Source organism: Anomaloglossus baeobatrachus, chromosome 10 (assembly GCF_048569485.1).
Source record: "Anomaloglossus baeobatrachus isolate aAnoBae1 chromosome 10, aAnoBae1.hap1, whole genome shotgun sequence".
In the NCBI taxonomy this organism is placed as follows: domain Eukaryota; kingdom Metazoa; phylum Chordata; class Amphibia; order Anura; family Aromobatidae; genus Anomaloglossus; species Anomaloglossus baeobatrachus.
In genome coordinates, this window is record NC_134362.1 from 26,479,948 (window position 1) to 26,540,895 (window position 60,948).

Here is a 60,948-nt window from a genome sequence, read left to right on the forward strand (position 1 = left end):
GTGAAAACTCTCATATTGCAGCTGGGAGTGTGCACTTTCAGCCCATATTATATATATAATTGTATTTCTGAACATGTTTTTGTAAACAGCTAAAATAACAAAACTTGTGTCACTGTCCAAATATTTCTGGACCTAACTGTATATATTTTTATTTCTTATTTTTTCATGGAGATGGATATATACATATCCATTAGTATTTGGCTCTGCTGGTTCCAGTGCAGACATTTGACAATTAGTGTCAGCGACACGTACGAATAGAACATTGTAAGACATGGCTGACACTCCAGTTGGCATGTGTCAGCTAGTACGCAAAGCACATACTTGTGATTATGTGATAACCGCTAGAATCTTCATAGTCCAACTATATATATATATATATATATATATATATATATATATATATATCAAGTTATATGTATATCAAGTCTGTCTGATATCTGGTGGTATGTTACAAATAAAAGTATGGAATAGTGTATCCTGTAAATTATATACTCAAAATATTCACATCTTTTTTTACAGTGGATGTTGGAAACCACTATACGGCATCCATAGGTGGCAACTGTTTTACATATTCATCCTGGTGTATTTGCTACAAAGAGGCCATTTAGTATCCTATAGATCAGGGATAATTAGATTTTTTTTGCGAATATCCCTTTAAAGAGCCAGGTTGATTCTCCTATTCGTTAAAATGGAGGTATTGTACAAGAACTAAAAACAAGTGCTGTATGTACACACAAATAACATATATACACATATATACAAGCGCACATACATCTAGGCATACACATATACATACACACTCATATACAAGTCTTTTATGATAGATATACAGTTTACTCTCCAGTATCCTATATGTAGCTCCCTCCCCCCATCCCAGGCAAGTGATGAAGATTGACCATGTAATCTAGGGATCAGTTGATAAGGGGCAGCAGAAACCACTGGAGGAGGGAAATATAGCACAGACAAGACTGATAACAGCTTCCTGGGGTGCAGTCAGCCCCCCTTCCCTGTCTCCTGCTTTAAGCTGAGGCACCTGAGATTCCCGAAGTAGTAAGGGGAGAGTGGAGGTAGCAGGAGACACATTGTAAGGCCTAAGGCACACGGCGAGAAAATCAGTGCGAGTGGCGTGCGATAAAACATTGCATTCCACTCGGACCAATTCTAGCCTGTGTCAGCGCACATGAGCGATTATTTTCTCAGCCCTAATCGGACCGAGAAAACAATCGCGGCATGCTGCGGGTGTAATGCGAGACTCTTTTCTCTCGCACCCATTCAGGTGAATGGGGCGAGAGAAAAATCGCACTGCACTCGCAGTACACTGGTGTACTGCGCGTGCAGAGCGAGAATTGCAATAGCCGGCTACGGAGGAGATAGGGAGATAGATCCCCCCTCCCCTCCTCAGTGCCGGTCCGCCCCTCCGCAGCACCGGCCCACCTCTCCTCAGTGCCGGCCCGCCCCTCCGCAGCTGAGGTTCACTCGCACAGTCGGACCTCAGTCGCATGGATACTAGCATGACACTCGGCTCCCGCTGTGCTGCCAGCGCGAGCCGAGTGTCGTGCGAGCATCGCACTAGTGCCCCATGAAGCCTCGGCCTAATACCGTGCCTTGTGTGCTGTGTGGTCGGCCCCCTAACATTACAAAAGAGCACTCACCATTGGGGAGCACCGTGTAGATGGACAGAGATATCCAGCCAGTGAGCGCCCTCATCAGACTAGTGGAAAGTATACAATGTTGACACAGCGCCATACTTGTAGTTTCTGTAAATTGCCCTTAATGGCCTACACTTCTCCGTATGACGACAGGTGCAGGTGTGAGGGGCCCAGCACTGGTCACATTGACTCAGGGGCCCCATAGCGGCTGCGTGGTCTGCTGCTAAGGGTGGTGCGCCAATGTCTTTATTATACCAAGAGTAAATTACTTAAAAACATAAAATATATCTAAAAAAATACAAGTTAACTCATTTATTGTTGTTAATATAACAACAACACAAAAAAAAAATTGGAAGCTAATTGTCTGGCATTGCTGCTTTATGACCATTTTTTTTTGTTTTTGTTTTTTTAAGGGTAATTCGTGACAGTATTGTTGGCAGTGATCACCTATAAAACAAGAAATCTCAGTAAAACTGATAGTAACATCAATGGATGAATTCACCGTTACTCTTAGGGGTACTTTGAACGCTACGACATCGCTAGCTGATGATAGCGATGCCGAGCGCGATAGTACCTGCCTCCGTCGCACATGCGGTATCCTGTGATAGCTGCCGTAGCGAACATTATTGCTACGGCAGCTTCACACGCACTTACCTGGTCGGCGACGTCGCTGTGACTGCCGAAGAATCCCTCCTTCAAGGAGGCGGTGCGTTCGGCGTCACCGCGACGTCACTAATCGGCCGGCCAATAGAAGCGGAGGGGCAGAGATGAGCGGGATGTAAACATCCCGCCCACCTTCTCCCTTCCGCAATGCCGGTGGACGGCGAGCGCAGGTAAGGAGATGTTTGTCGCTCCTGCGGCTTCACACACAGCGATGTGTGGAGCTGCAGGAACGCCAAACAACATCGTACCTGCGGACGCACCGACATTATGAAAATGACCGACGTGACACAGATCACCGATTTTTGACTGTTTCACGCTCGTTCATCTTCTCTCCTAGGCTTTACATGTTGCGACGTCGTTACCGGCGCCGGATGTACGTTACTTTCGATTTGACCCCGACGATATTGCAGTAGCGATGTCGCAACGTGCAAAGTACCCCTACGTGTGATGAAGAGGGAGGATTGTGGATGATGTGGATTCTGCTGTAAAGTTAATTGATACCGTAAAACTGTATTTTGGGCTTCAGTATTGGTAGAGCGTGTACGTCCATCACATTTGACCAATAAAACCGCTTTACTTTGACATTAATACTTGGTGAGAATTTCGGTCTCACAATCCAATGTCTGTATTTTCTTTTTTACTTCTCTTTCGTATTTTTTAAGAAACAATTCACCAATTCCCAAATATGATTGTATCACAAATGCTCAGTACATGCATGGCCAAAAAAAAGTGTAAACATTTTAAAATTTTCCGCAATGTGTAAAATGGTACTTTCAGGTGACTCATCCAGAATGAATCGCAAATTCCTAAAAATTTGATACAAATTGAATTGTTTTTTGCATCTGTAGTTATTTGTAAATGATAGTGAAACAAATAAATGGAATCGTATTTTGAATAATGCTGTAAATTTCTTAAATTGAAGACTGTTCAGCTACTGGTGGTGTCTGAATAGTGGACAGGTCCGCAACTGTTTGAGTGTAGAGAAGACTTATCAGCACCATGTAGTATATCGGTATTCCTATTATCAGCACCGGATTGTGTTTGGGCTGTAGACCAGCCAGTACAGTGGTCACCATCATGTCATCTTGTTTCCAGATAAGTAATGACATTTCTGTTAAGGCCACTTTGCACGCTACGATTTATCTGACGATATGTCGTCGGGGGTCATGGTTTTCGTGACGCACATCATCGTTAGCGACGTTGCGTGTGACTCCTACGTGCGACTCCGAATGATCGTAAATAGGGTGAAAATCGTTGATCGTTGACACGTCATTCAGTTTCAAAATATTGTTCGTCGTTTGGAACGCAGCAGACATATTGCTACGTTTGACACCCTGCCAACGACGAACAACATCCACACGACCGCCTTGGTCAAACAATATATCGCTGAACGATGGAGCGTCGTTTGTGAGATGTGTACGTGTGACCGCTACAAAACGACCTATGAGCGACCTCGGCAAATCGTAACAACGATCTGGGCGTCTCACATCGCTAACGAGATCGCTAGCGATATTGTTGTGTGTAAAGCAGCCTTTATTCTTCATTGTAGTATAGACTTGCATTGCGGCCAATATCCAGGGCTGATGCTACATGGAATTAATTGTGTCAACATTTCCTATAAGATAAAGGGAAAAAACGTTTATTAGAAATTGCCATGATATCTGTACAATTGAATTTAATTTAAATTTTGGGGGACTTTCTTTAGATTAATACATCATTATTTAATTAGTGGAGGTCAAAATCTCCAACAGTTGGCGCAATGAAGGGGCTGTAGCGCCTGCAGCTGCTGCGTCCTGATACTGCTGCTCATCCCTTTCACTTAAAATAATTCCCCCATAGACATTGGATTAAAGTGTAACCATTAGGGATGAGCGAATGTATTCGCCACTATTTGGTATCCGACGGATAACAGGCTATTCGCACCATTCGGTATCCGACGGATAGCAGGCTATTCGCACCATTCGGTATCCGACGGATAACAGGCTATTCGCACCATTCGGTATCCGACGGATAGCAGGCTATTCGCACCATTCGGTATCCGACGGATAACAGGCTATTCGCACCAATCGGTATCCGACGGATAACAGGCTATTCGCACCATTCGGTATCCGACGGATAACAGGCTATTCGCACCATTCGGTATCCGACGGATAACAGGCTATTCGCACCATTCGGTATCCGACGGATAACAGGCTATTCGCACCATTCCGTATCCGACAGATAACAGGCTATTCGCACCATTCGGTATCCGACGGATAACAGGTTATTCGCACCATTCGGTATCCGACGGATAACAGGCTATTCGCACCATTCGGTATCCAATGGATAACAGGCTATTCGCACCATTCGGTATCCGACGGATAGCAGGCTATTCGCACCATTCGGTATCCGACGGATAACTGGCTATTCGCACCATTCGGTATCCTACGAATAAAGCAGTATCCGCTCCGATACTTTCAGTTTCATTTATGACTTCCTGGCGCCTGCTTTCCAGCCAATGAACACATGAGAGCGAGAGAGAGCTGTTTCTGCCTTTTCCCCAGTCACCACAGCTCCAACGTGAAATTATTCAGGTTTCCCATAGACTTACATTGCGCATCGAATATTCTCGAATAGGGGCAACCTATTCGTTGGATATTCGCCAAGTCGGATATTTTGGTATTCGATCATCCCTAGTAACCATCAATGAGGTTCTATGTAGATAGAAGAGGAAGGAGGGGGTGGAGCTCTGCATCTAGCTCCTCCCTCTGCCTCTAGCTCCTCCCTCTAGCGCCTCCCGTCATGTTTGACCATCTTGAATACATGACTCTGTAAAAACAGTTCTTCACTTGCCAAGCTTCTTCTCTAGTGCACTCCCAGTCCGTGCAGACAGGGGAATAACAAAGAAGCCAAAATATAAACTCCTGTGGGAATATTTAGGGTGGAGAACAGAGTTTGGCTTTGTGTTTATGGGGGATCTGTTCATATGTCTGTAAATTAAAGCATTGATTCGGTGAAAAATAATTAAGTATATGAGGAATTAATTAGTGAGTAAACTTTAGAGTTTGTCAGATAAGAAAATAGGAATTAAGAAAGTCTCCTGGTATTTATTACCTGTTTTTTTTGCAGTTCGCATTGAACACTCCTATTGTTGGTTTCCATTGGAATTTTCTTGTTTGATCTCACTTGAATCCGACGAGGCTTCATCTATAGATATATAGAAATATATCAGACAAACATAGGAAAAAAATTAAGCAAAAGACCCTAAAATAAGACATTGCAGTCTACAGATGTACCAAAGCAAAAAAGGACAAATGCACTGCACTCAGTTTAGGGTCCCTCGTTGCGCACATATACCTATTGTTTCCTATACAATCATGAATTTTCTTCTTACTCATGTAGACGACATTTACAGCAATAATGCTACATGGTCCTATAATGACCTGCCTTCTAATAGGCTAATTAACACTGACTGCCAGATGTAAAGTACACATGTATTTGTATGCCTCCGTATACATGGAGTCTATAGGCCCCTTTACACACTGCAACATCGCTAGCGATATCGCTGTAACGTCACCGGTTTTGTGACGTAATAGCGACCTCCCCAGCGACATTGCAGTGTGTGACATGCATCAGTGACCTGGCCCCCGCTGTGAGGTCGCTGATCGCTACAAGTCATTCAGGACCATTTTTTGGTCCTTTGTTTCCCGCTGCGCAGCATGTATAGGTGTGTTTGACTCCGTTACAACAACATCGTTAGCGACCCAGCCCATAGGCGTGCTAGCGTTCCCTTTCCAGCTAGGTCGTTCTGCAAGTCCATATCGCTGCTGCGTCGTTGGCCAGATCTGCCTGTTTGACAGCTCACCAGCGACTGTTAGAGACTTTCCAGCGATCCCGGCCAGGTCAAGATCGCTGGTGGGATCGCTAGAAAGTCTCAGTGTGTAAAGGGGCCTTAACCATCCTGCAGTAGTGTGAGGTTGGCATATTGCTTATCTTGTCTGATTGGATTTGATAATAATGGCCTTACCATGAATTGACGATATTTGTATACGATTATGATGTTGTCTCCATTGGCAGATGATTATGATATGAGCATTTATCATAATCCGCACCATTTATGCACTTAGATTGTTGTTTGACATCGTGAATTTTTTAAACAACAAGACTATCCACATTTAGAATTGTTACTTTCTTCTGCTGGCCATTTTATTTTGCTTTATTTTCCAGAATGTACCAAAGTGGCCATTCTTAAAATGAGAAAACTATGACGATGCAGAAGAATATTCTGTATTTTTCGTTTTATAAGACGCATCCCAAATTTAGAGAGAAAAAGGGGTAAAAAAAAAAAAAGAAAATAATAAAAAATTTGGGGTTCGTTTTATAATCCGGTGGTGTCTTAACGGGAAGGGGGACAACTGTGGTGGAGCATGGGTCACAGGAGGCAGGTTCGGTGCTGTAGTATGGCCATGCTGCAAGTGGTGCTGAGGGGGGCCCATGTGCTCCCTGTGGGCCACGACGCTGCTCAATGATTGGGCAGCGCTGCTCTATACGGGGACTGTTCTGTGCAGCGGGTGGTGAGGCACTGGCTATTTAGAAGATGTCGGCGGTGCGGGCTTCAACGAAATGGCGGAGTTGAGAGCTTGAGCTGAGAGCTCCATCTGCACATGCGCTGACTCCGGTTACTATTATTTGAAGCCCTCACTGCCTACATCTTCAGAATGGTCCGTGACGCACAGAGCCGCTCCACACAGAGCAGAGCCGCCCCACACAGAGCAGAGCCGCCTTGCACAGAGTAGAGCTGTGCTGCACAGCCCCGGCACAGAGCAGCGCCACCGCACAGCATTGCCCCTGCCTTCTGTGACCCCTTTTCACCACCCCCGGTAAGCTACATTCGGATTTTAAAGACTCACCCCTCATTTTCCTCCTATATTTTTGGGAGGAAAAGTGCATCTTATTATCCAAAAAATATGGTAAAAGGTGAAGGAATGGATGAAAAAATTTTCCTCTCCATCCATGGAACAATGTGATATATTCCAATGGTTAAGTGTTGTGTTAACTTTTCCACGCTGCGATATATATATTTTTTTGTATTAGTTTAAAAAAGCATGCATCAGCATTAACACGGGAAACATTATGCCTGTAATCAGCCAACACCATTAGCCCCATTACCTAACCTGCAACACCATTATGCTGCCAGTTTATATTAGCTCTACGGGACCACATTAATTTACTGCAACAATTACTGGACACCAGATTTTAGTTTTGGGACGCCAACGGCCGAGGCGTCCAGCAGCAGCACCGCGCCCAGTAGACCCGGGGGGAAGGGAATCACTTTACTGTGTTGGTATAGACCCTCATAGTACTCCATGACCACCCATACTGAGTTTGGCGCAAGTTAAAGCAGATCTACTGGGTGGCACGGTAGCTCAGTGGTTAGTCTTGCAGCGCTGGGGTCCTGGGTTCAAATCCCACAAAGGACAACATCTGCAAGGAGTTTGTATGTTCTCCCCGTGTTTGCGTGGGTTTCCTCCGGTTTCCTCCCACACTCGAAAGACATACTGATAGGGACTTTAGATTGTGAGCCCCAATGGGGACAGTGTTGCCAATGTAAGTAAAGCGCTGTGGAATTAATAGTGCTATATAAATGAATACAATTATTATTATATTATTATCTACTATATTCTGAGCACTCTGTAACTGGAGTTTACTCAGACACAGTTCCAGGATTGCATTCTTGCAAGTGAATGGTTTGTACGCAGCCTTAACAAGGAGCCCTCATGATTTGTACCTCCGGTTACGTATGGTCACCGTGAGTGCCCCATGGGCTGAGAAATATACATGTCCTGGATACACCTTTTAAGGTGCTCAAGCAGGAGAGCAATTTGCGCAGTAAATTTTAGTTTCTGTTCAGATTATGAAGAAAACAGAGAACTGGAGTTAAATGTGCAGCATAAATGAATCAAATTTTATTGATACAAAAACATATACAGTGATGAACGATATAAAACCAAAGTGAATTATAAAAATAAGCATGCTGGGAACAGATCGCCACATAATAGGAAAATTCCAATTTGGGATGTCAATATGATGTCAATATGATGTAACAACATGCATAAAGTGCCCCTTGTGCAACACAGACATGAAGAGGGAAACTAAGCAGGATAGGAGTGGGAGTCCAGGTAAAGTGCATATATAACCCACTCATAGGTCTTGTTGTTACAAGTATCCATGTCACTAAGGGGATCTATGCATTTTGGCACAGCAATCTCCAAAGTGGAGTGAAATCCCCAAACACTAGACCCCCAACGTACGTTTCGCTAGGGAGATTTGTATGGCTTCTTCATGGAGGTAGAAGATCCAGGTATATTATATTAGGACCTGATTTGTAAATACAGATGACACTGACACCTGTCTTGCATGACAGCCCACCAGCGCCCTGCAAATAAGTAGTGGGTGTGCTGATTGGTAACAGAGGGCGGTCCCTATCTCTCTGTTAAACTCCTTTGATGCCTTGACTTTGATTTGGGCAGTCACCCACTGTGATCCACATAATGACAACATCATATAGTTACATTGTGGTGCACAAACTATACAATTATAGACACCTACAGCCACCACTATGGAAGACTTTTCCGGTCACAAGGTATTGATAATCAATCCTTAGGATAGTTCATCAATATCGGATATATAGGGGTTCAACACCCGGCACCACCTCTAATCTGCTGTTCTAAGCTCCAAAGGTGGCCTGATGTAAACCCATTGAATGGAGCTGTAATGCGCAGTAGCGGCTGTTGGGTACTGCTGAACACCTCTTATAGGAGCTGAATGGGCACTGTTCTCTGGTACCAAGCAGTGGCTACCGCTCCATTCAAATGTGTTTGTTAGCAGCTAGATATAATCAACAAATTCAAACTCAAAAATAAAACCTTATACAGTGAGAACCTCCGCTCCCTCCAGTCAGCCAGAATAATATGTTGTCACAAACCACCGGGGGGGTCACTCAGAAATCCCCCGCGCTGGCTACCAGTACGTCACAATCGGGGGGTAACAAGTGGGGTCACCCCTCCTTTATACCTCCCGACCGACAGACAGAGCACGTGACGCGCTCTCTAGCGCCCCTCTTATAGTCAGGCCAATTATGGAATTGCCCGACAATAAGCAAGGAGGCCGCTATACTACTTATGCCGATTATTGAAGGGTCCCCGGTGAGAGTAGGGTATATATTCCCCCGACCTCCGCGGGCGGAATATATAATATCTTCCCGAATCTCACGGGCCTCCCCACAATAATCCTTGGCACAACTCGCTGCCACCAACCGCTTCACGGTAACTATTAGCCGAACACACAGACGTGGGATTCAAGATCGAGATAACAGAACAGCCCAAGATTAATTATATAATTTAATCGCCTAAAGCACACTAGAAACTACAATATATACAATAGGGAATCTACAGAATATACATATGTCAGAGTACAGTTACAGATAAAGCATGGGTTACAAACAGGTATACAATTACATCAGTTACCTTGTGTGTCTGGCCACAGGGGGGCGCTGTAGACCAGGTTTCTAGGATTCTTCCTCACAGGTCTTTCCCAACCAGGCCCCCGAGCAGAAGAACCTTGGAAAATGGCCGAAGCAGGGTTATCAACCTGGGCAAATCCAGGTCTCCTCCTACCTTAGTGACCTCACGGGGAAGCACTGCCACTCCCCCTGCATGGATCAGAATTATCCAGAAAAGGGGATTTTGGCCATAACTGTGCCTGGGAGCGTCGTAGACGGACGCCAATGCTCTCATTGTGACAGTTATGAATTTAGCTGCAGAACGAGGGGACTCATGACCTGTCTACGAGTTCCCATATGGCTGACATCACGTTTGGTGTGTTTCCCAATGTCCTACTTCCATAAAAAGGGTGTGCCAGCATCGTCCACATGCGGAGACACCATTGTTATGGTTGCCATATTTATCGGAGATATGGCTTGCGAGATATGAACCATTTTTTACTGGAGTCGTTCTGTCTGGCTGTTTCCATAGCCTTGCTAACTAGCTAGCAGCTCCTACTACAGGGTGACGGCAGGGAGTCATCCTGTATCCATTGTCCTAAAGCCACCTAATTTCCATATCACAGGACATGGCCATGGATTTGTTGCTAAACCAGTTGTGTGAAGGGAAGGGGGTAGTGACACCAGGAGAGGGCTTCCTGACATGACTTGAATGTCATGATTTATCGTCATATCTCCGGATTTACCTCACACCTCCCCCCTTTTGAGGGCGCTAGGGGGCAGCACACTCCGGTGTTCCCCCGTGCGCCCGTCCGCGACCTCTCCTTGTCGGGACAGCCCGTCTGCGTTACCGTGGTCACGGCCCCTTTTGTGGCGAATGGTGAAGTTGTATTGCTGGAGCGCAAGGCTCCATCGCAACAATCGCCCATTCGTCCCAGAGACGGTGTGCAACCAGCTGAGGGGATTGTGGTCCGTCTCCACGATGAAGTGGCGCCCGTATAGATAGGGTTGCAGACGCTGCAGGGCCCACACTATGGCCAGGCACTCCTTCTCCATTGTAGAATAGGCCACTTCCCTTGGTAACAGCTTCCTGCTCAGGTACAAGACTGGGTGCTCTTGGCTCGCAGAGTCCACCTGGCTGAGCACCGCACCGAGGCCGAAGTCACTGGCGTCGGTCTGTACTACAAACGGCCGCGTGAAGTCGGCTGCCTGTAGCACGGGCGGGCTGGACAGGGCGTCCTTTAGGGCCCGGAAGGCTGTCTCGCAGTCCATTGTCCAATCGACTGCAGAGGGCAGCTTCTTCTTGGTGAGGTCCGTCAAGGGCTTTGCCAGGCTACTATAGCATGGAACAAACCTCCTATAGTACCCAGCGGTCCCCAAGAAGGACATCACCTGCTTCTTGGTCCTGGGGGTGGGCCAGGATGCGATGGCCTCCACTTTCTCAGGCTCGGGCTTCAGCGTTCCCCCACCTACCCGGTGACCGAGGTACTGGACCTCGCTCATGGCCGGCTGACACTTTCCCGGCTTGATGGTCAAACCTGCCCGGTGGATCCGCCTGAGCACCTGTGCTAGATGCTCTAGGTGGTCCTCCCAGGTGGGACTGAAGACGGCAATGTCATCCAGGTACGCGGCCGCGTACCCTTCAAGTCCCTTGAGCAGGGTGTTGACCATCCGCTGGAAAGTGGCAGGGGCATTCCTCATCCCGAATGGCATCACCGTGGACTCGTACAGTCCAAATGGGGTAATAAAGGCAGAGCGTTCCCTGGCCTTGCGAGTCAGGGGGATCTGCCAATATCCCCGGCTCAGATCCATGATGGTCAGGTACTGAGCCCCGGCCAACTGATCGAGCAGGTCATCGATGCGTGGCATTGGGTACGCATCGGCGACCGTGACAGCGTTGAGCCCCCTGTAGTCCACGCAGAACCGAGTGGTTCGGTCCTTCTTAGGGACGAGGACTACAGGCGAGGCCCAAGCGCTGTTGGATGCCTGGATCACCCCCAGCTCCAGCATCTCGTCCATCTCCTGGCGCATGTGTTGCTGCACCTCCAGGGAGACCCGATATGCTGAACGCCGGATCGGGGGATGATCCCCAGTGTCCACGTGATGGACAGCCAAGTCAGTCCTTCCGGGCTGGTTGGTAAACAACCCCCGGAAGGGGTGTAGGGTGGCCCACAGCTGGGACCGTTGGTCCTCCAAGAGCTGGTGGCCAACCTCCACATCCTCAATGGATCCGCCTGCCCTAACCTGGGCTAGCATATCCAAGAGGGTTTCCGCTTCTCCCTCCTCGGGCAGGTTGCACACGGGGAGCGCACATGCCTCCCGCTCATGATGTGCCTTCATCATGTTCACATGGAAGGGCTTCCGCCTTCCACGGGCAGGGTCCAGGGTGACCAGGTACGTTACAGGGTTGAGCTGCTGGTACACGAGGTATGGGCCTTCCCAGGCTGCCTGAAGCTTGTCCTGTGGTACGGGGACCAGTACCCACACCTCTTGACCCACTTGGTAGGTCCTCTCACAAGCGTTCTGGTCGTACCAACGCTTCTGATCGGCCTGGGCTTGAGCCATATTGTCGTGTACCAGTTGCGTCAAGGCCTGCATTTTGTCCCGGAAGCGCATGACATACTCGATAACCGACACTCCAGGGGTGGCCAAATCCCCTTCCCAAGCCTCTTTCACCAGAGCCAGGGGGCCCCGCACACGTCGCCCGTACAGGAGCTCAAACGGTGAGAATCCTGTTGAGGCCTGTGGAACCTCCCGGTAAGCAAATAACAGGTGTGGGAGATACCGCTCCCAGTCACGCCCATGGGAGTCGACCAACATCTTAAGCATCTGCTTTAAGGTGCCATTGAACCGCTCGCACAGGCCATTAGTCTGTGGATGGTACGGGCTGGCCACCAGATGTCGCACCTGGACTTGCTTACAGAGGGCCTCCATCAGCTGGGACATGAATTGGGTCCCCCGGTCAGTGAGCATTTCCTGGGGAAAACCCACTCGGGAGAAAATCTCCAGCAATGCGGTGGCCACCTTATCAGCCCGAATGGACGACAAGGCCACTGCTTCTGGGTACCGGGTGGCATAGTCCACTACCGTCAGTATGAAGCGTTTCCCGGAGCTGCTGGGGATGGCCAGCGGGCCGACCAGATCCACAGCCACCCTCCTGAAAGGCTCATCGATGATTGGCAGAGATACCAGTGGGGCTTTGGGGCGTGGCCCCGCCTTCCCCACTCTCTGACAGGTTTCACACGAACGGCAGTAGGCAGCCACATCGGCCCCCATTTTTGGCCAGTAGAAATGCTGGTTTAACCTGGCCTTGGTCTTAGCGATCCCTAGGTGTCCGGCCATCGGAATCTCATGTGCGATCCGCAACAACTCCGTCCGGAACGGATAGGGTACCACCAACTGTCGGTCCCTGGGCCACGCCTCCGGTGAACCCTGCTGGACCGTGGCCCGGTACAGCCGTCCTTGGTCCCAGACCACTCGCTCCGGGTCCGAGTCCGAGGGAGGCTGTGCCGCCTGCTCCTTTAGAGCTTTCAGGCTGTCGTCAGCTTCTAACGCTGCCTGAAACCCCTGACTAGATGTGGCCAGAATCGACGAGACTGTCACATCTTCGGTCAGTACCCCGGGACCTGTGTCCTGGCCTCCACCTGACTCGGCTGCCACTTGGTCAGAAGGGGAAGAGCTATCGGACCTCCGGGAGGCCCCTTGGCTTCCAGCACTCCCACTGCGGGTGACAGCGGCCACAGCCGCTGCGACCGTGGGTCGTGCCTGCTCCTCCTCCGTTCCTGACCAAGTCGCCGGTTCAGGCAGACCTACCTGGCTTCCTGACACCCCGGTTGTGGGGGAACCCTGCACCGAGATCTTACCTGGGAGCACTTCCGCTCCTGGACCGGCCCCAATCTCACCTGCCTGTTCCCCCCCTGCAGCAACAGAACCCCGCTGTGAAATCTCTGGGGACCCCACATTTGCTGTGGTAGCCCCCACCCCACACACTGGTCCTCCCCCTGCAGCACCCTGCTCTCTGCTTATCCCTGCAGAGGGCAGCAGATCCCAGCTCACAGGCTGGTTACTTGTAGAGGCATTGTCACACCTTTCTCTGACCCCCTCCCCTGTCACAGCTGCAGCTGCGTGTGTGTCTATGGTGTCTGTGCAAGCAGAAATATCAGAGTTCACTCCCTCCTCCCTTACATCATTCATAGATAACACATTAACATTGTCCGGAGGCACGTCAGCACTGGCTGAAGGTTCAGCCTTTGGGGCGGGGCCAAACTGGGAGGTTATTTGCCCCAAATCTGTCCCAAGTAGCACGTTTGCAGGGATCCGATCAGTTACCCCCACCTCTCTCACCCCTCGCCCTGCGCCCCAGTCCACATAAATGTCAGCAACAGGCAGCGCCGGGTCAATGCCTCCAATCCCGGAGACAGCGAGGGTTTTTCCAGGGATCAAGTCTTGGGGGGACACCATCTCAGGCCGCACCAGAGTCACCTCCGAGGCGCTGTCTCGCAGTCCTATGGTCACAGACTGGCCGACGGTGACAGGTTGGAAGCTGTCCAGGGACCTACCACCACCCCCACCCACACAATACACCTTGGGCGGCCCTTGGGACGGGGACGGAGCCGGGGCCTTGGGACGCTGAGGGCACATGGCCTTGAAGTGTCCAGGTAGGTTGCACTGGTGGCACCGTCTTGGTTCCGCCACGGGCCTGGAGAGGGGAGTTGAGGGGGACACCCCCTGCAGTCTAGGGGCAGGTGGGGCAGTCGCAGAATTCATCTTACCCCCTCTCCAGGTGCTGCTGGTGGCCGCTCTCCTGGCCTCAGGGGCCCGGTTGTTGGTGTAGTCATCGGCAAGGGCAGCTGTAGCCGTGGATCCCTTTGGCTTCTGGTCTCGGATGAACTGGCGGAGATCCTCAGGGCAGTTCCACAAGAGTTGCTCCGTGATGAACAAGTCCAGGATCTCCGGTCCGGTGGAAAGCTGCAGGCCTTGGGTCCAGTGGTCGGCAGCTCGGGCAAGTGCCCGCCGGTGGTCAGCCCAGGAGTCCTTTGGTCCCTTCTGCAGCGTCCGGAACTTCTTGCGGTAGGACTCCGGGGTGAGGTTGTACTGTTGGATCAGGGCCCGCTTGATGGTGTCGTAGCCCTGATCTGCCTCAGCAGGCAAGTCCCCAAGGATATCCAGGGCCTTACCCCTTAAACGGGGGGTCAGGTATTTGGCCCACTGGTCCTTGTTCAGATGGTGCTGCAAGCAAGTCCGCTCAAAAGCAGTCAAGAAAGAGTCCAAGTCTCCATCCTTCTCCAGCACTGGGAAGTCCTCAACACGGACCTTTGGAAGTTTGGTGTCTTGAAGGTCACGTGTGGCTGATGAGGGCCGGAGCTGAGCTAGCTGCAGCTGGTAGTCACGCTCTGCCTGGCGCTCTTCACGCGCTGCCTGCCGCTCTGCCCTGCGCTCTGCCATGAGTATCTCGTAGGTATCCCGGTCTCCAGCCTGGAGAAGGGCCATAGCCATTTGAAGAAGGCTATCCGAGCCTCCCAGGCTCGGTGGAATGGCACGTGGTGATCTGCGGCCCGCTGCGGAGCCTGGTGCTTCACTGTCCATTGCAGAGCGGAGGGCTGGCATCTGGCTCGTTGAGGAACCTTGGGCGAGCTCCTCCTCATCTTGTCCAGCAGTCCCAGGTTGTGCGATGTCCTCTGCAGAGCTGTTCTCTGGCGTCGGGCTCCTGGAGGGCTCGTGGACAACCTCCTCATCGTCTCTGGCCTGAGCATCGGCCATTCCTTTGGCTTTGCTCCTGGTGCTATCAGCCATTGTTGCAGACTTTGGTCACTGACACAGAACTGACACCTGATGCCTCCACACACCTTACAGTATCTGCACTCTGACACTCTAGTGTTGAGCTAGTCTGAAGACCCCAGCAGCCACAGCTGCTGCAGGCAGTCTTTAGTGTCTGGGAGTATGGGTCTCACACTCACACACACTATTATCTCGATCCCACCGCTATGCCACCAATATGTCACAAACCACCGGGGGGGTCACTCAGAAATCCCCCGCGCTGGCTACCAGTACGTCACAATCGGGGGGTAACAAGTGGGGTCACCCCTCCTTTATACCTCCCGACCGACAGACAGAGCACGTGACGCGCTCTCTAGCGCCCCTCTTATAGTCAGGCCAATTATGGAATTGCCCGACAATAAGCAAGGAGGCCGCTATACTACTTATGCCGATTATTGAAGGGTCCCCGGTGAGAGTAGGGTATATATTCCCCCGACCTCCGCGGGCGGAATATATAATATCTTCCCGAATCTCACGGGCCTCCCCACAATAATCCTTGGCACAACTCGCTGCCACCAACCGCTTCACGGTAACTATTAGCCGAACACACAGACGTGGGATTCAAGATCGAGATAACAGAACAGCCCAAGATTAATTATATAATTTAATCGCCTAAAGCACACTAGAAACTACAATATATACAATAGGGAATCTACAGAATATACATATGTCAGAGTACAGTTACAGATAAAGCATGGGTTACAAACAGGTATACAATTACATCAGTTACCTTGTGTGTCTGGCCACAGGGGGGCGCTGTAGACCAGGTTTCTAGGATTCTTCCTCACAGGTCTTTCCCAACCAGGCCCCCGAGCAGAAGAACCTTGGAAAATGGCCGAAGCAGGGTTATCAACCTGGGCAAATCCAGGTCTCCTCCTACCTTAGTGACCTCACGGGGAAGCACTGCCACTCCCCCTGCATGGATCAGAATTATCCAGAAAAGGGGATTTTGGCCATAACTGTGCCTGGGAGCGTCGTAGACGGACGCCAATGCTCTCATTGTGACAGTTATGAATTTAGCTGCAGAACGAGGGGACTCATGACCTGTCTACGAGTTCCCATATGGCTGACATCACGTTTGGTGTGTTTCCCAATGTCCTACTTCCATAAAAAGGGTGTGCCAGCATCGTCCACATGCGGAGACACCATTGTTATGGTTGCCATATTTATCGGAGATATGGCTTGCGAGATATGAACCATTTTTTACTGGAGTCGTTCTGTCTGGCTGTTTCCATAGCCTTGCTAACTAGCTAGCAGCTCCTACTACAGGGTGACGGCAGGGAGTCATCCTGTATCCATTGTCCTAAAGCCACCTAATTTCCATATCACAGGACATGGCCATGGATTTGTTGCTAAACCAGTTGTGTGAAGGGAAGGGGGTAGTGACACCAGGAGAGGGCTTCCTGACATGACTTGAATGTCATGATTTATCGTCATATCTCCGGATTTACCTCACATATGTAATTATGCAATAGTGACGTTTCTTTGAAAAAACAATTCACCACAGCATGCAATTGCATTTTTTATAATTTATAAAGTTGAAATCTCTCAGCATTGTCTCCTTGGTCACTTGGTCTGCTCAGACCTGGCACTGCACAGTTATCTGATGTAGGAAAAACTGGCAAAGAAGGGAATTTTGTTTACTTACCGTAAATTCCTTTTCTTCTAGCTCCAATTGGGAGACGCAGACAATTGGAGACCCAGACAATTGGGTGTATAGCTATGCCTCCGGAGGCCACACAAAGTATTACACTAAAAGTGTAAAGCCCCTCCCCTTCAGCCTATACACCCCCCGTGCTGCCACGGGCTCATCAGTTTTGGTGCAAAAGCCCGAAGGAGGAAAAAATTATAAACTGGTTTAAAGTAAATTCAATCCGAAGGAATATCGGAGAACTGAAACCATTTAACATGAACAACATGTGTATACAAAAACAGGGGCGGGTGCTGGGTCTCCCAATTGGAGCTAGAAGAAAAGGAATTTACGGTAAGTAAACAAAATTCCCTTCTTCTTTGTCGCTCCTTATTGGGAGACCCAGACAATTGGGACGTCCAAAAGCAGTCCCTGGGTGGGTAAATAATACCTCATACTAGAGCCGTAACGGCTCCGTCCTACAGGTGGGCAACTGCCGCCTGAAGGACTCGCCTACCTAGGCTGGCATCTGCCGAAGCATAGGTATGCACCTGATAGTGTTTCGTGAAAGTGTGCAGGCTCGACCAGGTAGCTGCCTGACACACCTGCTGAGCCGTAGCCTGGTGTCGCCAGGCCCAGGACGCTCCCACGGCCCTGGTAGAATGGGCCTTCAGTCCTGAGGGAACCGGAAGCCCCGAGGACCGGTAAGCTTCGAGAATTGGTTCCTTGATCCACCGAGCCAGGGTTGACTTGGAAGCTTGTGTCCCTTTACGCTGGCCAGCGACAAGGACAAAGAGTGCATCCGAGCGGCGCAGGGGCGCCGTACGAGAAATGTAGAGTCTGAGTGCTCTCACCAGATCTAACAAGTGCAAATCCTTTTCACATTGGTGAACTGGATGAGGACAAAACGAGGGTAAGGAGATGTCCTGATTGAGATGAAAAGTGGGCAAGGCAAATGGCCAGGGCGAAAACCCCTGAGCAGAGCACCACGACAGGAATATTTTCCACGTCCTGTGGTAGATCTTGGCAGACGTTGGTTTCCTAGCCTGTCTCATAGTGGCAATGACCTCTTGAGATAATCCTGAAGACGCTAGGATCCAGGACTCAATGGCCACACAGTCAGGTTGAGGGCCGCAGAATTCAGATGGAAAAACGGCCCTTGAGACAGCAAATCTGGTCGGTCTGGCAGTGCCCACGGTTGGCCGACCGTGAGATGCCACAGATCCGGGTACCACGACCTCCTCGGCCAGTCTGGAGCGACGAGGATGACGCGGCGGCAGTCGGCCCTGATCTTGCGTAACACTCTGGGCAACAGTGCCAGAGGAGGAAACACATAAGGAAGCCGAAACTGCGACCAATCCTGAACTAAGGCGTCTGCCGCCAGAGCTCTGTGATCTTGAGATCGAGCCATGAATGTTGGGACCTTGTTGTTGTGCCGTGACGCCATTAGGTCGACGTCCGGCATCCCCCAGCGGCAACAGATCTCCTGAAACACGTCCGGGTGAAGGGACCATTCCCCTGCGTCCATGCCCTGGCGACTGAGAAAGTCTGCTTCCCAGTTTTCTACGCCCGGGATGTGAACTGCGGATATGGTGGATGCTGTGGCTTCCACCCACAGCAGAATCCGCCGGACTTCCTGGAAGGCTTGCCGACTGCGTGTCCCACCTTGGTGGTTGATGTAAGCCACCGCTGTGGAGTTGTCCGACTGAATTCGGATCTGCTTGCCTTCCAGCCACTGCTGGAACGCTTTTAGGGCAAGATACACTGCCCTGATCTCCAGAACATTGATCTGAAGTGAGGACTCTTGCTGAGTCCACGTACCCTGAGCCCTGTGGTGGAGAAAAACTGCTCCCCACCCTGACAGACTCGCGTCCGTCGTGACTACCGCCCAGGATGGGGGTAGGAAGGATTTCCCCTTCGATAATGAGGTGGGAAGAAGCCACCACCGAAGGGAAGCTTTGGTTGCCTGAGAGAGGGAGACGTTCCTGTCTAGGGACGTCGGCCTCCTGTCCCACTTGCGTAGGATGTCCCATTGAAGTGGACGCAGGTGAAACTGCGCGAAAGGGACTGCCTCCATTGCTGCCACCATCTTCCCCAGGAAGTGCATGAGGCGCCTCAAGGGGTGTGACCGACCTTGAAGGAGAGATTGCACCCCTGTCTGTAGTGAACGCTGTTTGTCCAGCGGAAGCTTCACTATCGCTGGAAGAGTATGAAACTCCATGCCAAGATATGTCAGCGATTGGACCGGTGTCAGATTTGACTTTGGAAAATTGATGATCCACCCGAAACTCTGGAGAATCTCCAGAGTAACGTTGAGGCTGTGTTGGCATGCCTCTTGAGAGGGTGCCTTGACCAGCAGATCGTCTAAGTAAGGTATCACTGAGTGACCCTGAGAGTGGAGGACCGCAACTACTGTAGCCATGACCTTGGTGAAAACCCTTGGGGCTGTCGCCAGGCCGAACGGCAGTGCCGCGAACTGAAGGTGTTCGTCTCCTATGGCGAAGCGCAAGAAGCGCTGATGCTCTGGAGCAATTGGTACGTGGAGATAAGCATCCTTGATATCGATCGATGCTAGGAAATCTCCTTGGGACATTGAGGCGATGACGGAGCGGAGGGATTCCATCCGGAACCGCCTGGTCCTTACGTGTTTGTTGAGCAGTTTTAGGTCCAAAACAGGACGGAAGGACCCGTCCTTCTTTGGAACCACAAACAGGTTGGAGTAGAAACCGTGACCCTGTTGCTGAAGAGGAACCGGGACCACCACTCCTTCTGCCTTCAGAATGCCCACCGCCTGCAGAAGAGCCGCGGCTCGCTCGGGAGGCGGAGATGTTCTGAAGAATCGAGTCGGAGGACGAGAGCTGAACTCTATCCTGTAACCGTGAGACAAAATGTCTCTCACCCAACGGTCTTTTACTTGTGGCAGCCAGGTGTCGCAAAAGCGGGAGAGCCTGCCACCGACCGAGGATGCGGTGTGAGGAGGCCGTAAGTCATGAGGAAGCCGCCTTAGTAGCGGCACCTCCGGCGGTCTTCTTAGGACGTGATTTAGACCGCCATGCGTCGGAGTTCCTCTGATCCTTCTGCGGCCTTTTGGACGAGGAGAATTTGGACCTGCCCGCACTCCGAAAGGACCGAAACCTCGACTGTCCCCTCCTCTGTTGGGGTGTTTTTGGTTTGGCCTGGGGTAAGGATGTTTCCTTTCCCTTGGATTGTTTGATGATTTCATCCAATCTCTCACCAAACAAACGGTCGCCAGAAAATGGCAATCCAGTTAAGCACTTTTTGGAAGCCGAATCTGCCTTCCATTCCCGCAGCCACAAGGCCCTGCGTATTGCCACCGAATTGTCGGCTGCAACCGCCGTACGGCTCGCAGAGTCCAGGACAGCATTAATAGCATAGGACGCAAATGCCGACGTTTGAGAGGTTATGGACGCCACCTGCGGCGCAGACGTACGTGTGAGTGCGTCAATTTGCGCCTGACCAGCTGAGATAGCTTGGAGTGCCCATACGGCTGCGAATGCTGGAGCAAAAGACGCGCCGATAGCTTCATAGATGGATTTCAACCAGAGCTCCATCTGTCTGTCAGTGGCATCCTTGAGTGAAGCTCCATCTTCCACTGCAACTATGGATCTAGCCGCAAGTCTGGAGATTGGAGGATCCACCTTGGGACACTGAGTCCAGCCCTTGACCACGTCAGGGGGGAAAGGGTAACGTGTATCCTTAAGGCGCTTGGAAAAACGCTTATCTGGACAAGCTCGGTGTTTCTGGACTGCCTCTCTGAAGTCAGAGTGGTCCAGAAACATACTCTTTGTACGCTTGGGAAACCTGAAACGGAATTTCTCCTGCTGAGAGGCTGACTCCTCTACAGGAGGAGCTGCGGGGGAAATATCCAACATTTGATTGATGGACGCGATAAGATCATTCACTATGGCGTCCCCATCAGGCGTATCAAGGTTGAGAGCGGCCTCAGGATCAGAATCCTGATCAGCTACCTCCGCTTCATCATACAGAGAGTCCTCTCGCTGAGACCCTGAACATTGTGATGATGTCGAGGGGATATCATAGCGAGCTCGCTTAATCGGTCTGGGGCTGCGGTCCGTGTCAGAGACCTCACCCTGGGATCCATGAGACACCCCGGGAGGACATTGCTGTTCCAACTGAGGGGGACCAGGGGGCAATGATTCCACAGTGCCCCTGGCTTGAGATGCCGGCCTGGACTGCAAGGCTTCTAATATCTTAGCCATAGTCTCAGAAAGTCTTTCAGTAAAAACTGCAAACTCCGTCCCTGTCACCTGGACAGTGTTAGCAGGTGGTTCCCCCTGGGCCACCCTTAGCAGAGGCTCCGGCTGAGAAAGTGCCACAGGGGCCGAACATTGCACACAATGAGGGTCAGTGGAACCTGCCGGCAGTATAGCCGTACATGCTGCACAGGCAGCATAGTATCCTGAGGAGAGGAGGGAGCCGTGGGCGTGACCCAGAAAAGTGCGGGAACTGGTGCCCCACTGTGCAGAGTGAGGGGGGTGAAGTATGCAAAGCATGCTCCAGCCCTCAGTGCTGCCGTCCTGTACAGCGTCCCGCCCTTCCCCTGATTGGCAGGGCTGGGGGCGGGAAGAAAAACGAGACTAGGCCGCAAAAGCCGGGGACTCGAGTTATAAGCGCGGCCGCCGTATAAGCGCGGTCGGCGCGGAAGTCCCCGGCGCACTAACAGTCCCAGCCGCGCCGCAGTGATAACCATGGCAGCGGCGGTCAGCGCGGCAGTCCCCCTACACGAACACACTCAGCGACGCTGAAGTGTGTAATGGCACAAACGCAGTCAGCGCTGCTGTCCCCGGTGCACTAGCACACCCAGCAATGCTGGAGTGTTGCTGTGCGCGGTCCCCACGGGGACACAGAGTACCTCAAAGTAGCAGGGCCATGTCCCTGAACGATACTCGGCTCCTATCCAGCATGGTCCTCAGGAGCTGTGGATGGAGCACGGTCTCCTGTGCCTGGAGACCGAAAGGATCCCACTTCACCCAGAGCCCTAATTGAGGGATGGGGAAGGAAAGCAGCATGTGGGCTCCAGCCTCCGTACCCGCAATGGATACCTCAACCTTAACAACACCGCCGACAAGAGTGGGGTGAGAAGGGAGCATGCTGGGGGCCCTGTTATGGGCCCTCTTTTCTTCCATCCGACATAGTCAGCAGCTGCTGCTGACTAAGCTGTGGAGCTATGCGTGCATGTGTGCCTCCTTCGCACAAAGCATAAAAACTGATGAGCCCGTGGCAGCACGGGGGGTGTATAGGCTGAAGGGGAGGGGCTTTACACTTTTAGTGTAATACTTTGTGTGGCCTCCGGAGGCATAGCTATACACCCAATTGTCTGGGTCTCCAATTGTCTGGGTCTCCCAATAAGGAGCGACAAAGAAACCCTGTATTATAAGAGTTCACCTAAGCTGTTGTGGGGGGTTGTCTCATACAAGTTTCCCCATTTTTTTTAAAAAAAAATTTAGAAATACCCAGCAGAATTGTGAGTGCAGCTCTGGAGTATAATACAGGCTGTAACTCAGGATCAGTACAGGATAAGTAATGTAATATGTGTACATAGTGACTGCACCAGCAGAATAGAGAGTGCAGCTCTGAAGTATAATACAGGCTGTAACTTAGGATCAGTACAGGATAAGTAATATAATGTATGTACATAGTGACTGCACCAGCAGCATTGTGAATGCAGCTCTGGAGTATAATACAGGCTGTAACTCAGGATCAGTACAGGATAAGTAATCTAATGTATGTACACAGTGACTGCACCAGCAGAATAGTGAGTGCAGCTCTGGAATATAATACAGGAGGTAACTCAGGATCAGTACAGGATAAGTAATCTAATGTATGTACACCGTGACTGCACCAGCAGAATAGAGAGTGCAGCTCTGGAGTATAATACAGGATATAATGTAGAATCAGTACAGGATAAGTAATTAATGTATGTACATAGTGACTGCACAATAGTGAGTGCAGCTCTGGAGTATAATACTGGATGTAACTCAGGATCAGTACAGGATAAGTAATGTAATGTATGTACACAGCGACTGCACCAGCAGAATAGTGAGTGCAGCTCTGGAGTATAATACAGGAGGTAACTCAGGATCAGTACAGGATAAGTAATGTAATGCATGTACATAGTGACTGAACCAGCAGAATAGTGAGTGCAGCTCTGGAGTATAATAGAGGAGGTAACTCTGGATCAGTACAGGATAAGTAATGTATGTACACAGTGACTGAACCAGCAGAATAGTGAGTGCAGCTCTGGAGTTTAATACAGGATGTAACTCAAGATCAGTGCAGGATCAGTAATGTATGTTTGACCTATTTTGGGATTTTTTTTACTCAGTTACTTACCTTTTTTTTCCAGTACCCAACAGACAGGCTCTGGGGATGTAAACTTATGCTTCACGTGACACCTGAATGTTTTCCCAAAGTCTTCCTTTTTGATAATGTGACGCACAGAACTCATCACATAATAGAGTCCATTTTCTTTTGTTTCACCCTTAAACGTTTGTTTGGAAATGATTTCGGTGTCTTTATACCATAAGACTTTTATGCTTTTTGGAAAAAAAGAGTGAATTCTGCACTCCAGATCCAACTGTTCTCCAACCTTGTATGGTCTTTTCTCTTTGTCAGTTAGGTCTAATATCGGTGGAGCTAAAGATATAAAAATAAAATAATTATTATAAGTCAGTATCAGAACAGCTTGTCAGTCATGTGGTCAAAAATACCTAATTTACTGTCTGTTATTAGAAAATGATTTATCTCTGTCCATTGTCCTCCTGAGATTCATCTTGTGACATTTTTAATCAAGTTTTACTTGTTCTATGTAAGTTAAAATATAATCAGTTGGTGACAACTTAAATATTGATGACGTAAACCTTAGGATAAGTTATAGATGTAAGATCACTGGGGTCCAACAATAGGCACCCCAGCGATCGGATGCCTGCAGCTCCAAGGCTGTGTGCTCTGTATACTGTGTAGATCCTGTTCTTGGCTGCCCCTAGGCTATGTGCTCAGGGGACTATGTACCCGCGGATTTTGCCTCGGAAAACTTGTGGATTTATCTGGATTTTCCAGATAAATCCACAGGTTTCAGCATGTACAGACACCCGCCATGTTATCCTATGGGACATGGGGAGTGCTGTGTCCATGCTGCAGTATGTGCGGCTGCGGAATATGCTGCGGATGTCCCACAGCTGCACGTAACTGCATGTCAATTATTCCTGCGGAATTACCTGTGGATGTCCTGGCCCTCCACTATGGAGATAGAGGCCGGGACTTCCGCAGGTAAGTCGCATGAATGTCCGCAGGTTTACCGCAGCTATTTCGCTGGAATCCCGCAGCTATGGATAGCTGCGGATTCCGGGGATCAGCTGTGGGAAACCTGCGGCCGGACCTGCGGATATATCCGCAGGTACAAACTCCCGAGGGCACATGGCCTAAATCGCAGATCTAGTTCACATCAATGGGAGCCGAGCACCAGCACCTGAGAACGGCTATTAAACAATATGGAGCTGTGCTGTACCAGCTCTGTTCAACATTTACATCCGTCCGCTTCCAGAGCCAGAACTGTTGAGAGGGGTTCTGGGTGCTGGACCTTCATCAAAATCATAATGACTGAGCCTAATCATTGATCAATGTCAAACCCCTTTAACCACATAATTGTACAAAGTTTTGATGTTTCCTGATTTACTTTGGTTTTCAATTTCTCAATCTTTTTACCATATTAACTCATTGTCAATAAATGCAGATATACAGTGTTCTCGAACGGAACAGATGCAGCTATTAACAGGGGGATGGCTGTTACCAAGAGCACGGAGCAGGCCACGCACCCTGATGTGTAATGTAACGTCCCAGAGAGGAGGGGGAGCACCAAGGAGCAGCTCCAGCGTCACACTGAATTACAGGAACTGGAACAGCATTGTACATCTCATCTTAACAGTTTGAGGACAAGGACAGTAGAATATTTTTTTTTGTCTCCCTTTAGTACCCCTTTAACTTCTGGGTGTAAACCAGAATGTATCACCCGTCAGAGAAAATAGTGGGTTATCAAAACACAAAATCTATGAGAATATTACACTAATTTAGATTTATCTACATATAAGCAGTAGAAAGTTTTAACCACTTAGCGACCCCTCTAGAACATTTTCACTGCTATGATTTTTTTTATACGAAATAAAAGGTACTTTAAAAAAAAACAGCAAAAGCTATGAGATTTCAGCAATGTAATACACATTCTTGATTTTTTTTTTTCTTCCTGGCTGAATTTGAGAATTGCACCATTATTGAAATCTGCAGCATATCAATTCTCTTTAAATGGAACCTGTCACCAGATTTGGTGACTATAAGCTGCGGCCACCACCACCGGGCTCTTGTATACAGTATTATAACATTCTGTATATAAGAGCCCAGGCTGTTGTGTAGAACGTAAACATCACTTTATAATACTCACCTAAGGGGGCGGTGCGGTGTAGACTGGTCCGATGGGTGTCTCCATTCTCCGGTACCGGTGCCTCCTCTTTCCGCCATCTTTGTCCTCCTTCCTCTGAAGCCTAAGTGTATGACGCGTCCTATGTCATCCACACTCGCCAGCATTGAGGTCCTGCACAGGCAAACTTTGATCTGCCCTGAGCAGGGCAAATCAAAGTATTGTAGTGCGCCTGCGCAGGACCTCAATACTAGCTAGTGTGGATGACGTAGGACACGTCATGCACCAAGGCTTCAGAGGAAGGAGGACAAAGATGGCGGAAAGAGGAGGCACTGATACCGGAGAACGGAGACACCTAAATAGTCGGTGCGGTGTAGACTGGTCGGATGGGTGAGTATTATAAAGTGATTTTTACGTTCTACACATCGGCCTGGGATCTTATTATATACAGTATGTTAGAGGAGCCCATTGGTGGTGACCGCATTCGCCGAATCTGGTCACAGGTTCCCGTTAAGCGTTTTTGCAGCTATAAAAAGCAATGACAAAGTGAAAAAAAGAAATGCTGCAAAAAGCACTTTGATAAATTAAAACTAACTTTATTAAATATGTACTGTAGACAAAGCACGTATAATCCACACAAAAAATGCTTTAAAAAAAAAAAGCAACGAAAACACTGCAAAAAAATACAGTGATTTGGCTACAGAAAACAAAAGGAAGTAAAAACACTGCGTGTGAACATAGCCATATAATGGCCTGGCACCAGCTGTTTAGAGGACAATTCACCGAGCTCTGTACAATCCTGATGCCCAAGAGTTTCCTATCAGCCTTGTTCTACATTAGTGTAGGCAATTTTTTTCATTTTTCATCAAGAGCCATAAACCATTGAAGAACCTGGTGGCTTAAGGCTATGTGCGCACTTTGCGTCGAGGTAGTTGCAGTTCTAAACGCATCCTCTGGCAGAAATGGTTTTTGCCAAAGTTGGTTTTCACCACAAAAACGCAATAAATACGCGTGCGTATTTACCGCGTTTTTGCGCGATTTACCTGCTTTTTCATTGCTTAAAGTCAGATGCCTTTTTAATACAAAGACACTGCTAAATAAAGTTCAAACATTCAAACACTATGAAAAAAAATCGGAAAAAAATTATAACAAATATCCAGATTAATATCAATCAAAAAATGGCTTTTTTTAAATTTATAATGATAAGTTTGTGTTAATAATTATGCATAAAATTACATTTATTTATGGTTTTTCTCAAAAATTGTGGGATTATGTGTGTATGTGTAAAGGAACATATGCCATTAATATTTTGACAAAAACGCATGCAATAAATTGGTCCAAAAAGCATGTTTTCAGCATCAAAAAAAGCATGTAAAACGCTAGAATTTTGAGGTTGCTTGCGTTTTGTAATTTCTCATTGACTTCAATGTTAGCAAAACGCTGCCTAAATGGCAAAAACAACTGACATGCTGCTTCTTTGAACGCTGAGTTTTTGCCCAAAAATATGCCAATTAAATGCTGCGTTTTTAACAGCAAAGTGCGCACAAGAAATCCCCATTTCCCATAGACTTTGCTTAAAAATCAAAACGCATGCATTTTGGCATGAAAACGATGCAGTTCAAAACGCAGGTAAAAACGCAAAGTGCGCACATAGCCTAACTTTCATGGGATGGGTTTGTGAGCGAAATACAATTCAAGAGGCACGGAAGGAGTCTCACAGGTTGTAGTAGTTCGGTCTCTATTTTGGGGTACATGTGTTTTTAGGAATAGGTCGATCACGGTAGCTGAGCCAGGTAGGGAGTCACCAGATTCTACATGTTCCCGGCTGTTATAGGCAGCCCCCCCTTATTTCATTTTAACAGTTTTTGTAAAGAATAGGATAACAAAATCATACTTACTTTGCACACTCAATGCTAGATATTTGTAAATAGGAAACTGCAGACTTGCATGCTGAATTTCCACAGTAAGCACAGCCCCATCATGTATTGAGAACATGGGGGTTATATGTATGTCACAGATGCAGTTAAAGAAAAGTATTTTATCTCGTGTTATTATAGGATCCAAGCGTAGGTCTGTGCGATCCTCCCCACATTGTGGAACTAATTCCAGCTCATTATTGTTTTTTTGTGTTTTATTTTTATTCTTTTTGGAGTTCCAGGAACAGATTTCAGTTGTATTCAAATATAACTTTATCGTAAGATCATATGGTCTGAAGCTGAATATAGAACATTTCACAGTTTTCTTTTCCGAATGCAGAAAGTCTTCCTTAGTGATCTCCGAAACAATTGGTGACGCTGTAAAGATCAAAAATTACACAATGTATTACCCTTGATTATACAAATCCACAAAAAAAAAAACATGTTGGTGGTGGACATGCAGTAAGATAGCAAGCAAGCATGCACAATGTGTAGTCACACATATGCTTTATGTATGTAAAGCACTATCGAATTAATGGCACTATATAAGTAAATAAACATTATTATTATTATATGGAATCTGTCAGCAGGTTTTGGCTACCTCATTTGAGAGCAGCATTGTGTAGGCAAAGAGATCCTGAATCCAATAATGTATCACTTAGATTACTGCATGCAGCCGTTCTAACACATGGCAGTGTAAATTATGCACCAGGACCAGTGGTTTCCTTACCAGTGAGGTAAAATACACCACCCTATAAGGCCTGTGATCAGAGAAGTCTGAAAAGGGCCTGCACTGTATTGTGTAAGGCCTGAAACACACATCCGCATAAAAAACGTACGTGTCTCACGTTCCATTTTTTGGGTCCGTGTTCCGTTTTTTATGGGCGTTTCTCCGGTCCGTGTGATATCCGTGTGATGGCATATGCTTGCCGTGTGGAATGGCCATGTATGCGTACGTGTAATGTCCGTGTGGTGTCCGTATGTGTTGATCTGTGTGTGTTGTAAAATGTCGTTACTACATACCCGCTGACAGCAGACAGAGACGAGCGATGAGAATTAACTCGGATGAACCTCACCAGACTTCATTGTCATACCACGGCTCTGTGTGTGGCGTCCTGATTAGCGGACATCCGTGATGGACTCACCGGTGACCGCTAATCCCCTGAGTAACTGAAGTTAGCGTCGACATTAGCGCTGCCGTCACTCAGATTACCCACGGCTAGCTGGAGTCTCGCACCCGACACGACACCGCTACTCAACTGTGACTTCTTCGCTGATCGCGCAGCTCACTTCAGTCACTCGGGCGACTCGCTGTCACAGGTGGAGGATCCAGCGGTGGCCGCGAGTAACCTGAGTGACGTCATCGGCGGCTCACTTCAGTTGCTGCTTGGAGGTGATAGAGAGCGGTCATTGTGTGTGGCCGCTCCTGTCACCTTCATGTAGCAGAGCTGAGAGCATCGTGGGACATCCATGGATTACGGCGGACCTGGATAGGTTTTGTGGTTTTATTAAATTGGTGAACGAGGGTGTTTATTTGTTTAAATTATTCTAAATAAAGGATTTTTTGAATGTGTGTGTTTATACATTTTAAACTTGGAAGTTATCTTGGGGAGACGGCTGCCATGTTTAACCTAGGAGTTAGTGGCAGCTATGGGCTGCTGCCATTAACTCCTTATTACCCCAATTGCCACCGCACCAGGGCAATTCGGGAAGAGTCGGGTAGAGTCCCGGGACTGTAGCATCTAATGGATGCGGCTTTTCCGGGCGGCTGCTGGCTGATATTGTTAGGCTGGGGGGCTCCCCATAACGTGGGGCTCACCATCCTGAGAATACCAGCCTGCAGCCGTGTGAATTTACCATGTCTGGTATCAAAATTGGGGGGGACCGCACGCCATTTTTTTAATTATTTATTTTTCTACACAATATAGACCCGCCCACCGGCTGCTGTGATTGCTTGCAGTGAGACAGCTGTCACTCAGCGTGGGGGCGTGTCTGACTGCAACCAATCATAGGCGCCTGTGGGCGGGGAAAGCAGGGAATAATAGATTGAATAATGAACGGCCGGCATTTTCAAAATAGTTAAAGCCGCCGTAGCTTTTGCACAGCTGTTCATCGCCGCGCTGGTGATCGGGGATCGGTAAGTATGAGACAGGGGGAGATACAGACCGACCAACAAAGAAATATTGACTGACAACCACAGAAAAAAAGGGATATTGACTGACAGCCACATAAAAAATAGATTGACCAACATCGCTCACAAAAAACGCACACGGACATGCTACGTGTGCCGTCCGTGCAGGCACGGACCCATTGACTTTAGCGGGTCCGTGCCTGCGTGATCCCGGAGAAAAACGGACATGTCAAGTGTGTTGTAAAACGCACACACGTGCAAACGACACGGACACACGTTCCGTGTGATTTTACGTGTGTGTGCCTGCTACCATAGGGTAGCATTGGTCTACGTGTCTCCGTGCCGCCGGTACGTGCAAAAATGTACCAAACACGTACCGGCGGCACGGATGTGTGTCGGAGGCCTAATATTGTATTTCTGTGGCACTGACGTGAATAACACGCAGCCCCGAGAAAAGGCAAAAAGAAGAGAGTAGGAGATTTTTTTAGCATTTAGAAAGGACATGAGTCATAATGGCAGCGCCCCTAATTATCAGACAATAGTCCTACATACGAATGATATACCGTATTTTTGGTTTTATAAGACGCACCCCAAATTTGAAGGATAAAAATAGAAAAAAATAATTTTTACTGCTGAAATGAGGGTTCATCTTATAATCCTAGTGCCGCTTATAGCTCACCAGGGGGAAGCGGCGGTGGGGGAGCGGCACAGGAAGGTCACAGGAGGCAGGGTAGGCAATGCTGCAGGCTTGGAGGAGGGGGTGTCGGTACTCAGGAGAGTCAGTGTGCGAAGGGTCAGCGATACTGTAGGCTTGTGGGGTGTCATGGCAGTGAGCGCCATTGATCTGCTGAAAGACTGAGGGCTCCATTGAATCGCCGGCGGACTTCAAGAAATTGAGGCAGCGCGTGCACAGATCGGCGCAATGGATTTCAAGAAAAAAAAAAACGCAGAGTCCTATATGCGCACGCGCCGCCTCCGTGGCCATTTTCTTGAAGTCTATCTCGTCAACTGCGGAAGATTCACAGCATCCGGTAGATCAATGGAGCCGGCTGCCGCGACACTCCACGAGCCCTCAGTATCGCTGACCCTCCGCTGCCACACATTGACCCTCTTGAGCCGTGACACCCCCTTCTTTGAGCCCGCGGGCAAATCAATGGCACCCGCCGCCGTGGCACCCCACGAGCCCGCAGTATCGCCGACTCTGCGCCACCAATGCCGCCCCGGTAAGCCATATGCGGTTTGTAAGACACCCCCCCATTTTCGGGGGAAAAAAAGTGCGTCTTACAAACCTGAAAATACAGGATTTCTTTTGTGTTAAGACAAACCCTATAAGCTACAATTGAACTTTAAGCCTTGTAGCTCCTAAAACCAGATGATTTTCCTACAGTATTTACCCTCAGCTTTAACTTATTCACACGTCACGGTCATGATTTCAGTTTTTGCTGCAATTTTCACAAAAGGCCTGAAAGGATCAGAAAATCTCCCCACTGCCATTGTAACTCCAGTCCTATTGGTAATACACATATGTATCAAAGTTTTGTTAGGCTGAGTTCACATGTCCTGTAATCATCCGTTAGAACGGATCCTGCAAAAATCTGTTAGCAAAAAAGTTCTGCAAACACAACTTTTTTGTCAGTTGTTAAATACCGTATTTTTCGCTTTATAAGACACACTTTTGTTCCCCCAAATTTTGGGGGAAAGTAGGGGGTGCGTCTTATAATCCGAATATACGGAGGGGTATATATATATATATATATATATACATATATATATATATATATATATACACACACACACACACACACACACACTACAGAGTCCAGGGGAGGTAAGGGCAGCTTTGGAGTGCTGCTGGGGGCTGGTGAAATCTGCAGGAGGCAGCGTTAGATCTCCTGCTCCCGCTCATATAATATGCACTGCCGCTGTCCATCACCGTGGTGCTGAAACCGCACCACGGTGATGGGCTGGGGCAGCGGCGCATATTATATCTGCCTGCGCCCCCCTTTGATAGCACATGCCCCCCTGTGTTAGATATGGCCCCCATGCTGCTGTGTCCCCCTGTGTTCCAGCACAGGGGGACGTGTGCCATAAATAGGGGACGTGTTCCATCAATAGAAGACATGTGCCAGCAATAGGGGACGTGTGCCATCAATGGGGGCCATGTGGCATCACTGGGGGACGTGTGCCAGCACTAGGGGGCTATATTCAATATAAGGGGGCCATATCCAGATTAAGGGGGCTAATTTTAGGATGGGGGGGCTATGAGGGACATATACCCTATATGATTTGTTAGATGGACACTGGCATTATACGACGGACGCCATTCAACATTAAAAAAAAAAAAATCTCTTTTCCTTCACCAAATTTAGGGGTGCGTCTTATAAAGCGAAAAATACTGTAACTGATTTCTGCTGGATCTATTTTCTTTAATATTGGAGATTATGGAGAACGGATCCGTTAGTGGATTGCTATTTAGTCATCCATTTTTCTTGCATTTGTAATGGATCTGTTTTTTTCTTGCAGGGTCCGTTTCAAACGGAAGATAAATAACAATCTGTTATTGATTGAGTAAAATTTACCTTTTATACAATAGAAATATAGTACTACTGCAACTAGAATGAAGACTACAGTTGCACCAATCCCAACTGAAATCCATAATATATTGTTGTACTCTATAAGGAAATAAAGAAAACAAAATTAAGGTATGTAAAATTATTTGCAAAGATGAGGATAATTACAGGTCCTCCATATGAGTTTTCCACTACTGATTTTATCCTAAGCATTTGAATGGATAATAATAATGTACATGAAGAAATTTAATCTCCTAAAATAAAGCAATACTAAACTTAGACATGAAAGAAAAATGTGAAGGAAAGACACCCGAAAAGAGAGTGAGGGTAACTAATAGGGATGATCGAATACCTGAAATATTCGGCTTCGCGAATATTTGCCGAATAGATCACCACTATGCGAATATTCGATGCGCAATATAAGTCTATAGGAAACCCGAATAACAACTATTTGGGCTTCGGACTTCTTAAAATATTGCAGACACAACTGAAGTTAAAGGGGTTATCCGGCTTCTTTGACATTTTTTTTTTATTACCCTATTGGGCTACATTGGGGCAGGTAAGTAGATAGAGAGCACTTACCTGCCCTGCTGTCAGCCCCTCTCCCCCGGCTCAGAGCGGTCATGTGACCGCTCCTGCCGCGATTTTGCTGCTTCCAGTCATTTCATGTCAACATGGGCAGGGCCATGTTGACATGCAAATGTGGAACAGCTTGTCGCCTCCCTGCTGGGTGTCTACAGTGTGATGGGCCCCGCCCCCTTCCCTGCACCCTCCCACACATTCCCCCGCACCTCTTTTACTCTCCAGTAACCTCCCCCTGCACTGCTGTGGGGTCCGTGACCTGGGGGCGGGGCCTGGCGGCAGCTGTCATGGTGTCAGCTCCAGCCCCGGGCCCCCTGCTCAGGATCGCACATTCAAATGTACCGGCATCACAGATCACAGACCACAGATCACAGATGCCGGTACATTTGAAAGTGCTGATGAGAGGGAGCGCAGCGCTGCTTCTCATCACTGTCCCTCCCGGCTGTCTGTGCTCTCTTCAGCACAGCGGTGACGTCACTACTGTGCTGATATGTCCAGAGCACAGACAGCGCGCGAACGTGCAGGAGCGGCGGGGACCGAGGAAGGGTGAGTATGTATTCCACATGTGTTGCCGATGGGGATGGGGGGGGGGGTTGCAGAGCCATATGTGTGCGTGTGCAGAGCCATATGTGTGCGTGTGCGGTGCAGAGCCATATGTGTGCGTGTGCAGAGCCATGTGTGTGCGGTGCAGAGCTATATGTGTGCGTGTGCAGAGCCATATGTGTGCGTGTGCAAAGCCATATGTGTGCGTGTGCGGTACAGAGCCATATGTGTGCGGTGCAGAGCCATATGTGTGCGTGTGCGGTGCAGAGCCATATGTGTGCGTGTGTGCGGTGCAGAACCATATGTGTGCGTGTGCGGTGCAGAGCCCGATGTGGGGCTGTTATTTGCAATGCTGTAGTGATACCAGGTCAGGTGCTGGGGGAGAATATACTGACAGGGAATGTGTGTGCAGGGGGCGGGCAGGGGACGAGGCTGGACACTGGGGTTGGGCTGGACACTGTGGTGGGTGGTGACAGCTCTGACTGAGGTTCAGCACAGGAAGTGGTCATGTTTGCTGGAGCTGAATGTAAACAAGAAGCTGCCGAGAATAAAGGGATAATTCAATAGGAACAAAAGTTAGAAAACAAAAAATAACAATGTAGGTGTGATTTATATGACAATACAGCACAGATAAACTCAAACATTTTTGTTAAGCTAATGTCGGACAACTCCTTTAAGGATCAGGTTCCAAAAAAAAGGTGTTAACCATATTCATCAGCTGGTATAAATACGGATCTCATATATAACCCCACGTGGTAACCTCATGTTGTGATCTACAGTGGAACCTCGGTTTACGAGGGACTTGGTATGCAAGCATTTCGCTATATGAGCAAAGCTTGCTGTAAATTTGTAACTCAGTTTACGAGCAAGCTTTGCTGTACGAACAAATACCGCACACACTTCCGGTTCCGTACTTTCACCGCGCTCTGACCCGCTCTTGCAGTCCGCACAAACACACACAAATTATGCTCCCCTTACCTGCCGTTCCCTTGCTGGCCTCCTGGTTCTTGTAGTTCGCCGGTACAGGATGTGTATTGGGTAACCATCGCGACAAGGGAGGAACGTCCGCTGCCAGATGCTTCTCAAAGGCAGCGGAAGCTCCGGCATCGGTCGTGATGGTTACCCAATAAACATCCTGTACGGGCGCACTACAATAACTAGGAGGCCGGCGAGGGAACGGAAGGTAAGATGAGCATAATATGTATGTTTGTGTGTGTTTGTACGTGTGTGGAATGATATAATAGGGGACCAGGATGGGACATTGAACAAGTTGTGGAACGAATTGTCTGGGCTTGCATTATTTCCTATGGGAAATCTTGCTTTGCTAGACGAGTAACTTGGTTTACAAGCACAGTCCCAGAACGGATTGTTCTCGTAAACCAAGGTTCCACTGTATATATCATTTCCATTTTCAGTGGCCATATTACAACTCTTCTAAAGCCTATAACTAGAACTCTGCGATCTACTGGCTTAGACACTTACCTTCCTCAGTAGCCACTGAGAGAATAACACTACAAGTAAGCCCGTGTTTCAGTGACCTGTGGGTAATTTCACATGAATATCTATCCCCGTCCTCTTCCGTGCTCATGGGCTTCACAGACAGCACATTTGTCACATTGTACGTGCCATCTTGGCTCAGGACTGGTACAGTGGTGCAGGTTTGGCTGTCCAGTTCAGACCTGAAAGAAGCTTTGCTGTACTTCACCCATTGTATTTTCACAGGATTGGGATGGTAGCCATTCACATAACAGGACACAGATCTCTCTGTATTTGGATTCATCTCCATTCTGGAGTCACTCAATGAACAAATTGGCTTAGCTGCAAAGAAAAACATGTAAACTATAATGCAGCATTTGTTATTTGACTTATGGTTAAAATCTCTCTATTCATCAAGATAGTACAGGGGTGAGGTCATAACCCCAGGCCTAATTCTATATATTCTAAATCATTTAATAATGTAAAAAATAAGCATTCATTGTTATAGTTAATTGTAATCTTTAGCATTCATTATTATATCGATTTACTTATTTTGCTTATATACAGTCGAAACCAGAAGTTTCCAACCACTATCTATAAAGACACATCTGCATGTTTTTTCCTCCGCTCCCTATACAGACACATCTGCATGTTTTTTCCTCCGCTCCCTATACAGACACATCTGCAGGTTTTTCCCTCCCCTCCCTATACAGACACATCTGCAGGTTTTTCCCTCTGCTCTCTATAGATACATCTGCAGGTTTTTCTCACCATCTGACATGAAATCAGAATAAACCTTTCCCGTTTTAGGTCAATTAGGAACCAAGATTATGTCTATTTCACAAATGTCAGAATAATGAAAAAATGTTTTAAAGCATTTTTATTACTTTCTGCAAAGTCAAAAGTTTTCTCCATGTCATTAGTATTTGGTGCCATTGCCCTTACACTGTATGACTTGGGTGAAACATTTTGGATCCTTCCAGAAGCTTCTCACAATAGTTGGTGGAATTTGGACCGATTCCTCCTGACAGAACCGGTGTAGCTGAGCCATGTTTGGAGGTCACCGCTCGCACCGGCTTTCTCAGCTTTGTCTGTAAATTTTCAATAGGATTGAGATCAGGGTATTGTGATGGCCACTCCAAAACATTGACTTTGTTATCATTAAGCCACTTTGTAACCAGTTTGGCAGTAGCTTTGCGTTATTGTCCATTTGAAAGACTCATTTTCGCCCAAACTTTAAGTTCCTGGCTGATATCTTGAGATGTTCTTCAGTATTGCCACATAATCTTCGTTCCTCATGATGCCATCTATTTTGTGAAGTGCAACAGGCTTGCTGTTTCTTTTGAAGTAATGGCTTCTTCCTGGCAGAGTGGCCTTTCAGCCTATGTTGATATAGTACTCGTTTCACTGTGGATAATGACACAATCTTGCCAGCTTCCGCCAGCATATTCACAAGGTCTTTTGCTCTTTTTCTTGGGTTGATATGCACATGTCTGACCAAAGCCTGGTCATCTCTGGTACACAGAACCCGTCTCCTTCCTGAGCGGTATGATAGCTGGACATTCCCATCTTCTTTGTACTTGCATATAATTGTTTGTACAGATGAACGAGGCACCTTCAGGCATATGATAAATGCACCTAAGGATTAACCAGACTTGTCAAAGTCCACAATTCTCTTCCTGAGATCTTAGCCGATTTCTTTGGACTTTCCCATGATGCTGCACAAAGAAGCCGTGTGTTTCAGGATTGCATTAAAATACAACCACAGGAGTCTCCAATTAACTCAGATGTTGCCAATAAACCAGAAACTTCCAAATACATGACATCATCATATGGGCTGTCTCATATTGTTTAAAGACATAGTACTCTAAAGGGTACTTTACACGCTGCGATATCGGTACCGATATCGCCAGCGTGCGTACCCGCCCCCATCGGTTGTGCGACACAGGCAAATCGCTGCCCGTGTCGCACAACATCGCCCGGACCCGTCACACTACTTACCTGCCCTGCGACGTCGCTGTGACCGGCGAACCGCCTCCTTTCTAAGGGGGCGGTTCGTTCAGCGTCACAGCGACGTCACAGCAGCGTCACTGGACGGCCTCCCAATAGAAGCGGAGGGGCGGAGATGAGAGTCCGGAACATCCCGCCCACCTCCTTCCTTCTGCATTGTGGCCAGGAGGCAGGTAAGGAGAGCTTCCTCATTCCTGCGGTGTCACACGGAGCGATGTGTGCTGCTGCAGTAACGATACTTGAGAATGGACCCCCATGTCACCGATGAGCGATTTTGCACGTTTTTGCGACGATGCAAAATCGCTCATAGGTGTCACACGCAACGGCATCGCTAATGCGGCCGGATGTGCGTCACCAATTCCGTGACCCCAACGAGATCGCTTGAGCGATGTCGTAGCGTGTAAAGTCCGCTTTAGTGTATGGAAACTTGTGACTTTGCAGAAAGTAATAGACATGACTTAAAACATTCTCTCGCTCATTATTCTGGCATTTGGCAAATAGAAATAATTTTGGTTCCTAAGTGACCTAAAACGGGAGAGGTTTATTCTGATTTCATGTTAGATAGTGAGAAAAACCTGCAGATGTGTCTTTTTAGATAGTGTATCTAAACATTTTGTTTCAACTGTATATATGTTTTTCTTAGTCTGAAGCAATATAGCAGATGTCTGGATGATATATGTATAGCACAGCATAATTCATTTTAGAATTGCTTACTGTAAAGGATGAGTTCCTTATCTTGATGACCATGGAAGTTTCAAATTATGACACAGACTTGTGTGGAACATGACTCGTTTGATGCAGTATCTACGAATTGTTATAAAAGCAGATGTAACTCAGGAAGAGACAGACACTCCTACGTGGCGGGTCCTGACCTGCGGAACCGCGAGTCTCTTACGTAAGAGACCACAGCTGCTCATGGCCACCATCCAGACTTGGGCCACTTCGATAATTCTCTCTATTCTCCCTGCGGAGAACACTCGCGTCTCCGCAGCAAAGAATTGACATGCTGTGGCTCGGGAAGCCACATTGCAGGTCAGTTTTCGCTGCGGGAAAGGCACAGTGGGCATGGAATTTCTATAAATCCCATCCACTGTGCTTGTACTGTACAACGCAGCGTTTTGGACGCAGCAAAAACACGCACATCCAAAACACTGTGAACCGTGATCGTGGGCACGCAGCCTTAGAGGTGAATCGACACTGTCTCCTTGTATGCAAGTACTAAACTTGCCTATGAACTCAGACATCTTTGGTCATCCATTGATAGAAGTAAATTCTCCTGACATTTAATACAAATTTTATCCTGGTAGTTGGGGCATTGTGTGTTGTATCTGCTGCAGATTTGTGCAGAGATAAAAACACTGTGAAATCTTATTGTGGAATATTTGTGGATTTCTCACTCATCCAGGCATTAAAAATGGAGAAATATGCACTGACATATTCAGCATAAATTGACAACATAGAACAATTTGCGCTGAGGATTTTCAGCTGCATTTTTGACCTGTGGGAAGGTACAAGAAGATTATTGGTGATTTCATTTTTTTTTTTTTTGTCCTGAAACATTTTGTTAATGTTTCTTTTCGTCATTTTCTGTTAACTTTAATTTATTTTGTTTTACATTTTGTTTGCAATTTTTCTCAGGGTTTTTAAATATTTTTAAGCAATGTATATAACGCTAGTGTTTTTAAAACAAAAAATCTTCACAAACAGGTGCAAAATGCTAAACAATATCCACCTAGGTGTCTTTTTTTTTAGCCTTCCTATTGATTTCTTTTGTAAAGTGTAGAGCTGCTTTATATGAGAAAACACCTAACATGCGTTACTTCTTGATACAAAAAAAAGGTGATAAAAACCGATCAAAAGCCTCAAGATATAAAAGAGCTTCAAAACCGCTTGAGAAACAAAAGAAATCTGTGTGACCCTATCCTAAAGACCCCGTCACACACAACGAGATTGATAACGAGATCGCAGCTGAGTCACGGTTTCTGTGACGCAGCAACGATCTCGCTAGCGATCTCGTTATGTGTGACACCTACCAGCGATCAGGCCCCTGCTGTGAGGTCGCCGGTCGTTGCCGAATGTCCCGGACCATTTTCTTCAAAGGCGATGTCCTGCTGGGCAGGACACATCGCTGTGTTTGACACTGTGTGACAGGGTCACAGTGACTGCCGAGATCGTTATACAGGTCGCTACTGCGACCTGTATCGTTACTGCCTCATTGGTAAGGCCTGACTGTGTGACATCTCACCAGCGACCTCCCAGCGACTTACCAACGATCCTTATCAGGTTGTATCGTTGTCGAGATTGCTGGTAAGTCGTTGTGTGTGACTGGGCCTTAAAACTACGTTCCCATAATAAGATTTTGGTGAGATTTTGATGTTGCAGAATTCCTGCATCAGCTATGCCCTTATTAAGTAAATTAGGTTACTTATGTTTTTTTTATTGCATTTTTGATTGCCTTTTTTATATGAGTTTTTGTTACGTTTTTGATATTACGGTTTTAGTCTGTTCTCTGTATTGTGATACTGCACTATGAGGGAAGCTGAAGCTACAAGCAATGCAAGCAATGTAGCCTCAGAGTGCAGATAGCAGGCAGACCACTAGAGGGCAGTAGAGTAGTCCGTAATCCGAGTCGGCAGCAGGAGGGCTAAACAGTAGTATAGGGAGAGACATTTCGTGGTCAGGTGATAGCTGAGGATCAGAGCCGAGGAGTCACGGATATGCCAAAGGGAGAGACGGGAGACGGAGTCAGGAACGTGGTCAGAAGGCGGGAAGCCAGAGTACCGATGAGGGAGGAGAACAAACAGATCAGGAACGGACAGACAGGGAGAGGTAGACAGTAAACAGGAGTGGTATGAACAACAGAGAAAGAGTGGTACGATTCCAAATTCAATAAAATATGAAGTTTATTAATTGTACATTAAAATAATATAACAAGGAGTCCTGAATGGGATTAACAGAACTGCATGCGAATTAGTTCACACTTATTATGGTCAAGATCTTACTGTATAATACACATAGTACAGAGTATTACAAAAAGTCATATACGTTTTCAATCACATAGTACATACATGTATGTCAAAATTACATACATGGTGTGTATATAATTAGTAATAAAATATGTATTAGGCACATTACTGTGACCAAATGTCACATACACCATGTAGCAATCATGTGACCAAGGTCACTACTTCCTAATGCTGTTCCCTAGTGACTGAACACCCAGCCATGTGCCATCTGCATCTAAGTGTTTTTGGTATAGAGAATAAAGGCCCTCTATACCCAGCTCATAACATGCATTCAGTGGTTTGCTGTGGGCAATTCCCAACCAATACGACATAATCACTCCAGTATCATAGTGCAGTACTGACCTATTCCGCAGCAGCTCTGGATATCCCACCTGTCCCTACGCGCGTTTCACCTCTTCTTCAGTCCCCTGAATCCTCCTCCGTGCCGGTCCTCCCCCTCCGCAAGATCGGACCTCAGTTGCAGTGACACTCGCATGACACTTGGCTCCCGCTGTGCTGACGGTGTGAGGCGAGTGTCATGCCAGGATCGCAGTTGCCCCGTGTGGCCCCTGCATTACTGTATATAGCAATTGTATTGCTACATAAACTTTAAATGGAAATCTAAAGAACAGGAGAAGGACTTGGGTATTTTGGTTACAAGTAAGCTGAGGAGCAGCAGCACTCAATGTCTGGCAGCAGCTGCAAAAGCAAAGACATTTTAAGGGTTGTAAAAAAAACAATACAATCCTGTGATCCCAAGGTATTGTTACCCCTGTATAGATCACTTTTGTAAGGCCACATCTAGAATATGGGATCTAGTTTGGGCCCCAAATGTAAAAAATGGATATTTAGAAGTTACAGTCAGTTCAAAGGCAGGCAACTAGATTATGACAGGGGATGGAAGTCTGCCCATATGATAAAAGGTTGCAAACGTTGGGCTTGTTTAGCTTACAAAAAGACGTCTCAGAGGAGATCTCATTTATATGTATAAATACATGTGTGGTCAATATAAAGGACGGCACATGACTTAGGGTACGACCGCACTTTGCGTTCTCCTACTTGCAGTTCAAAACGCACCTTTTTGCCTTAATTGATTTGACCAAAGTTGCCTTTTCCAGAAATTTAGCACTGAAAACGCATGCGTATTTTCCGCGTTTTACATGCGTTTTCAGCGCTTTTTGCCTGCTTTTTCACTTGCGTTTTGATGGATGCGTTTTGAAGAAGAAGACAGTCAAATAAAGTTGTATTGGTCAAAATAAATGAAAAAAGAGAAAAAAATGGTTTAAATAAGCATTTATTAAAACTATAATAAAAATGTTAATTTTTAATGAAATTATAGCGGTTAAACACAATTTTAGGGTAAAATAGGTATATTTTATTAATTTAAATCATTTAAATTGTCGGGTTTTGTGTGTGTGTAAAGGAACATTATAATCCTTTAATTTTATGGCTGAAAAGCATGCGTTTTTGGTCTCCAAAACGCTATGGAAAAGCAGGTGAAAAGCATGTAAAACGGAGGAATTTGGATTTTGGGTGCATTTTGCCATTTCTCATTGAGTTCAATGTTAGCAAAACTGACCGAAAATGGCAAAAACAATTGACATGTTGCTTCTTTGAACGCATGGTTTTTGCCACAAAATATGCAAATTTTAACTAGCGTTTAGAAACGCAAAGTGCGGTCGGGAAAACTACTTTTGCCATTGGTTTTAATGGAAAATGGAAACGCATGCATTTTGGCATGAAAAAGGTGCTTCTGTAAACGCAACCAAAAAGCAATGGAAACGCATTTGGAAACGCAAAGTGCGGTCGTAGCCTTATTCCTTCCAAAAACCTTAGAAAAGACCAGGGGGCACTCACTGCTAGTGAAGGAAAGGCGTTTCCAGAAGCTAAATAGGAAAGGGTTCTTTACAGTTAGAGCAGTCAGACTGTGGAATGCCGACCACAAGAGGTAGTAATGGCAGATACTAGAACAGCTTTCAATAAAAGGACTGAGTGATTTTCAAATGGTACTGTGGGTTCTAAATAATCTAGCAATAGAAAATGTATAACTAGTGGAGAGAAAGGGTGAACTTGATGCACCTGTGTTTTTCCAACCTATGTAATTTAACATACCCTAATCAAGGAAATCCTCTGTATAAAAGTCCACAGCATAAATTGACTGGCTGCAGATATGCATGATAAATCAGTTTATGCTGGTGATTTTTGTGCATCAGACTTGAGAAAATCTCATCTATGCTTGTATTGTAATACACTGCAGGACTAAAATGAATAGTTAAAAAAAATAATAATTTCCCAATATGGCACTTAAAGATGCAATGCAATATTAGAATAGAGACAGAGCTTTTTTTATGTATCTGTTTAGCTGTTTTTTAATCTAACAAAACTCTTTAAAGTACAGTTATAAAGAAAGAGGTCGGGCACTGCAGCACCAAATGCCATGCAGTGGGGCCGTACTCACAGTTCCGTGACGGTCAGCGGTTCCTGGACTTTGCGTGCTCCTTGGTTGAAGTTGCCTTGTCGAGCGGTGCTCAGCATGTAAAGCGGTGAAAAGTTCAATAATCCAGAGGAAAAAAAGCAGCAACTCACTCGATCCGTGGCCAAACAACTTTATTCTGCTATCGCAGACAACCGCCGGAGCAGTGAGGAGAGAAGGAGGTGCGGGGGTGAGGAGTGGACGACAGCCTGTTTCACGCTACGGCTGTTGTCCACTCCTCACCTCCTTGTCTCCCCACTGCTCCGGCGGTTGTCTGCGATAGCAGAATAAAGTTGTTTGGCCACGGATGGAGTGTTGCCGCTTTTCTTCCTCTGGATTATTGAATCTTTAAAGTACAGTGGAACCTTGGTTTAAGAGCGTTTTGCAAGACAAGCAAAGCTTTTTACAAACTTGTAACTTGGTTTAAGAGCAGTGATTTGCAAGAAGAGCAAATACTCACCGATCGCACGTCTGGTTCTGTCCTTTCACCGTGGCCTGACCCGCTCTGGAGGTAACTTTCTGTACATATGTACTGTATACTATACACAGTATACCATTGTACAGTACAGTATATACTATATAGTATGTCTATCAATTTGCATTTGTGCATATAGTATATATACAGTACAGTGGAACCTTGGTTAACGAGAACAATCCGTTCTGGGACTGTGCTTGGTAACCAAGTTACTCGTTCAGCAAAGCGAGATTTCCCATAGGAAATCATTGCAATGCAGATGATTCGTTCCACAACTTGTTAAATGTCCCATCCTGGTCCCCTATTCTGTCATTCCACACATGCACAAACACACACAAACACGGACAAACACACACAAACTCACACAAGCAGGCACGCACACGCACATATATGCTCACCTTACCTTCCGTTGCATCGCCGGTCTCCTGGGACTTGCTGTTCTCTGGTGCGGGGCCGGGCTGTGTATCGCGTTACCATAACGATGAGGGAGGAACTTCTGCGGCCAGAGCGCTGACGTCAAAGGCAGAGCCGCTTGCCTCTGATTGGCCAGCGCGCTGCCTTACAGTAGCGGTGACAGGAAGTTCCTGCCTCGTCGCTATGGATGCCGATACACAGCCTGGAGTGGAGCGCAGCGGCGAACTACAGGACCCAGGAGCCCGGCGATTAAACAAAATGTACACATGTTATGTTATATTATATGCTCACCTTACCTTCCGTTCCATCGCAGGCCTCCTGGGTGTTGTAGTTCGCCGCAAGGACGTCGCAATGTACCCGGGAACTACAAGAACCATGAGACCGGCGGTGGAATGGAAGGTAAGGTGAGCAGAATACTGTATGTGCGTGTGTGTTTGTGTGTGTTTTGTGCGTGCATGTCTGTGCTTGTGTGGACTGCAAGTGCGGGTCAGAGTGCGGTGGATGTATGGAACCGGAAGTGTGTGCAGTGAGGATTTTGCTCGTACAGCAAAGCTTTCTCGTAAATCGAGTTACAAATTTACAGAAAGCTTTGCTTGTTAAGCAAAATTCTCGTTAAGTGGGTTACTCGTTAAGCGAGGTTCCACTGTATATACTTTCTTTCGGCTAACCAGTGCAGCACATTGCTTATACTATACCTCCCGCACACCAACAATTTTATTATAAGCTAAAGTGCAGTTTAATTTGTTTTTGTTTTTTACTGTACAGTATTTTGTATCACTGTACTGTAATAATTTTATATGAATACACTACATTATTTTGTGTTACTGTAATAAGTTTGTATAAATACAGTAAATATGTTTGGGTTGTGGAACGAATTATCTGCGTTTCAATTATTTCCTATGGGAAAATTTGCTTTGATACAAGAGTAACTTGATGTAAGAGCTCACTCCCGGAACCAATTATGCTCGTAATCCAAGGTTCCATTGTAGCTACAAAGCAAAGGAACCATAAACTCTACCGCCCCACAGTAATTGTAGTCAATACCAGTTTAGTGCTTGCAGTTTTGTGAGTGTTGGATTGCACAGCCCTGATCTGCACTGTTCAGCATCTCCAGAAATGTCCTATGAGCCCCATCCTCCGCTGTGCCTCTGATCGCAGCACTTACCTGATATCTGCAGAGTGACTTTACTTGTTGCTTTATCAGGAGTGACGATAACATTACAGGTGTATTCTCCTTCATCGCTGAACTGAAGGTTGGGTAGGTGCAGACCTCCATATCCTTCCATCAGCCTACTGTCTGGTATATATGACCCAGTTCTGTTAGGGATGTGATTTGTACCATCAAAAAAATAAACACGTTCTTCTTTGGTTTCTGATGTTTTCATAGTCCAGCGCACAGAAACTTTAGTAAGATCCAGAGGTGAAGTCTTATAGTCATAAAAGTGACAAGGGAGGACTATGTCATGACCCAGCAGAGCCTCTATAGGGGATTCGATCCTGTGGATTTGTAAATTAGCTGAAAGATAGACAAAAATAATCTATTTAGCAGAACCCTTATACAGCATGTTTTATTTGCCCTACATAGTAAAAAATAAAGGCATATAATCAATTTGGTGCAAATAAAAATAATTACATGGACTGTTCCCGTTCAGAAAATGATGGTCTCTGGGTGCGATTTATTATTACCCCACTCCTCCCATACTTTATTCACCCTCCCCAGCCCCAGGTTTGAGTCTTCCTTGCTGCTCTCGCTGGTTAATTAGTGAGTGTAACGGCTCTGAATGAGGCGTTCTGTGCCGCCCAGGGCTATGGGGTACTAGGTCCCGGGCGGTGTACTACTGGGATGTGTTACTTTGTGGCCGTTGCCCGGTTCCGTGACCCTGGGGGTCGCTTTAAAAGGGGTTTATTTACAAGGGAATGTTCAATAAAGTTTATGTCGTGACGCCACTCGCGGGTTGCGGTTATGGTGATGGAACCGCCGCTGCACAGTCTCTCCGCTGGGGCCGGTGTTGACAGCAGCCTGGATGTTGGGCCCTCCGAAAGTAGGGCTAGGGCCCCAGGGGGGTAGATGGAGTTAGGCGCGGAAAGACAGGGAGGCCACACGAGGGGTCGCTGTGCAACTGGTTCTCTTTACTCACAGTAGATGGTAACTGGTACCCGGAGGAAGGCTGGTATTCACCTCTGGTCCCCTTAGTGCCAGTGCCGGGTTGATGACCTGGTGGCTTCTTTCCCCTGCACCTCTCTCAAGTTGGTGGGTCCCTGTGGCTTGGAGCATCTGTGGGTCCCCTCCTGTTTGTCTCTCAGTCTCTGGTCCGCATAGTGGGCAGTGTGAACCCTGTAGGGTCGGTATTCCGTTCCGGTCCCTGGTTCTCCCGTTACTGCTGGTGCCCCTGGACTTCTAGGGTCAGTGAAGTCCTGGATGGTCCCCTCACTGTGCAGATTTTGTCAGGTCTGCCTGGAGCGTTTGCCTGACCTAGGGCTTTGGTTCTGGGAGTACTTCGTTGTACTCCACCGGCAACCACACGCCTAGGCCTTCAGGTCACCGTTACACTCCTGAGTCAGAGCAGTCGCATCCGTCCCCTCTCACTTCCACACTCTACTCACTGACTGTCTGTTTGTCCCCTCCCACCTGGTCGTAGTCTAGTGGACTGGATCGTCTCCACTTCTGGGTGCCCACCTATTGGGTCCAATTCTACTCTGTCACCAGTCTGTGGGGATGAGGGAAAACTGGGATTTAATGTGTTTTGCGGTTGCCAGCACTGGTCCCTGGGGGAAGGCCCTGCATCTTTGGCGGGATGCAGTACCTTGTAGTGCCCTGATGGGTTCAGGGGCGCTACAGTTCCACCAGTACGGGTAGAGATGCTGAGCTCAGACGTGACGCCAGCATTGCAGATGATAACAGACCCCAGGAAGTAGCCGTTGGAACTCGGCGCTAGACCTGGGGAAGGTGACTAAAGCACAGTTTGTTTATTTTATAAGACATTACACCTAGGCACTGGGATGTTCTGAAAGGGGACAACCCCTCTAAGGTTACGTTTAGAGACGAGCAGACCCATTGACATTCAGTTCAGTCAGACTTTAGATAAAGTTCAGTTTGGGACCCGGACTTGACCTGAACCCCATTGGAAGTCACTGATTGGGCAGTTCAGCCCACATACAGCCAGCTATAAGCAGAATACTTCCAGGCAAGAAAGGGTGTTGTGTTTTGGTTTTTTTTATCGTGAACGCTACATCCGATACCCCAGTGTTTGAATGGCTCGCACTGGGCCGAGCGTATCTGAGCACAGCGATGCTCGCTCGAGTGGTTTGTATACTTACATCCCCCAAACTCCGAACTAAAGCACTCGTCATTGTTCATGGCCGGGGAACAGGAAAGCTTCATTATGCAGGGTTTGCATTAAAGCATTTATAAACTAGTTTATACCACTTTTCTACATTATTAGTGCCCTCTCATTTGCTACTTATTGCAGGTTACTACTGTTATAATAAATAGCATAGATAACCCTGCCAGTCTTTTTTTTTTTTACCAGTATTAACTTTTGTGTTGTTTTTAAAGCCAATTGTAGTTTGTTTGTTTTTTTAAAAATATGCATTTTCTTGTTCATCTTTTTTGCCATGATTGAGGTGGGTTGATATATTATCATTTCATATATACCTTAAGTTTGTTTTTCTTTAGATATTTTGTCATTTCCTTCTAAGTTTTGTTGTATATTTATGGTATCATACTGATTATTACTAACAGAATCAAATAGAGATAGAGTTTGGAATTTAAACTTTGATTTGTCAGGATAAATGCTCAATTTTGCTACTTTGATAGAAGATCTTTAAAGGGAACCTGTCATCAGAAATTTAGCTTGAAACCTAAGCGTTTCCCCCTCTGCAGCTCCTGGGCTGCATTCTAGCAGGTTCCTGTACTTTTTTTGGCCCCTTTTAAGCCAAATTAAATACTTTATAAACTTGTACCTTTTGCTATGTAAATTTTGTAAATCGTCCATGGGGGCGGGCTCTCTGCTGACTGTTGCTGTTCCTCCAGCACATTGACGCCGTCCCCCCACGCTCCATTTCATCCATCAGGACGCCGCCCTGTCACAAGCACGAGATTATGGGCGGCGCTGTGATTGGATCGCAAGTGCCCGCCCATAATCTCGTGACCGCACTTTCCCCCACTGCCTCCAGCATTCTGCGCAAGCGCTCGCCGGCCAAATGACCCGACGTCACCTCCTTCCCATCTTACCCTGCAGCAGGGCAAGATGGGAAAGAAGTGACGTCGGGTCATCTGGCCAGCAAGCGCTTGCGCAGAACGCTGGAGGAAGAGGGGAAAGTGCAGTCACGAGGTTATGGGCGGCACTTGCTGATGACACTCACAGCGCCGCCCATAACCTCGTGCCTGCGCAAAACGTCACCAGCGGTCACACGTGCACACAGTGCACAGTCCCGCTACAGTCGCGCAGCACATGCGCGGGACCACGGGCGCCCAGGGGCGGCATCCTGAGATATGAAATTCAGCGTTGGGGGGCGGCGTAAATCTGCTGGAGGAACAGCAACGGTCACCAGAGAGCCCGTCCCCATGGACGATTTACAAAATTTACATAGCAAAAGGTACAAGTTTATAAAGTATTTAATTTGGTTTAAAAGGGACTACAAAAAGTACAGGAACCTGCTAGAATGCAGCCCAGGAGCTGCAGAGGGGGAAACGCTTAGGTTTAAAGCAAAATTTCTGATGACAGATTCCCTTTAAGGCTGTGTTCACACACTGCGTTTTTTACCTGCGTTTTTGGTCCGTTTTTGCTGCAGAAATTTCTTGAGAAATTCTTGTAACCTTTCTGCAGACATTCCCCAGCAAAACCTATGGGAAAAAAAATTAGCTGTGCGCACACTGCGTTTTTTTCTTAAGAAAATTCTTTCAGTAGATTTTCTTAAGAAAAAGAATGAGCAGTCACTTCTTTTCTGCAGCTAACTGCGTTAGTTACCATAGATAATGGCACAATAACGCAGGGAGCAACCAGCGGTAAAAACGCACCAAAAACGCGCCAAATCGCGGTAAAAACGCAGGTGCGTTTTTGATGCGTTTTTTAACGCAGGTGCACTAATCCTTCACTCTTAAGAAAATTTCTTAAGAAATTTCTTAAGAAAATTCCTTTTTCTAGTGTGCACATAGCCTTAAGGGAATCTGTCACCAGGTTTTTGCTCCTCCATCTGAGAGCAGCATAATGTAGAGACAGAGACCCTGATTTCAGCAATGTGTCACTTACTGAGCTGTTTGCTGTCATATTGATAAAATCACTGTTCTCTCTGCTGCAGATCTAGCAGTTATACAGAGCTCATGGAAATGTACGTTGGAGTCCTGCATTGGGGGGTTACCCTCCCCGCCACCCCCGGATTTAGCTGCACGTCCTCTTGTACTACATTGTATCATACAGGTTTGCAGTCTGTCTACTGAGTAATGTACACATGCATCAGTGCTTCCCCCTTTTTGATCTTTCTAATTATAATGAACCTCCTGGTTTTCCCTCATTTATACATTTTGGGGTGCATGATGCATGTGTCCTAACGTTACTGCCTGCCTGTTTTGATATTACTCTTGGCATGGCTCACATGTTCATTGGAAGTTGTATGCATTGATACTATATAAGCAATTTGATACCCTTTCCCTCCTACTCCTTTTCACACGTGTGGCCTATGTGTGGGGGCTAGAGATTGAGCATTAATTGTATTGGATGTGCAGTCACCCGATTTTTATTGCCCATTCTTTGTCATCTTGTCCTCTATTGTGCCTTATTACCTGTTATGGTCTTATGACCTTGAGTTTTCTATTTTTATGATTTTGTACTAATAAATTGATTATTTGAAGCCTTTCTACTCTTAGTTCTCTGTTCTTGATATACTATTGGAGTAGCTCAGAAGTAGTGTGGTGATTCTTTGTTATGACCCACCCTGCTTTCTTTTGTGCATATAGACTTTTTGTGTCTAGAGCTCATGCATATGCTGCACAACCTGTAATGATAATCTACTGCTGATTAACCCTTTTACAACCAAGGATGTAGTGGTATGTCTTTGGTCGCGCCCCTGCGGTTACCATGGGCTCTGGTGGCGAGCTCGCTGTAATCCCCACACATGTGTGCTGATTTCATAATTAATTTAACACAAGAAGTACGCCTGCGTCTGAGTAAATTAAACATTGACAAATCCCCCGGGCCAGATGGCATTCATCCACGAATATTGAGGGAATTGAGCTCCGTAATCGACAGACCGCTGTATCTCATCTTTTTAGACTCTCTTGTAACGGGGTTGGTGCCTCAGGATTGGAGGATTGCTGATGTGGTACCGATATTTAGGAAAGGTAAGAGGGTAGATCCAGGCAACTACCGTCCAGTAAGCCTGGCATTTTAGGGGATGACATGCAAAAATATATTGCAGAAAATAATATAACTGACAGACAGCATGGATTCATGAAAGATAAGTCATGTCTAACCAGCCTGCTGGGGTTCTATGAGGGGGTAAGTGCCAACCTGGATATTGGTAATGCAGCTGATGTGATTTATTTGGACTTTGCAAAGGCATTTGATACTGTACCACATAATAGCCTTAAGACCCTGTCACACACACGCAGATAAATCTGTGGCAGATCTGTGGCAGATCTGTGGTAGATCTGTGGTAGATCTGTGGCAGATCTGTGGTAGATCTGTGGCAGATCTGTGGTAGACCTGTGGTAGATCTGTGGTTGCAGTGAAATTGTGGACAATCAGTGCCAGGTTTGTGGCTGTGTACAAATGGAACAATATGTCCATGATTTCACTGCAACCACAGATCTACCAAAGCTTTATCTGTGGGTGTGACAGGGCCTTTATACTAAAGCTCCAGAAGCAAGGACTAGAGGAAACTATATGCAACTGGGTAAGGAATTGGCTAAAAGATAGGAAACAAAGAGTAGTCATAAATGGTACATTCTCTAAATGGGCTATAGTCAGCAGTGGGGTGCCGCAGGGATCTGTGCTAGGACCGATTCTTTTTAATCTCTTTATTAATGACCTTGTGGATGGGATTGATAGTAAAGTGTCAGTCTTTGCTGATGACACCAAACTATGTAGGATATTAAAAACTGACCTTGATAGTACCATATTACAAACAGATCTGGATAAGATGTCAGAATGGGCAGATACTTGGCAAATGAGATTTAATGTTGATAAATGTAAAGTAATGCACCTAGGACGGAGTAATCCTATAACTGCGTATACATTAAATGGAAGTAAACCCGGGACTACAGAACAGGAGAAGGACTTGGGTATTCTCATTACAAATTAGCTGAGCAGCAGCTCTCAATGTCAGGCAGCAGCTGCTAAAGCCAACAAGATTTTAGGCTATGTGTGAACTTTGTATTTTTACTTGCGTTTCCGCAGCGTTTTCAACTGCAGCGTTTTAATGCCAAAATGCATGCGTTTTGATTTTACAGTAAAGTCTATGGGAAATTGGACTTTCTTGTGCGCACAATGCTTTTCAAAACGCAGCGTTTTAGTTGCAGAAAATTTGGCAAAAACTCAGCGTTTAAAGAAGTAACATGTCAATTGTTTTTGCCATTTTGGCAGCGTTTTGCTAACATTGGAGTCAGTTAGAGCTTTCAAAATGCACAAACAATCAAAATCCAAGCGTTTTACATGCTTTTTTGGTGCAGAAAACATGCTTTTTTGAAAATAAACGCATGCATTTTTAACGTTATATTAATGGCATGATATGTCCCTTTACAGACACACATAGTCCGACAATTAAATGAATAAAAATCCAAAATATATCGTTACTTTAGTCAGAAATATTACAACACATTGATAACTATAATAAAATTTGCAATTTTGTGTATGATTTTAATTGCGATATTTGTTATCATTTTTTTCTATTTTTTCATAGTGTTTGTATGTTTAAACTTTATTTAGTAGTGTCTTTTTAATCAAAACGCATCTGACTTTAAGCAAGGAAAAAGCATGTAAAATGCGGTAAAACGCGGTAAAAACGCAAGCGTATTTAAAGCTTTTTTGTGGTCCTACACAATTTGGGCAAAAACAATTTCTGCCAGAGATTGTGTTTAGAACTGCAACTACCTTGGAGCAAATAGCCTTAGGGTGTATAAAAAGAGAGATTAGATCCCGTGATCCCAACGTATTGTTACCCCTCTATAAATCACTTGAAAGGCCACACCTGGAATATGGGATCCAGTTTTGGGCTCCACATTTTAAAAAGGACATTCAGAAGTTAGAGTCAGTTCAAAGGCGCCAACTAGACTACTACAAGGAATGGAGGCCGCCCGTATGATGAGTAATGGAGGCTGCCTGTATGATGAGTAATGGAGGCCGCCCATATGATGAGTAATGGAGGCCGCCCGTATAATGAGTAATGGAGGCCGCCCGTATGAGGAGTAATGGAGGCCGCCCGTATGAGGAGTAATGGAGGCCGCCCGTATGATGAGTAATGGAGGCCGCCCGTATAATGAGTAATGGAGGCCGCCCATATGATGAGTAATGGAGGCCGCCCATATGATGACAGGTTGAAAAAGTTAGATATGTTTAGCTTAGAAAAAAGACGTCTCAGAGGAGATCTCATTTATATGTATAAATACATGTGTGCTCAATATAAAGGACTGGCACATGACTTATTCCTTCCAAAGACAATACTAAGACTATGTGCGTACTTTGCATTTTTACCTGCTTTTTCGCTGCTTTTTCAACTGCAGCGTTTAATGCCAAAATGCATGCGTTCTGCTTTTCAAGCATAGTCTATGGGAATTTGGGATTTCTTGTGCGCACTATGCTGTTCAAAACGCTGCGTTTTTGTGGCAGAAAGTTGGGCAAAAACTCTTTTAGGCTACTTGCGCACTTTGCGTCGAGGTACTTGCAGTTCAAAATGCAAATGGCAAAAACAATTGACATGTTGCTTCTTTAAAAGCAGAGTTTTTGCCCAAAGTTTCTGCAACAAAAACGCAGCGTTTTGAACAGCATAGTGCGCACAAGAAATCCCAAATTCCCATAGACTTTGCTTGAAAAGCAGAACGCATGCATTTTGGCATTAAAACGCTGCAGTTGAAAAAGCAGCGAAAAAGCAGGTAAAAAGCAAAGTGAGCATATAGCCTAACAGCTTTTAAAAAAAGGGCTGGAGGATTTCCTCTGTACACAACATTGTTGGTTATAAGTGACTTAAGGTGGCTTTACACACTGCAACATCGCAAACAACATCGCTGTAACGTCACCGGTTTTGTGACGTTACAGCGACCTCCCCAGCGACATTGCAGTGTGTGAAACCTATCAGCGACCTGGCCCCTGCTGTGAAGTTGTGATCGCTACAAATCGTTCAGGACCATTCCTAGGTCCTTTGTTTCCCGCTGTGCAGCATGATCGCTAGAAAGTCTCAGTGTGTAAAGGAGACGTTACAGCGACTTCCCTTTCAAATAGCAGCTTTGACACGTCCCCAACAACCAGCTAGGTCGCTCTGCAGGTCCGGATCGCTGTTGCGTCGTTGGCCAGGTCTGCCTGTTTGACAGCTCACCAGAGACTTTGTAGCGATCCCGGCCAGGTTGGGATCGCTGGTGGGATCGCTAGAAAGTTTCAGTGTGTAAACCCAGCTTTAGTGACAAAATGTAGAACTGGTGGAGGAAGGGTGAACTAGATGGACCTAGGGCTTTTTTCATCCTATGTAACTATGTAACTACAGTATATGTGTTTGTAACAGGTGCAGGTGAAACACCCTTGGAATCAGGATCTCTGCCCCTACGTTATGCAGCTCTCAGAAGCTTTCACACTACGTTTTTTTAACATGCGTCCTGAATGTTTTTTTAATGCAAAAGCGGATCCTGTTTTTCCAAGGAGAAACGCATGAAAACGCATGTGTTATTTCACAGGATCCTCTCACTTGAAATTATGTGTGGGTTTTGGAGTCATGTGATCGGGAGTCAGTGGAACTGAACGTGATAGACTAGAAATTCAGATGGAGAAAGAGAGAGAGAAAGAGAGAGAAAGAAAGAAAAAGAGAGAGAAAAAAAGAGAGGAGAGAGAAAAAAAGAGAGGGAGAGAAAAAAGAGAGAGAGAGAAAGAGAGAGAAAGAGAGAAAAAGAGAGTGAAGAAAAGAGAGAAAACAAAAGAGAAAAACAGAGAAAAAAGAGAGGAGAGAGAGAAAGAGACAGAAAAAAGAGAGAGGAAAAAAAGAGAGGGGAAAAAAGAGAGAGAGAGAAAAAAAAAGAGAGAGAGAGAGAAACACTACTGCCCCCATCATCACCGCACACACGCAGGCACTACCATCCCCATCATCATAGCACATATGCATACACTACCACCCCCATCATCACCGCACACCACATGGGCTGCCATTAACTCCTTATTACCCCTATTGCCACCGCATCAGGGCAATTCGGGATGAGCCGGGTAGAGTCCCGGGACTGTTGCATCTAATGGATGTGGCAATTCCGGGCGGCTGCTGGCGGATATTTTTAGGCTGGGAGGCTCCCCATAACGTGGGGCTCCCCATCCTAAGATTACCAGCTTTTAGCCGTGTGGCTTTACGTTGGCTGGTATCAAAATTGGGGGGGACAGCATGCCGGTTTTTTTTTAAAATTATTTATTTATTGTACTGCACGATTTAGACCCGCCCACCGGCGGCTGTGATTGGTTGCATTGAGACAGCTGTCACTCAGTGTGGGGGCGTGTCTGACTGCAACCAATCATAGGCGCCGGTGGGCGGGGGAAGCAGGGAATACAAGATGGAATAATGAGCAGCCGGCATTTTCAAAAGAGGAGAAGACGCCAGAGCAGTGTGACAGCCGTGCAGCGCCGCGCTGGTGATCGGGGATCGCTGAGTATGAGAGAGGGGGTAAGAGGGAGAGACCGACAGAGAAAGAGACAGAAGAGACAGAGAGACCGACAAAGAGTGAGACTCTGATCACGCCAGGCTGGTGTCTGCCCAACAGGATCCTGTCTATCAGCATGCCAGCGTTCACATGCGTTTGCGTGCAGTATAGTCAGGATCCAGTGGCAAACAGTATTTGGAAAAATGATAAAATTCTGCAAGTCGCTGGATCCTCACTATAACGCACGCAAACGCATGTCAACGCATGTTAACGTGCGTCCATTGCAAATGCATTGAAATTAAAACGTATTTGCATTGGATCCGCTTTTGCAGCAAAAAAACGTTCAGGACGCATGTTAAAAAAACGTAGTGTGAAAGGTGTCAAAAACCTGGTGGCAGATTCATTTTAACTCCCTTTCCCCGCCACCAGAGGTCTATGTTTAGTACACCCTAAATTTATAAGACTTCCCTACACTTGGCAGCTGGCACTGCTTTCCTATTCCCTAGTGACCTCCAAATATTTCCTTCAGATGAAGCCATACTATATCATGAATAGCACAACACAATAACCGGTAGCAGCATATCAATGATATTTGACTATTATCTTCAAGCTACAGCAAAAAAGTGGAAATAAAGTCCCAAACTATGGACACAAAGATCAGTTTAACAGCCTCAGCAGAGGAATATACAGGAAACTGCATGAGAATTGCTACTGCAGATAGTGACTAAACTTAGAGACGGTCAATCAATATCAGGACACTCCCATAAACACAAGAAATTCATCATGAAAAAATTGATAATATATTTTCTCAAAAAGAGGAGAGTACAACGTCCAAATCACATCAAAATTAATTTTATTACATAACAAAAAATTGACAAATATTCCCACACCAATAAAAGAGATATATGCAGAGAATCAATATGATGACAGGACTAGCAGCATACAAAAAAATGGCATAAGTTTCTTATTACCATCCAGATAAAGTGACATGTGCCTGAAAGATCAAAAAAACTACTCTGGATACCAATACCCACTCCAGATAAAGTGTACATAGTGCCCAAATTGCACATATCCCACTAATGAGGTAGATAGGAAAACAGGATCCAAAGCTGTTGTAAAGTGAGCAATCAGCTAGTCACTCCCGGAGGTTTACAAGACATTACATGCCACCTCCCGGTAAAGAAACCATTTGTATTTACAATATGATAATCAAAGCGGAGGCACTCTCTATGGTGCACGTGTTAAATACAATATATAAGCTGTAAGTATAATAACATACTCGTTACACCGCGCACCGCAATGAAAGTAAAGAATATATTTGTAAATTACCTTAATGGAGGATATAACATGTGCTGCTGTCCTGAACGACCCGACGCACGTTTCGCACCCGGCTTCAACAGGGGGCGTGCCGAACAAGAGCAAACACGGGAATTAAGTACTCATGTTCCACCAATCAGGGGGATCTGCAGCGCTCGCGTCAGCCTTTTACCGCCCTCATCAAAAAGGACTTCCTGTTAGGCGGCCATGGAACGCAACCTGCGTGTCAAGCACCGGAAGTTGTGCAGCGATGCAGGTTGGTCCCATAATATGCGCCCTTCATTCAGTTCCGGGAGGATCATGGCTGCGCGAGCGCATACTCCCGATGATACAAATGGATGTGAATATTCTATAGCTTACATTAGGAAAAGGTGCCAGACTTCATTCTAGAAATTAAGTCTGCAGTGCCCCTATGGATTTATACACAGAATATATATGGAAAAAACCGCAAACATTTAATCACTAGAGCCCATGGGAGATAAGCAGCAGTTGAAGGTAATCAACTTGTCTGAACATGATTTATCTGAATCTCATGTGTCTTTGTTGAGTAAAGGGCTGTTTTTTTCACCTTCATGTCCTGCAGATGTATTCACGTCCATAAAAGATCTTCATTTATTTTCAAGAAAGTTATTTTTCAAGAGATTATACAGTAAATCTGAAAATGTTGCGGATTTGCCCACTACACAGGAGAAGGAAGCTTTGGCCATACTCCAATCATTAGAAGAGGAAAATGAACCCACAATGGTGAGTGATTTTCCTCATTCTTTGTTAAAAAAAATCTACTAAATTTCCCTCTTTTAACTCGTGTCCGGCCATTGAGGTTTTTACGAGAATGGTATCTCAGGAATTCCAGCAGCAGTTTTCTTCCATGATGGGCCCTAGGAATCTAACGAGGAGTGAAGAAAAAGCACTGAAGGACTTACAAGCATGGGATGATGTACTGTTCAAGCCCGCCGACAAAGGCGGGAACATGGTTATTTGGCCAATTACCATGTATACACGACAAGCCTACAAATTATTAAATGCACGTCAGTGTTATAAGAAATTGATTTGTAACCCCTTACCTGCCTTTCAGGATGAACTTCTCTCCATCCTGATGGCGGCTTTTGAAAAGTGAATTATACCGAAAAAACTAATAGAGTGTATCAAAAATTTACATCCCCGATTGGCGACTCTTTACCTTATCCCAAAAGTACATAAGAACTTAACGGACCCTCCCGGAAGACCCATAGTAGCAGGTAATGGTGGGTTATGTGAGGTTATCTGTAATGTGATTGACCACTACTTGCAACCATTGGTTATGGAGTTACCCTCTTTTATCAAGGACACGACATCGGCCCTACGTAGATTGGACAATATTCAACTGAATCCAAATATGGTTCTGGTTACGGCCGATGTCGAGTCCTTGTATACTTCAATCAAACACACTGATGGTCTCCGGGCAGTATCTTTCTTCTTACATAATAGTACCATCAATGGGGATATGGTCGAGTTATTACTCCTTTTACTCGAATTTGTTTTGACCCACAACGTTTTTACGTTTGATGGAAAAATCTTCCTGCAAATACAAGGCACAGCAATGGGGTCGGCATGTGCGCCCTCATATGCAAATCTATTTTTGGATGCCTGGGAACGTGATATCTTCTTGGGGGAGGCCATCCCGGGTTGTAGCAGCATCCATAATTGGATGCGCTACATTGATGACATTCTGTTCATCTGGGATGGCACCCCCAATGAATTGCAGGAAGTCATGCAAACATTGAATAACAATGACCAAAATATTAGGCTGACGTTTAAGCAAGGCAGGGAGTTGGATTTTTTGGACATTTTTGTAAGAACTCTTGATGATGGTTTTCTATCTACATCCATTTTCAGAAAGAGCACTGCCACCAATAGCCTTCTGCACGCATCTTCTTCTCATCCCAAATCGGTCATTACAGGAATACCAACGGGGCAGTTCCTACGAACTAAGAGAATTTGCTCTAGTTCAGAAACATTTGAAGTACAAGCAGGGGAACTGGCGCAACGTTTTTTGAATAGAGGATACAGTAAAAAGACTATCAGAAAAGGTTTTTATCGGGCCAAGAAAACCCCCAGGAGCTCTCTGTTGTTTGCCAATGATAGGATGTCTACAAATTTGAATGACAACAAGAAGGAACAAATGGAACAGGTACGTTATATCACCACATACCATAATCGTTGGGGAGAAATGAGAAATATTATATCAAAATATTGGGGGATTCTGCGCTCCGATCCGATTCTGAAAAAAGTATTGTCTGAAAAACCTCTTATTACGGCCAGAAGGTCAAGAAACCTAAGGGATACATTGGTGCATAGTCACTTTGACCCACAGCGGAAGGACAAAAAGATGGTGCCTATATCTGATCAAGGTTTTTTCCCTTGTAGCTTTTGTAAAGCTTGTGCCAATCTGACGAAATCTAAAAGTTTTGAAAATTTTGATGGGTCCCGTAAGTTTAAAATTAGGACACATCTGACATGTTCCTCAAAGGGGGTCATTTATTTGGGGGAATGCCCTTGCAAGAAACTGTACGTGGGCCTCACAACTCATGAATTAAAGATATGGGTACGAGAGCACTGCAGGGATATAGCTAAGGCCAAGACTGTGGAGGACAATACCACGCTGAAGACGTTACCACGGCATTTCAAGGAATTTCATGGCTGTAACCCCCACTCTCTTAAAGTTAAGGCCATAGACCAAGTTGATCTTGGCATTAGGGGAGGAGATCTAGCAAAAACTCTGGCTAGAATTGAAAGCCGTTGGATCTTTAGGTTGGGTACCCTCAGTCCACAGGGTCTCAATGAGACCTTGGGCTTTGGGGCCTTTTTGTGAGGTTTTGTCTATATTCACTCGTCAACTCCGCTGTGTGTTTTTAATTGTTTTTAGATGTTTTTATCAATTTATGCAGTGTGTCTGGCGTTGAGGGAATCGGGAACAAACTTGGGTGGTAATATTGGGGTGCCAGTTTAATAACTATTTATCTTTTTCTTCTCTAGATTATTAATATTCTGAGTCCAGCATGTCCGTGTAGGGAGGATTTTCCGCCTGATTATGTGGGGTTATATGAAGGAAGCAGGATCCACACATACTTGAATTTTCCGGTATACATCTCATCTTGATGTTTTGTGTTACCGGTGTTTGATGATGGAGGAATTTCCTTTTTATTATGTGGGGGTACGAAGATTAAGCAAGATCTACTGATGAATCTGTGATAACCCGGTCTTTTTATATGCATCTGATTCAAGTATTGGCCGGGCGCATCATGGCCTCTGTGACAGCAACTTCAAGCTGTGAACAACTATGGACTTTACATTCAAGAGTTTTATTAGACAGCTTTGGACTTTGATTTTTTCCTCTACTCTTTCCATTCAAAAAATAAATAAGAGGAGTTATCAGTAGCTGCGATTGTTTTGATATTATCCATTATTATTTTATGCATATATTCTTTGAGACATGTATATTTTTGTCTTGGCTGTATGATATCCACTTCATGTGGTAAATCCTATGTTGAATATAAATTGAAGTTCATGTACATCTTGCGGTTGTCAGCTTCCACAACGTTCTTTAATTGGCATTGTAATAGCCGGCAACATGATGGGCTCTAGTGATTAAATGTTTGCGTTTTTTTCCATATATATTCTATGTATAAATCCATAGGGGCACTGCGGACTTAATTTCTAGAATGAAGTCTGGCACCTTTTCCTAATGTGAGCTTTAGAATATTCACATCCATTTGTATCATCGGGAGTATGCGCTCGCGCAGCCATGATCCTCCCGGAACTGAATGAAGGGCGCATATTATGGGACCAACCTGCATCGCTGCACAACTTCCGGTGCTTGACACGCAGGTTGCGTTCCATGGCCGCCTAACAGGAAGTCCTTTTTGATGAGGGCGGTAAAAGGCTGACGCGAGCGCTGCAGATCCCCCTGATTGGTGGAACATGAGTACTTAATTCCCGTGTTTCCTCTTGTTCGGCACGCCCCCTGTTGAAGCCGGGTTCGAAACGCGCGTCGGGTCATTCAGGACAGCAGCACATGTTATATCCTCCATTAAGGTAATTTATAAATATATTCTTTACTTTCATTGCGCGGTGTAACGAGTATGTTATTATACTTACGGCTTATATATTGTATTTAACACGTGCACCATAGAGTGTGCCTCCGCTTTGATTATCATATTGTAAATACAAATGGTTTCTTTACCGGGAGGTGGCATGTAATATCTTGTAAACCTCCGGGAGTGACTAGCTGATTGCTCACTTTACAACAGCTTTGGATCCTGTTTTCCTATCTACCTCATTAGTGGGATATGTGCAATTTGGGCACTATGTACACTTTATCTGGAGTGGGTATTGGTATCCAGAGTAGTTTTTTTGATCTTTCAGGCACATGTCACTTTATCTGGATGGTAATAAGAAACTTATGCCATTTTTTTGTATGCTGCTAGTCCTGTCATCATATTGATTCTCTGCATATATCTCTTTTATTGGTGTGGGAATATTTGTCAATTTTTTGTTATGTAATAAAATTAATTTTGATGTGATTTGGACGTTGTACTCTCCTCTTTTTGAGAAAATATATTATCAATTTTTTCATGATGAATTTGCAGATAGTGACTGCCCAACATAGTCACATATATAACAACCAACTAAAGATTGGAGAGACGTGTAGCAGTGAAAAAAAAATATTTGGCAGGGTCACAGCATATCTCACAACTTTGCAGCCCTTACAAAGTAATGTTCCTTCTACTGAAGCCCCTAGATTCCCCTTTCATGGCAGCCATAAAGTGTGATGACACCAAAAGTGCCCCACAAGCCATGTATGATACCCCACAGTGTATTGGCGCTATGCCCCTGACTACAGCCTATAACTACACAGTTTCTTTCATTTAAGAGAGACATTTTACAGTCTCTCCATGCACTTTCACTTTGTATATACAGCTAACACACTGATAACCGTAATAGAGGAGACTTACCAGCTAAGACGCTGATGAGGCTGAAGATTATGATCCCAGTCTTCAGGGGGAACATATGGGGTAGGAATTGTGTGATCCCCATATTAATTATCTAAAACAGCGGAGCTGATGGTGCTGTCTCTAATTCATAACTGCACTTCCTGCCCTGCCCTGTGCACTTCTTCTCTTTCACTTTTACTTCTGCAGAATAAACATGGTGAAGAAAAATCGAACAGGAAAACTGGACTTTGAATTCCATAGCAAGCGGTCAGCTTTTATTTTTTTAGTATGGAAATAAAAGAGAATTCAGAGACGCGTTCTACAGGCATCAAAGACTGTTTTACTCAAGATATAGCCCCATCCTTATTCTATGGGGATGACCATCTTCTGAGCAAAATCCACAGAAATAAGTAACAGAAACCCCATTCTCATGCATGGGATGTGAATTGTTGTCAGATTTGGCTCAAAATCAGTGACAAAATCTGTGTCAAATTAAACACATGTGAACAGGGCTCAAGGCTGAGCACAGTCCTGTAAGCTGCCAAAAACT

General features: G+C 46.2%; 1 protein-coding gene across 1 annotated transcript; it reads right to left on the reverse strand.

Moving 5' to 3' along the window:
• Positions 1 to 2,008: 2,008 nt before the first annotated feature.
• On the reverse strand, positions 2,009 to 60,502 carry LOC142254306 (uncharacterized). The gene is made up of 8 exons (XM_075325354.1): positions 60,420 to 60,502; positions 44,452 to 44,802; positions 34,916 to 35,251; positions 32,318 to 32,410; positions 27,590 to 27,985; positions 23,615 to 23,917; positions 5,406 to 5,498; positions 2,009 to 3,927 (listed from the first exon to the last, which is right to left on the reverse strand). The coding sequence occupies exons 1-7, from the start codon at positions 60,499 to 60,501 to the stop codon at positions 5,437 to 5,439; spliced, it is 1,623 nt and encodes a 540-aa protein (XP_075181469.1). The 5' UTR covers position 60,502; the 3' UTR covers positions 2,009 to 3,927; positions 5,406 to 5,436.
• Between the last annotated feature and the right edge of the window lie 446 nt (positions 60,503 to 60,948).

Coding starts and splice junctions, on each gene's coding strand:
- LOC142254306 (XM_075325354.1), bottom strand. CDS start 60,501: ATGGGGATCACACAATTCCTACCCCATATGTTCCCCCTGAAGACTGGG. Junction 32,411..34,915: donor CTCAGTGGCTACTGAGGAAG/GTAAGTGTCTAA, acceptor ATTTCCTTATAG/AGTACAACAATATATTATGG. Junction 27,986..32,317: donor ATATTTCTATTGTATAAAAG/GTAAATTTTACT, acceptor TGATCTTTACAG/CGTCACCAATTGTTTCGGAG.